At 34.8% G+C, this 72,089-nt stretch overlaps 3 protein-coding genes across 3 annotated transcripts; 2 read left to right on the top strand and 1 right to left on the bottom strand.

Moving 5' to 3' along the window:
• The first annotated feature begins 34,243 nt into the window (after positions 1–34,243).
• Positions 34,244–36,601, top strand: LOC139861875 (uncharacterized). The gene is made up of 2 exons (XM_071850397.1): positions 34,244–34,591; positions 35,186–36,601. Exons 1-2 carry the CDS (start codon positions 34,481–34,483, stop codon positions 36,281–36,283), a joined length of 1,209 nt encoding a protein of 402 aa, XP_071706498.1. The 5' UTR covers positions 34,244–34,480; the 3' UTR covers positions 36,284–36,601.
• A 956-nt stretch (positions 36,602–37,557) lies between these two features.
• LOC139862700 (uncharacterized) lies at positions 37,558–39,966 on the top strand. Its single transcript, XM_071851323.1, has 2 exons — positions 37,558–38,387; positions 38,541–39,966. The coding sequence occupies exons 1-2, from the start codon at positions 37,628–37,630 to the stop codon at positions 39,344–39,346; spliced, it is 1,566 nt and encodes a 521-aa protein (XP_071707424.1). The 5' UTR covers positions 37,558–37,627; the 3' UTR covers positions 39,347–39,966.
• A 5,010-nt stretch (positions 39,967–44,976) lies between these two features.
• On the bottom strand, positions 44,977–48,326 carry LOC139862039 (chloroplast sensor kinase, chloroplastic). The gene is made up of 9 exons (XM_071850584.1): positions 47,873–48,326; positions 47,373–47,534; positions 46,966–47,262; positions 46,483–46,548; positions 46,294–46,362; positions 46,122–46,214; positions 45,829–46,046; positions 45,434–45,707; positions 44,977–45,314 (listed from the first exon to the last, which is right to left on the bottom strand). Exons 1-9 carry the CDS (start codon positions 48,254–48,256, stop codon positions 45,057–45,059), a joined length of 1,821 nt encoding a protein of 606 aa, XP_071706685.1. The 5' UTR covers positions 48,257–48,326; the 3' UTR covers positions 44,977–45,056.
• Positions 48,327–72,089: the final 23,763 nt, after the last annotated feature.

The following is a 72,089-nucleotide window of genomic DNA, read 5'->3' on the forward strand; positions in this document are numbered from 1 at the left end:
TATATCACCGGAAAGCTCTTTCGACAAGGAACACAACTAGATACATTTCCTAAATCAAATTTATCATTTTAGACAACAAAAATCTCGTCGAAAGTTCGTTAAACGTTCAAAAACAAGGTTTCAAGTTCATCAATTGCAATTCAAGTTTCGGGAATCCAATTTATACATATGATATGCCGTTTTGAAGGTAATGAAACATGTAACACAACTAAACACTTATCAATAACATTAACAAGCATTCAACGCATCAAAAGTTCGTTTTAAGAGTTGTCAACCTTAACCAAAAGTTCACAAAATCAATAATCGCGTTTATGAAGTTTCTTAAATCAATCTATACATCAAAATGAAGCTAATGATACTAGGAACACAATTAGAACATGAACTTTTAACATCTAACAACATATGATCATCCAAAATTCAAGAACAACACACCAAAATTCAAGTTCATGCTAGTTACACTAAAACAACGAGATCGAGCATACAAATTATACACACGACATCACAATGAGCCATAGACACTAACTAACACCATTTCAAGTCAAAAACACGAATTTAGAGAAATCTAGAGTTTTAGAAATGTTACCCAAACGAGATGAAGTTAGTATCAAATTGTAGAGGATGAAGAGAGGATTCCAAATACGTAATCGGATTTGTTGTGAGCTTCCAAGATTGAATTTAGATGGTGAATGAATGGAATGGGTTTGTGTGTGTGTTCTTGAGATGGAGAGAAAAGGGATGAGGGAGATGATGGAATGGATGAAATGGGTTGACTAGTTGACCTAGTCAACTAGTTTGCCCATTTGGCAACTCCGGTCCCTCGAGTTTCAAAGCGGGTGCGGGATTTAACCAAACGAATATTTTTAAAACGCAAGTTAACGAGAGATGTTATAATTAAATGACGGAATTATTATGAACGTTAGTCAACGGAAACTACGAATTTAAATAACGAAAGGTATTATTTAAAAGAAAAAGACGGTGTTAAAAATAAATTTAACGGAAAAACGCGGGATGTTACATTATCCACAACTCAAAAGAAATTTCGTCCCGAAATTTAGTTGGAAGTAGTAGTCGATATCTATTACTCGAGACTTTACGTTGTCAATGCTATGAATAAGTGAAAGTACGTTCTTGAGGGTTCTCATGAATTTGGAAAGTCAGGGTTTTACGTTGCATTAAGGTTCGGTTTTTACGATCCCCAGTTTCAACTGGTTTTCCTATGAAGAGAAGTTTGTCATCGATAGTTGATGTATCCAGCAGGATTGCACGTTCCTGTTCCGCAGGACACGTTCCTAAGTTTGTTACACGAAATGTAGGGTAAACGGAAACTTAATTGAGTCGGAAGTTCTAAACGGTAGGGAGCGGTTCCAATACGCCCCAATGTTTCAAAAGGGTTAACATGTCGCGGATTTAACTTTCCCTGATTCCCGAAACGGATTACACCCTTCCAAGGTGCGGGTTCTCAATATTACGCGGTTACACACTGGGATTTGTGAGGTTCTCCTCTAAGTTTGGTATAACTCTTCTGGCGACAATGGGTTGTCTCGAGCCCTTCTCGGACTTGAACGATCTCAATTGTTGTTTCTTGATGGAGTTCAGATTTCGGTGGTTGATGCTTTGGTTAAATGAACCGGGGTATGACATTAGCGGTCATATAAGGTTTCGAAAAGTGCGCGTGAACACACGAGTGGTAACTACTGTTGTAAGAGTGATCTACTAAAGGTGACAATACGAGTTTGTGAGATGTCTTTCCAAGACGTAAATCGTTCGTTTGCTCGGTTCGTCGGTTTGTGAGAGATACACGGTACATGTGTCTAAGCGGGTTCCCAAGGTCTCTTGTAACGCTAGAAGTGAAACGAGTATTTCGATACAGGATAAATGACGAAGATACACCGTGTTGGAATAGAATCTCTTAAGATATGTTTGAACAAGTCAGTTAGGGGTCGAAAAATGTTCGTTAGGACTATTCACCCTCGTGGCGAATACTAATGTAATATGAAGAGTTTATCTATCCATGGAGAAATGTTACAAGGAGTTTCCTTAAACGGAAAATGCGAGCGATGAGGATGGGAGTGAAATGAGGACTTTGAATAGGATGAGCTTACATCTCGAGGTTGTCATAACGTGCCTCTAGTTGTCAAAAGTTGAAGTCTGAAAGAGAAACGAGATAGTACACGTAGTTGTATAGTTCGGGGTTGCATAATAGTTGGCCGATTATCAGAAACACAAGGGCGTTAAGTCAAAGAAGAGTGAAGTATCGTTGGATTGTGGGTTATCTTAAATTCCAGTAATATCAGACGGTAACGGTGAAATAACAGAGGTATGTAGTGTGGTACGTGATGACAAGAATATTGATCGGATCCACAATTTAGTATTTGAATTCTTCGTGCAAAATAACGAATTTCCGTCCCGTTGATTTCGAGATTGATTGTAATTCCTTGACCATTAACTTCATGGTCTAGAAAATTGGACTTCGTTCAACAGAAATTCTCACTCGGAGAATTTGGTATAAAGTTGCTCTTTTCTCAAAAGTTCGAGCTTAAGATGGTGATGTTGTTCGTTTTCTTCTTTACTTAAATAAGTTAAGATGTCATCTATAAATACGATAACAGATTAGTGTATATGAATTTGCATACGCGGTTCAAGAGGTTTATGGATACGGGCGAGCCCTAAATAAATCAAGCGGTACTAAGAGAGATTTACAACTAACGTTGCGAGTTCGGAAAGTGGCTTAGGAGACATCGTCTCACTTAACCCCCAATTGATGATAACCGGAACGGAGGTCGATTTGGAACATACGGGATTCGTGCAAATAATCATGAGGTCATGGATGCGAGGGAGAGGGTATCGGTTTCCAACCGAAAATTACTCAGTTCACAATAATCTATACAAGACGATGGGGAAACACATTTTTTTTTTTTTTTTTTTTAACGAATATGTTCCGAGCTCCCTAGTTCTATAGGTGTCAAGTCAAAAGTCTTAATGTATATCCTCCAATAAAATTTATAGGCACACAATATTTTTTTCGTTGGTCACTTAAATCGTCTAAGTAGTATCTAGGGGAAAAAGTGGAATGTAAAGAGCACGAGTCAAAGACTTGTTTATAAAACGTCTAACGGTAACCGAATCGAATAAACATGAAACGTGAGAATTTCGAGAAGAAACATACCCGTGACTAGTCCATCGTCGTCTCGGGCATCCTAGGCGTTGATGTTGAAAGTTTAACGGCGTGCGTTGGGGTTGATTTTCTTATTTGGGCACGCACTCCTAAAATGACCCGGTTGGCCACACTCAAAACAAACACCCGTCTTGGGTGCATTGTGCTCCTTTTGAGCGACGGGAGCGGTATTCCTACAATCGTGGGCTACATGGCCACTTCTTTGACACTTCAAGCAAAATGGTTTGCCACATTCGCCTAAATGATGTTTGTAGCACTCGTTACAATACGGTAGGTGTCCGGTATAACCCCTCTTGCCGTCGGAGGTGTAAGGCTTCTTAGCAAAGTTGTTGTTGCTTGATTGGGAGGGTTCCCACTTTCTTTTGTTGCCGCCCGATTTATCCTCGGCCTTAGGTGCCGGAACTACGATTTCGTCAACCGTTTCAATTAGTTGGCGAGCCATGTTCATAGCGGCTTGATGAGTAGTGGGTTTGGATGACATCACCCCTTGTTTGATGCTTTTTGGAAGACCGAGCATGTAGAGCTCAATCCTTTGAGATTCGGGGTTAACAAGATTAGGACACATCAAGGATAGTTCGGCGAAGCGTTGATTATAAGCTTTAAGATCGTTTCCGACCGCTTTCAAAGCTCTTAGTTCTTCCTCAAGCTTTCGGGTTTCTTCGCGCGGAAAATATTCAACAATCATCTTTTCCTTTAGATTGGCCCAAGAGAGGGCATGAGCTTCATCGGTACCCACCGATTGAACATAGGTGTTCCACCATGTTAGAGCAATTCCGGAGAAAGTGTGAGTGGAGTATTTGACCTTGTCTTGGTCCCGACAACCGCTTATGCTAAAGACGGCTTCCGTTTGCTCAAACCATCGGGTGAGCACGACCGGTCCCCCGGTTCCATCAAAAGTGTGAGGTTTGCACCCCATGAAAGCTTGATAGGAGCATCCCTCGTTTGAGTTTCCGGCTCCATTGTTGTTGTTGTTGTTGTTGTTGTTGTGGTTGTTATTATTATTGTTGTTGGATGAGTGACCGGCCATGGCCGCATCTACGGCGGTAGCTATCATCCGTTCGAGAGCTTGTTCGGGAGTTTCATTGCGGCGTACACGACGAGGAGCCATTGTTCCTTAAAGACACAAGAATATCGTTGGTTAGTATTTTCAACAATACTAACCGGAGTATGGAATAAGGATATGGAGAAAATTTTCCTTGACTCGCCCTAAATTCTTTATGTCATAATGTCGGAACGTCCATGTGAATCACCGTAATATAATCCCGGAAATTATATTACCCTGATTCTCATGTGCATTTAACATTACTTCATAAAGTCAAGGTGGCGCGTCAACAAAATTTATCAACATAAGATCAAGATCGAATACGAGTTAGATATCATAGAAGAGTTCGAGTATAAATGCACAAATAGTCAAGTAATTCCTACTGCAGTCTATATGCCGGTTGTAGTCTAGATTCACCTATGTACCCTATGACTCGGGGTGGACACAAATGAACTCTAAATCCCTACAACCAAGGCTCTGATACCAACTGTAGCGACCCCGACAAATCGTCAAGTGACGGCGTCGGCTACGTGGGTCCCATTACCTGATTATAAGTCTTTAAGATAACGTTTGACCAAAATATGTCGCCTTCATTTCAAAATAAAGATTGTTTCAAAGTTTACAAGAATTGTTCAACCAAAAGTTAAGTTACAACGTTATAAGTACGATTGAAATCCAGGCGACACAGTTTAAAGTAGAGTCAAAAGATGTTCCACGAAAAACATGTATACTCGACATCCAATGCAAGTATCAAATAATGAGCGGAAGCATGTATCACATATCGTGCAAGACCTGAGAAAAACATAGAAATCTGTCAACGAAAACGTTGGTGAGATCATAAATGTATTTGTAAAAGTATATTTTGAATCACCAGGTTTAGTATCAAGGCGTATACATCTCTAAAGATGTGTTTGTAAACCACAAGATTTAGTATAAAGTGAATATCAAGCGTATACATCCCAAAGGATGTTGTCTGTATCACGAGCACCCAATTACCAAAACTTAACTGAATCTTCCCTCTGAATTTTGAATATAGTGTTAGAACACACACTATGCACGTTGAAATTATATTTCATCCACTAACGGTAGCGAACCGTCTGAATGAGGGTTCGTTAAACCCGTATGGCCACACAACATAATCACTCGCTTACACTTACACCCTGCAAGTGGAACTAATGATAATTGGATTGAGGACTTTTGTTCTAACTCGTCTGTATCTTTGTATTCGTATTTGTGTTCAAAGTATAAAAGTATGAAAAGTATATATACATGTGAAATGTATATAAATATGTAATGTATATGTTTCTCAGCCCACGATTTAAAAGAATAAAGATTGTTGAAAAGGTGGGACTATGATCTCACCTCGAGTGCACGAGTATAAATGTACTTCACAAAGTAAACGTGTGCATGAAAGTTGCTTAGCCTTGACCTAAACAAGTAAGTTATATCAAATAACCGGTTACGACACAAGGTCGGGTGAAATGTGTTCAATTAGTCCTATGGCTCGTTACGACTCGATTAAATATAGCATGTGAATCACGTTGCCAAGTTTCATGCGAGAATCAAGTATAAAAGCATGTTAGAAAGGTTGTATAAGTATTTGGTTAAGTTTGATTAAAAGTCAACTTGGTCGGGTCAAAGTCAACAGAAAAGTCAACGGGGTCGGGTTGGGTATCCGACAATTTTTCTAAGTTATATAATCATATATGAGCATGTTGGCCAAGTTTCATGTTAATCGGAGGTCCGTAGCATAGCAAACATTTTTATGTCAAATGACCAAAGTAACAGCCAGTTTTAGTGTATCAGGACGGCGTCCCAATTTCCAGGACGGCGTCCTGATATGAAGAGTGGGACGGCGTCCCAATTGCCAGGACGGCGTCCTGATATAAAGGGTGGGACGGCGTCTAGGAGGTTGGGACGGCGTCCCAAAAGACTTACAGACCCTGTTTGCAGAAAACACAAGGCACGAGCCAAACTTCAATCAATCCTAGTTTATGATCCGCAAACAATCAAGACATGTATTTTATATCACCGGAAAGCTCTTTCGACAAGGAACACAACTAGATGCATTTCCTAAATCAAATTTATCATTTTAGACAACAAAAATCTCGTCGAAAGTTCGTTAAACGTTCAAAAACAAGGTTTCAAGTTCATCAATTGCAATTCAAGTTTCGGGAATCCAATTTATACATATGATATGCCGTTTTGAAGGTAATGAAACATGTAACACAACTAAACACTTATCAATAACATTAACAAGCATTCAACGCATCAAAAGTTCGTTTTAAGAGTTGTCAACCTTAACCAAAAGTTCACAAAATCAATAATCGCGTTTATGAAGTTTCTTAAATCAATCTATACATCAAAATGAAGCTAATGATACTAGGAACACAATTAGAACATGAACTTTTAACATCTAACAACATATGATCATCCAAAATTCAAGAACAACACACCAAAATTCAAGTTCATGCTAGTTACACTAAAACAACGAGATCGAGCATACAAATTATACACACGACATCACAATGAGCCATAGACACTAACTAACACCATTTCAAGTCAAAAACACGAATTTAGAGAAATCTAGAGTTTTAGAAATGTTACCCAAACGAGATGAAGTTAGTATCAAATTGTAGAGGATGAAGAGAGGATTCCAAATACGTAATCGGATTTGTTGTGAGCTTCCAAGATTGAATTTAGATGGTGAATGAATGGAATGGGTTTGTGTGTGTGTTCTTGAGATGGAGAGAAAAGGGATGAGGGAGATGATGGAATGGATGAAATGGGTTGACTAGTTGACCTAGTCAACTAGTTTGCCCATTTGGCAACTCCGGTCCCTCGAGTTTCAAAGCGGGTGCGGGATTTAACCAAACGAATATTTTTAAAACGCAAGTTAACGAGAGATGTTATAATTAAATGACGGAATTATTATGAACGTTAGTCAACGGAAACTACGAATTTAAATAACGAAAGGTATTATTTAAAAGAAAAAGACGGTGTTAAAAATAAATTTAACGGAAAAACGCGGGATGTTACAAAAACTATATGATGACATATATATGGATATATATATAGTTAACATGATACTATGATAAGTAAACATATCATTAAGTATATTAACAATGAACTACATATGTAAAAACAAGACTACTAACTTAATGATTTTTAAACGAGACATATATGTAACGATTATCGTTGTAAAGACATTTAATGTATATATATCATATTAAGAGATATTCATACATGATAATATCATGATAATATAATAATTTAAAATCTCATTTGATATTATAAACATTGGGTTAATAACATTTAACAAGATCGTTAACCTAAAGGTTTCAAAACAACACTTACATGTAACGACTAACGATGACTTAACGACTCAGTTAAAATGTATATACATGTAGTGTTTTAATATGTATTTATACACTTTTGAAAGACTTCAATACACTTATCAAAATACTTCTACTTAACAAAAATGCTTACAATTACATCCTCGTTCAGTTTCATCAGCAATTCTACTCGTATGCACCCGTATTCGTACTCGTACAATACACAGCTTTTAGAGGTATGTACTATTGGTATATACACTCCAATGATCAGCTCTTAGCAGCCCATGTGAGTCACCTAACACATGTGGGAACCATCATTTGGCAACTAGCATGAAATATCTCATAAAATTACAAAAATATGAGTAATCATTCATGACTTATTTACATGAAAACAAAATTACATATCCTTTATATCTAATCCATACACCAACGACTAAAAACACCTACAAACACTTTCATTCTTCAATTTTCTTCATCTAATTGATCTCTCTCAAGTTCTATCTTCAAGTTCTAAGTGTTCTTCATAAATTCCAAAAGTTCTAGTTTCATAAAATCAAGAATACTTTCAAGTTTGCTAGCTCACTTCCAATCTTGTAAGGTGATCATCCAACCTCAAGAAATCTTTGTTTCTTACAGTAGGTTATCATTCTTATACAAGGTAATAATCATATTCAAACTTTGGTTCAATTTCTATAACTATAACAATCTTATTTCAAGTGATGATCTTACTTGAACTTGTTTTCGTGTCATGATTATGCTTCAAGAACTTCGAGCCATCCAAGGATCCATTGAAGCTAGATCCATTTTTCTCTTTTCCAGTAGGTTCATCCAAGGAACTTAAGGTAGTAATGATGTTCATAACATCATTCGATTCATACATATAAAGCTATCTTATTCGAAGGTTTAAACTTGTAATCACTAGAACATAGTTTAGTTAATTCTAAACTTGTTCGCAAACAAAAGTTAATCCTTCTAACTTGACTTTTAAAATTAACTAAACACATGTTCTATATCTATATGATATGCTAACTTAATGATTTAAAACCTGGAAACACGAAAAACACCGTAAAACCGGATTTACGCCGTCGTAGTAACACCGCGGGCTGTTTTGGGTTAGTTAATTAAAAACTATGATAAACTTTGATTTAAAAGTTGTTATTCTGAGAAAATGATTTTTATTATGAACATGAAACTATATCCAAAAATTATGGTTAAACTCAAAGTGGAAGTATGTTTTCTAAAATGGTCATCTAGACGTCGTTCTTTCGACTGAAATGACTACCTTTACAAAAATGACTTGTAACTTATTTTTCCGAATAGAAACCTATACTTTTTTTGTTTAGATTCATAAAATAGAGTTCAATATGAAACCATAGCAATTTGATTCACTCAAAACGGATTTAAAATGAAGAAGTTATGGGTAAAACAAGATTGGATAATTTTTCTCGTTTTAGCTACGTGAAAATTGGTAACAAATCTATTCCAACCATAACTTAATCAACTTGTATTATATATTATGTAATCTTGAGATACCATAGACACGTATACAATGTTTCGACCTATCATGTCGACACATCTATATATATTTCGGAACAACCATAGACACTCTATATGTGAATGTTGGAGTTAGCTATACAGGGTTGAGGTTGATTCCAAAATATATATAGTTTGAGTTGTGATCAATACTGAGATACGTATACACTGGGTCGTGGATTGATTCAAGATAATATTTATCGATTTATTTCTGTACATCTAACTGTGGACAACTAGTTGTAGGTTACTAACGAGGACAGCTGACTTAATAAACTTAAAACATCAAAATATATTAAAAGTGTTGTAAATATATTTTGAACATACTTTAATATATATGTATATATTGTTATAGGTTCGTGAATCAACAGTGGCCAAGTCTTACTTCCCGACGAAGTAAAAATCTGTGAAAGTGAGTTATAGTCCCACTTTTAAAATCTAATATTTTTGGGATGAGAATACATGCAGGTTTTATAAATGATTTACAAAATAGACACAAGTACGTGAAACTACATTCTATGGTTGAATTATCGAAATCGAATATGCCCCTTTTTATTAAGTCTGGTAATCTAAGAATTAGGGAACAGACACCCTAATTGACGCGAATCCTAAAGATAGATCTATTGGGCCTAACAAACCCCATCCAAAGTACCGGATGCTTTAGTACTTCGAAATTTATATCATATCCGAAGGGTGTCCCGGAATGATGGGGATATTCTTATATATGCATCTTGTTATTGTCGGTTACCAGGTGTTCACCATATGAATGATTTTTATCTCTATGTATGGGATGTGTATTGAAATATGAAATCTTGTGGTCTATTGTTACGATTTGATATATATAGGTTAAACCTATAACTCACCAACATTTTTGTTGACGTTTTAAGCATGTTTATTCTCAGGTGATTATTAAGAGCTTCCGCTGTCGCATACTTAAATAAGGACAAGATTTGGAGTCCATGCTTGTATGATATTGTGTAAAAACTGCATTCAAGAAACTTATTTTGTTGTAACATATTTGTATTGTAAACCATTATGTAATGGTCGTGTGTAAACAGGATATTTTAGATTATCATTATTTGATAATCTACGTAAAGCTTTTTAAACCTTTATTGATGAAATAAAGGTTATGGTTTGTTTAAAAATGAATGCAGTCTTTGAAAAACGTCTCATATAGAGGTCAAAACCTCGCAACGAAATCAATTAATATGGAACGTTTTTAATCAATAAGAACGGGACATTTCAGTTGGTATCCGAGCGTTGGTCTTAGAGAACCAGAAAATTTGCATTAGTGTGTCTTATCGAGTTTGTTAGGATGCATTAGTGAGTCTGGACTTCGACCGTGTTTTCTTTAAAAATGATTGCTTAACATTTTTGTTGGAAACTATATATTTTTAACATATGAATATTATGTGATATATTAATCTCTTAACGTGTTTGATATTATGTGATAGATGTCTACCTCTAGAACAAGTCCCATTGACTCACCTAATAATAATGAAGAGTCAAATGTAAATTGGAATGATTTGTGGACTGATTCACAAGTTCCCGAAGAGGAACCGGAAGAAGAGTCGGAACCGGAAGAAGAATCGGAACCGGAAGAAGAATCGGAACCGGATGAAGAAATAGAACCGGTGGGGGAAATAATAAAACGGTTAAGTAAAAGAAAATCCTCAACCAACCGACCAAAGTTAATTATGGTCAATGGTGTTTCCGCCAAGGAAGCAAAATATTGGGAGGATTACCAATTCTCCGATGAATCGGATTCCGACGAGAATTCCGATGATGTTATAGAAATTACCCCAACTGAATTTAAAAAGGCAAAAGAAAATAATAAGGGAAAGGGCATAAAAATAGAGAAATCTAATTCCAACCCCGATGAACTTTATATGTATCGTCAACCCCCGAAGTCCTTAAGTTGTAACAATGACCCGGGAACCTCTAAACCACCAGGTTTTTCTAAACCAATGTGGACAACGACGGCTCGTATTAGGGGAACATCATATATCCCTAGAAACTTGGCAAAACGAACCAAAACCGAAGAAGAAGAAACGAACGAGTCGGAATAAGATAGTTGTATTCGTGTGGTGTAATATATGTAATATAGTGTTCGTATGCTTTATGATATATGTAAAAATTGCTTGTATTAATAAGTATTTTTTATGAATCTAACTCTTGTCTATTTTACAGTTTAAAAACACAAAATGGATAGACAACCCAATATTTTAAGAGACCTACCCGGAGACATGATTGATGAAATCTTGTCTAGAGTCGGCCAGAATTCCTCGGCACAACTATTTAAGGCGAGATCAGTTTGTAAGACATTCGAAGAACGTTCCAAGAATGTCTTGGTTTATAAGAGACTTTCGTTTGAAAGATGGGGGATATCACATTGGGAAACCCATAAGTTACGATGTGTTTACTTTGACGCATATATTGCGGGGAACCCAAATGCTATTTTACGCAACGGGTTAAGAAATTATTTTGACTCAATATATCCGAATATTGGACTTCGTGATTTAGAAAAAGCGGCTAACATGCAACATAAAGAAGCATGTTATGCTTACGGATTAGTAATGTTCGCTTCTCACCAAAGTGAGAACAAGAACATCGGGCTACAACTATTAAACAAAACGTTTCCACAAGTGACGGAGTCGGTAATTGGGGTAAGAAATGAGGTTTTTAGATTATTACAGGACTGTTGGACATTACGTAACCCTCGTCCCTTTGATGACGTTACAACACGCTGTCTTATCAACGGCCATAACAGTTATGTTGCACAAGACCAAGGATGGGAAGTAGTCCTAGTAAAACCAGAATGCATGACTTGTTTCTGGACGTATGAATTACGTGTCTTTATTGCCTTTGCTGAACGACTTGTGTACTAGCTAGAATTGTCTTCACAACTATCTTGTATCAAAGTTATTGTGTGCTATATTTCATGCTTTATGTAAAATAAGCGGTATTGTAAGTTTGTAAAATATTGTATAAAAGTTTGAACGCGAAATATTATTATAATCAGTTTTTCATATAGAATTGTAGTAGTTGAATTGTATATTAGCTACTAAGTATGAACTTAACGGGTAGGTACTACCCGAATTTAAACTTATAAAACGCTAATATGAAGAAAAAGCTTTTATAAATGAGTTCATACTATGCTACGAAATACTATTAACTACTCTTAATATTCTGTATGATTAACTTGTTCCATTTAACTATTTTGAAGGAAATGGCACCGACTACTCGACACACCGTGAATATGAATGAAGAGGAATTCCGTACTTTTCTAGCTTCAAACATAGCCGCAGTACAGGCTGAGCTACATACCAACAATAACCTTGGATCTAGCAGTACAGGAAATCGTGTAGGATGCACCTACAAAGAATTCACTGCCTGCAAACCTTTGGAATTTGATGGAACCGAAGGACCGATCGGATTGAAACGGTGGACCGAGAAGGTCGAATCGGTGTTTGCCATAAGTAAGTGTACTGAAGAGGACAAAGTAAAGTACGCTACGCATACCTTCACAGGTTCTGCATTAACATGGTGGAATACCTATCTAGAGCAAGTGGGACAAGATGATGCGTACGCACTACCGTGGTCATCATTCAAGCACTTGATGAACGAGAAGTACCGTCCCAGAACCGAGGTCAATAAGCTCAAGACAGAACTTAGAGGGTTACGAACCCAAGGATTTGATATTACCACGTACGAAAGACGATTCACAGAATTGTGCCTATTGTGTCCGGGAGCATTCGAAGATGAGGAAGAGAAGATCGACGCGTTTGTGAAAGGATTACCGGAAAGAATCCAAGAAGATATAAGTTCACACGAGCCCGCCTCCATACAACAGGCATGTAGAATGGCTCACAAACTAGTGAACCAGATTGAAGAAAGAATTAAAGAACAGACTGCTGAAGAGGCCAATGTGAAGCAAGTCAAAAGAAAGTGGGAGGAAAACGGTGATAAGAATCACCAATACAACAACAACAGCAATTACAACAATAATCGCAACATCAATCGCAACTACAACAAACGGCCCAACAACAACAACAACAACAACAACAACAGCAACTACAACAATCATCCCAACAACAATAATAACCGCAACAACAACAACAATCAGAAGCAACTATGCCAAAGGTGTGAAAAGAATCACTCAGGGTTCTGCACCAAATTTTGCAACAAGTGTAAAAGAAATGGTCATAGCGCGGCGAAGTGTGAGGTCTACGGACCAGGGGTTAATAGAACGAAAGGAACAAATGGTGTCGGAACGAGTAATGGCGAAGCAAGTAGTGTCGGAGCAAGTTATGCCAATGTAGTTTGTTATAAATGTGGAAAACCAGGCCACATTATTAGAAATTGCCCGAACCAGGAGAACACGAATGGACAAGGCCGTGGAAGAGTTTTCAATATTAATGCGGTAGAGGCACAGGAAGACCCGGAGCTTGTTACGGGTACGTTTCTTATTGACAATAAATCTGCTTACGTTTTATTTGATTCGGGTGCGGATAGAAGCTATATGAGTAGAGATTTTTGTGCTAAATTAAGTTGTCCATTGACGCCTTTGGATAGTAAATTTTTACTCGAATTAGCAAATGGTAAATTAATTTCAGCAGATAATATATGTCGGAATCGAGAAATTAAACTGGTTAGCGAAACATTTAAGATTGATTTGATACCAGTAGAGTTAGGGAGTTTTGATGTGATAATCGGTATGGACTGGTTGAAAGAAGTGAAAGCGGAGATCGTTTGTTACAAAAATGCAATTCGCATTATACGAGAAAAAGGAAAACCCTTAATGGTGTACGGAAAAAAGGGCAACACGAAGCTACATCTTATTAGTAATTTGAAGGCACAAAAACTAATAAGAAAAGGTTGCTATGCTGTTCTAGCACACGTCGAGAAAGTACAAACTGAAGAAAAGAGCATCAATGATGTTCCCATTGCAAAAGAATTTCCCGATGTATTTCCGAAAGAATTACCGGGATTACCCCCACATCGATCCGTTGAATTTCAAATAGATCTTGTACCAGGAGCTGCACCAATAGCTCGTGCTCCTTACAGACTCGCACCCAGCGAGATGAAAGAACTGCAAAGCCAATTACAAGAACTTTTAGAGCGTGGTTTCATTCGACCAAGCACATCACCGTGGGGAGCTCCTGTTTTGTTTGTCAAGAAGAAAGATGGTACATTCAGGTTGTGTATCAACTACCGAGAGTTGAACAAACTTACCATCAAGAACCGCTACCCACTACCGAGAATCGACGACTTATTTGATCAACTACAAGGCTCGTCTGTTTATTCAAAGATTGACTTACGTTCCGGGTATCATCAAATGCGGGTGAAAGAAGATGATATTCCAAAGACTGCTTTCAGAACACGTTACGGTCATTACGAGTTTATGGTCATGCCGTTTGGTTTAACTAATGCACCAGCTGTGTTCATGGACCTTATGAACCGAGTGTGTGGACCATACCTTGACAAGTTTGTCATTGTTTTCATTGATGACATACTTATTTACTCAAAGAATGACCAAGAACACGGTGAACATTTGAGAAAGGTGTTAGAAGTATTGAGGAAGGAAGAATTGTACGCTAAGTTTTCAAAGTGTGCATTTTGGTTGGAAGAAGTTCAATTCCTCGGTCACATAGTGAACAAAGAAGGTATTAAGGTGGATCCGGCAAAGATAGAAACTGTTGAAAAGTGGGAAACCCCGAAAACTCCGAAACACATACGCCAGTTTTTAGGACTAGCTGGTTACTACAGAAGGTTCATCCAAGACTTTTCCAGAATAGCAAAACCCTTGACTGCATTAACGCATAAAGGGAAGAAATTTGAATGGAATGATGAACAAGAGAAAGCGTTTCAGTTATTGAAGAAAAAGCTAACTACGGCACCTATATTGTCATTGCCTGAAGGGAATGATGATTTTGTGATTTATTGTGACGCATCAAAGCAAGGTCTCGGTTGTGTATTAATGCAACGAACGAAGGTGATTGCTTATGCGTCTAGACAATTGAAGATTCACGAACAAAATTATACGACGCATGATTTGGAATTAGGCGCGGTTGTTTTTGCATTAAAGACTTGGAGGCACTACTTATATGGGGTCAAAAGTATTATATATACCGACCACAAAAGTCTTCAACACATATTTAATCAGAAACAACTGAATATGAGGCAGCGTAGGTGGATTGAATTGTTGAATGATTACGACTTTGAGATTCGTTACCACCCGGGGAAGGCAAATGTGGTAGCCGATGCCTTGAGCAGGAAGGACAGAGAACCCATTCGAGTAAAATCTATGAATATAATGATTCATAATAACCTTACTACTCAAATAAAGGAGGCGCAACAAGGAGTTTTAAAAGAAGGAAATTTAAAGGATGAAATACCCAAAGGATCGGAGCAGCATCTTAATATTCGGGAAGACGGAACCCGGTATAGGGCTGAAAGGATTTGGGTACCAAAATTTGGAGATATGAGAGAAATGGTACTTAGAGAAGCTCATAAAACCAGATACTCAATACATCCTGGAACGGGGAAGATGTATAAGGATCTCAAGAAACATTTTTGGTGGCCGGGTATGAAAGCCGATGTTGCTAAATACGTAGGAGAATGTTTGACGTGTTCTAAGGTCAAAGCTGAGCATCAGAAACCATCAGGTCTACTTCAACAACCCGAAATCCCGGAATGGAAATGGGAAAACATTACCATGGATTTCATCACTAAATTGCCAAGGACTGCAAGTGGTTTTGATACTATTTGGGTAATAGTTGATCGTCTCACCAAATCAGCACACTTCCTGCCAATAAGAGAAGATGACAAGATGGAGAAGTTAGCACGACTGTATTTGAAGGAAGTCGTCTCCAGACATGGAATACCAATCTCTATTATCTCTGATAGGGATGGCAGATTTATTTCAAGATTCTGGCAGACATTACAGCAAGCATTAGGAACTCGTCTAGACATGAGTACTGCCTATCATCCACAAACTGATGGGCAGAGCGAAAGGACGATACAAACGCTTGAAGACATGCTACGAGCATGTGTTATTGATTTCGGAAACAGTTGGGATCGACATCTACCGTTAGCAGAATTTTCCTACAACAACAGCTACCATTCAAGCATTGAGATGGCGCCGTTTGAAGCACTTTATGGTAGAAAGTGCAGGTCTCCGATTTGTTGGAGTGAGGTGGGGGATAGACAGATTACGGGTCCGGAGATTATACAAGAAACTACCGAGAAGATCATCCAAATTCAACAACGGTTGAAAACCGCCCAAAGTCGACAAAAGAGCTACGCTGACATTAAAAGAAAAGATATAGAATTTGAAATTGGAGAGATGGTCATGCTTAAAGTTGCACCTTGGAAAGGCGTTGTTCGATTTGGTAAACGAGGGAAATTAAATCCAAGGTATATTGGACCATTCAAGATTATTGATCGTGTCGGACCAGTAGCTTACCGACTTGAGTTACCTCAACAACTCGCGGCTGTACATAACACTTTCCACGTCTCGAATTTGAAGAAATGTTTTGCTAAAGAAGATCTCACTATTCCGTTAGATGAAATCCAAATCAACGAAAAACTCCAATTCATCGAAGAACCCGTCGAAATAATGGATCGTGAGGTTAAAAGACTTAAGCAAAACAAGATACCAATTGTTAAGGTTCGATGGAATGCTCGTAGAGGACCCGAGTTCACCTGGGAGCGTGAAGATCAGATGAAGAAGAAATACCCGCATCTATTTCCAGAAGATTCGTCAACACCTTCAACAGCTTAAAATTTCGGGACGAAATTTATTTAACGGGTAGGTACTGTAGTGACCCGAACTTTTCCATGTTTATAGATATTAATTGAGATTGATATTTATATGATTAAATATTTCCAACATGTTAAGCAATCAAACTTGTTAAGACTTGATTAATTGAAATATGTTTCATATAGACAATTGACCACCCAAGTTGACCGGTGATTCACGAACGTTAAAACTTGTAAAAACTATATGATGACATATATATGGATATATATATAGTTAACATGATACTATGATAAGTAAACATATCATTAAGTATATTAACAATGAACTACATATGTAAAAACAAGACTACTAACTTAATGATTTTTAAACGAGACATATATGTAACGATTATCGTTGTAAAGACATTTAATGTATATATATCATATTAAGAGATATTCATACATGATAATATCATGATAATATCATGATAATATAATAATTTAAAATCTCATTTGATATTATAAACATTGGGTTAATAACATTTAACAAGATCGTTAACCTAAAGGTTTCAAAACAACACTTACATGTAACGACTAACGATGACTTAACGACTCAGTTAAAATGTATATACATGTAGTGTTTTAATATGTATTTATACACTTTTGAAAGACTTCAATACACTTATCAAAATACTTCTACTTAACAAAAATGCTTACAATTACATCCTCGTTCAGTTTCATCAGCAATTCTACTCGTATGCACCCGTATTCGTACTCGTACAATACACAGCTTTTAGAGGTATGTACTATTGGTATATACACTCCAATGATCAGCTCTTAGCAGCCCATGTGAGTCACCTAACACATGTGGGAACCATCATTTGGCAACTAGCATGAAATATCTCATAAAATTACAAAAATATGAGTAATCATTCATGACTTATTTACATGAAAACAAAATTACATATCCTTTATATCTAATCCATACACCAACGACTAAAAACACCTACAAACACTTTCATTCTTCAATTTTCTTCATCTAATTGATCTCTCTCAAGTTCTATCTTCAAGTTCTAAGTGTTCTTCATAAATTCCAAAAGTTCTAGTTTCATAAAATCAAGAATACTTTCAAGTTTGCTAGCTCACTTCCAATCTTGTAAGGTGATCATCCAACCTCAAGAAATCTTTGTTTCTTACAGTAGGTTATCATTCTTATACAAGGTAATAATCATATTCAAACTTTGGTTCAATTTCTATAACTATAACAATCTTATTTCAAGTGATGATCTTACTTGAACTTGTTTTCGTGTCATGATTCTGCTTCAAGAACTTCGAGCCATCCAAGGATCCATTGAAGCTAGATCCATTTTTCTCTTTTCCAGTAGGTTCATCCAAGGAACTTAAGGTAGTAATGATGTTCATAACATCATTCGATTCATACATATAAAGCTATCTTATTCGAAGGTTTAAACTTGTAATCACTAGAACATAGTTTAGTTAATTCTAAACTTGTTCGCAAACAAAAGTTAATCCTTCTAACTTGACTTTTAAAATCAACTAAACACATGTTCTATATCTATATGATATGCTAACTTAATGATTTAAAACCTGGAAACACGAAAAACACCGTAAAACCGGATTTACGCCGTCGTAGTAACACCGCGGGCTGTTTTGGGTTAGTTAATTAAAAACTATGATAAACTTTGATTTAAAAGTTGTTATTCTGAGAAAATGATTTTTATTATGAACATGAAACTATATCCAAAAATTATGGTTAAACTCAAAGTGGAAGTATGTTTTCTAAAATGGTCATCTAGACGTCGTTCTTTCGACTGAAATGACTACCTTTACAAAAACGACTTGTAACTTATTTTTCCGACTAGAAACCTATACTTTTTTTGTTTAGATTCATAAAATAGAGTTCAATATGAAACCATAGCAATTTGATTCACTCAAAACGGATTTAAAATGAAGAAGTTATGGGTAAAACAAGATTGGATAATTTTTCTCGTTTTAGCTACGTGAAAATTGGTAACAAATCTATTCCAACCATAACTTAATCAACTTGTATTATATATTATGTAATCTTGAGATACCATAGACACGTATACAATGTTTCGACCTATCATGTCGACACATCTATATATATTTCGGAACAACCATAGACACTCTATATGTGAATGTTGGAGTTAGCTATACAGGGTTGAGGTTGATTCCAAAATATATATAGTTTGAGTTGTGATCAATACTGAGATACGTATACACTGGGTCGTGGATTGATTCAAGATAATATTTATCGATTTATTTCTGTACATCTAACTGTGGACAACTAGTTGTAGGTTACTAACGAGGACAGCTGACTTAATAAACTTAAAACATCAAAATATATTAAAAGTGTTGTAAATATATTTTGAACATACTTTAATATATATGTATATATTGTTATAGGTTCGTGAATCAACAGTGGCCAAGTCTTACTTCCCGACGAAGTAAAAATCTGTGAAAGTGAGTTATAGTCCCACTTTTAAAATCTAATATTTTTGGGATGAGAATACATGCAGGTTTTATAAATGATTTACAAAATAGACACAAGTACGTGAAACTACATTCTATGGTTGAATTATCGAAATCGAATATGCCCCTTTTTATTAAGTCTGGTAATCTAAGAATTAGGGAACAGACACCCTAATTGACGCGAATCCTAAAGATAGATCTATTGGGCCTAACAAACCCCATCCAAAGTACCGGATGCTTTAGTACTTCGAAATTTATATCATATCCGAAGGGTGTCCCGGAATGATGGGGATATTCTTATATATGCATCTTGTTATTGTCGGTTACCAGGTGTTCACCATATGAATGATTTTTATCTCTATGTATGGGATGTGTATTGAAATATGAAATCTTGTGGTCTATTGTTACGATTTGATATATATAGGTTAAACCTATAACTCACCAACATTTTTGTTGACGTTTTAAGCATGTTTATTCTCAGGTGATTATTAAGAGCTTCCGCTGTCGCATACTTGAATAAGGACAAGATTTGGAGTCCATGCTTGTATGATATTGTGTAAAAACTGCATTCAAGAAACTTATTTTGTTGTAACATATTTGTATTGTAAACCATTATGTAATGGTCGTGTGTAAACAGGATATTTTAGATTATCATTATTTGATAATCTACGTAAAGCTTTTTAAACCTTTATTGATGAAATAAAGGTTATGGTTTGTTTAAAAATGAATGCAGTCTTTGAAAAACGTCTCATATAGAGGTCAAAACCTCGCAACGAAATCAATTAATATGGAACGTTTTTAATCAATAAGAACGGGACATTTCAGATGAGTCCCTAAGGGGGGGTGAATGTAACACCCTAGGCAAATCCCACATCGCCCACGAACATGAGTGATCATGGGATTATAAGGTAATACCCACGCTTAAATGACACAACGCGTTTTGGGATCACAGGCTGAGTAGAAGTGCGAGTACGTTGTGGTTAAGCGTGCTCGGGCGAGAGCACTACCAGGATGGGTGACCTCCTGGGAAAGTGCTTCTCGTGTGTGGTCGCCAAGAAAAAGCTGTGCGCCTGCGGGCAAAGCGGACAATATTGTGGTCATGTTAAGCTGGGGTGTTACAAACGGTTGCACAGTACTTCGTTTCGGTGACTATACTTGGTACGGTGTAATAAGATTTCATAATAAAGGGAATATGCGACGTTGATTAAATGTTAAGTATGGTTATCAAGTGCTCAACAACTTGGAATATTTTTATTAAAACGTTTATATATGAAATCTTGTGGTCTATATTCATAACGCTGCCGGCATTAAACCTATATCTCACCAACTTTATGTGGACGTTTTAAGCATGTTTATTCTCAGGTGATAACTAAAAGCTTCCGCTGCAACATGTTGAATTTAAGCAAGATCTTGAGTATGCATATTTGTGTCAAAAATAAAACTGCATATCGGAGGATTTGTAATGTAAAATATGTTGGAAGTCGTATTGTTATTATCACATGTAAAGTTTGTAAGTCTAAGATTATCGCTAAACGATAATCATTATTATGTTGTTTAAACCTTGTATTTGTAATAAAAGCTATGGTTTGTATTGTAAAAACGAATGCAGTTTTTAAAAAACGTCGCATATAGAGGTCAATACCTCGCGATGAAATCATATGTTATTGTATTTGTCCTTATGGTTAAGGTCGGGTTATGACAGGAATGCTACCTTTTATTGAGAGCCAATGGAAAATCATGATCTTGGATGGAACTCTATTAGACCACACCACTCTCGTCCACGAAGGAATAGCTAGATTACTAGATTGAACAAGAATTCTAATGGCATCCGCAACTATGTAAGAATCGCTTGGGCTCGCGATCCAAATAACATTATCATCAACCAAATCGTTAAGCTTGTAACGGGCTAAAAAAGACTAAAGTTCTTGGGCCTTAAAAAAGTCATAAATGGACAGTGGGGTGGGTAAATGAAGGTCCCAACCTTCCTGAGGCAAATCGGTAGAAGCAGGGAACTGAAAGTAGTAAACAGAATGAAATTTCAAGGGGAAATTGAAAAACAAAGATGTAAATTCATCCTTTAAAATACACCGCGGGTGTTCCATGAGGCGAGCCTCATGGTTTCGATTCTTTTATTGGAGTGTAGTCATCGAACATGTTTTCCATGAAAACACCAAATTCATACAATTCCTCCTTGTAAGTAACTTTTTTTGAACCAAACAATTGATCACCTTTTGCACTGTCTTTTATCAAAGAAGATTGACCCACTACGTGGTTAATCTCACTAGTGGTATCGAAAAATTTCGAGATATTAGGGACCTCTTCATTCCATAAAGGACGTTTATCTTTGCTACAATTCTTCGAAGCAACTTTAGGTTGAAGAAAAATTTCTTTTTTGCATGAAGAGGAGTTACAACGAGCTTGGATTTCTGCACACGATTCTCGACAAGCATTGCTGATGCACTTTGAATCGTTTATCGAATTGGAAGCGGGAGTATCATTGAGTTTAGAAGCAAAGGAGAATTCATGGTTGGTAAAAGAGGTAAATTTTGGAGCAGAGTTTGCAGGAATGGGAGAGGATTTTGGAGAGTTTTTGGGAGAAGATTGTTGGAGGGTAGGATAGTCATTTTCATTTAAGATAAAAGGTGAGTCTTGGGGTTTGTTGAGGTCAACAGCCGAAAGTATATGTACTTTGGTGTCCATTTTGTCATATGTCTCATCCATGTCAGAGATTTTGAATAGAGATTTTTTGATGTCTTCTGCAACACCTTTTGTTCCATACTTCACATTACTTTGGCCCCTTACTGTTTTAGTGACTTTTTCCAAAGAATTATGGATATCAACGGTTACCTTTTCCTTGGAAGGAGAGTGAAAATTTGAATTAGCATTGGGAACCACAAAGTCACCCTCCTCCAGCAACAGTTCCGGTGATAAATCGTATTCTGCCTGACCGGCAGAATTATTATTTTGGGTGGTTTTTTGTTCTGCTGCCTTCAAAGAAAGTTGTAATGCTAGATTGTACTCTTCAATGCACACGCACACTTCACCTACAATCTCTATTTAATAGTCAAAATTTAAACTAATTATTAAAATCCAAATTAATAGTTAAAAAGGAGACAAACTGTTTGATATCATCACTCAAATCATAGGTGAGATTATGATTTTAAAAAATATGCAACGATTGGAATTAAATACAACTACCTTGTTATGATTTTTTTATATAGGGCATCGATCTTTTCACGTTTATAGTTGATAAATCCATTTTAGTTACGTATTAGGTACTTGTATTATACATGTACGATGCACAATTTAAATTGTATCTATTAATTTTATTAGTAAATTTGTCATCATCCTTTTATATATAGTTAGATTCAAACTAGCTTAGATTAAATTAAAAAAAAAAAAAAAAAAAAAAAAAATTCTTAGGTTATAAAAAACTTAGAGCATTAGGAGTCGTGATACTGAGCTCAGTGTTAAATCTCAGTGTTTAGCTTAACACTGAGATTTAACACTGAGCCCAAAACAGAAGAAATCGTTCAGTGTTAAATTTCAGTGTTAAATCAATTCTAATTTATTTTTTTTATTAATTATTTAGTATAATTATATATTAAAAATATAAAATCAAATGTAATACTAAATTTCATTAATAAAAAAATACATTAATTAAATGAAAAAATAATACTTACAAAAAATACATTACTTAATAAAAAACACAATACTTAATCTGTCCGCGGCGTCTCACGATTAGCCCATACATGTTCAATCAAATTTGATCCTAGGCCCTCATGCACTTTCCTATTTCGTAATTCTTTCATCCTCCTCCTGTAAGTTTCGCACCTCTCGATCCAAATTTTTTGCATATTACGAAAGGGTTCATAAACCCGATCATTTTTTATTAGAGCAAAACCATTATCTTCAACAATTATATTGTATATTGCGTAAGATGATGCACGTATACATCATTTGTTTCATAACATTGATGCTATATGTCTTTGCTGGTTGTTGTAGTATAAGCCAACGCCCTGGTAAAATACCAAAAGTCCTCTCAACATCCTTGTGTGCCGCTGTTTGTTTCTTCGAAAAGTACTTACGTTTTTCATCATTTTCATTTGAAAACGCCTTAACAAATGATGCTCACCCGGGATATATACCATCGGCTAGGTAATATCCTGCCTCTTTTGTACTCAACCCCATTTGCAGTAAAAGGAATGTCTTCTATTTCTTCATTAAGCATTGAGTTGAAGAGATTACTAGCGTTCAAGACGTTTAAGTCGTTGTTTGAACCCGCAACTCCAAAGAAAGCATGTCAAATCCAGTTATTATATGTGGCTACGGCTTCTAGCATAATAGTTGGAACTTTGTGATCGCCTCGAGTAAATTGACCTTTCCATGCAACGAGACATTTTTTCCATGCCCAATACATACGATCTAAGCTTCCGATCATTCCAGGTAGACCGTGAATATCTTCGTGAGCCTCATACAATCGTATGATATCATCTGTGGTAGGCTCTCGCATATATTCATCTTTATATAAATCAATAATACACTTACAGAAGTTCATTAGCGATTCACGACATGTTCGTTTCGACTTTGCAAGTACTCGTCAAAAAGATCGGGTGTATCACCATAAGCTAATTGATGTAGAGCGGCAGTTATTTTTAAGTGTGTACTAATACTCAACTTGCCGCACACATCAACCCATAAATAAAATACCTAAAATATTCAGGTAGCGGATCTTTATGGTAGTTGAGAATATCTTCCATGATTCGGATAAAAACGTGACGCCGCATCCGAAACCTCCTTTTAAAATTATCGTCAGAGTATTTGCAACCTTCAACAAAATAGTCGGTAATAAGACGTAAATGTGCGGCTTCATGTTCATGGTCTATGTAACAACATTTGTTTGAATTTTTAGCTTCATTTACACTTTCTAACGCCTCGTTGTCTATTATATCGAGCACTTGCATCAAATACTCTTCGTTAGACGATGACGTTTAAGACATTATTTTAAGAAATATTGTTTGTATGAAAGAGAGGAGCTAATTTGGTAAAGTATTTGTTTGAAGAAATATTGTGTTGTGTTTATGTATAAAATGTATTTGTATATATAGAAGAAGAAAATATTAAAAAAATATATATATTTAATGAATATATCCGTTGAATAATGGATATATTTTCAAAAACCCACCAAAATTACAACGTTACCTGGCTAACGGTGGGAGGAGACGTCGGCACGGAGTCGGGGAACCCACCGTCCCCACTGTTAAATTGTGAAAACGTCAAAAAAAGCATCAACTCCTGGTGCTCTTATAAACGGGAATTTAAAAAATATGTGGCACACATGAAATTTTTTATCTTTCCACTTTGTAAACAATTTTTACAAATATTTGTAATTGTAGAAAACCTCTTATAAAAAAATCGACTGCAAGTCTACTAATTTTTATAAGGGATTGACTAAGTCACGATCTAAGGTTATAAGTTAAGTGTCACTTATTTCATTCAAAATTTTCTAATATATTACAAAAATGAATTTGTTAATGACAGGCTTAGTACATAAACTTTATACTAAGAATTATTGAATTGTACAATAATTTTACGCACTTTAAAGACATTCCTAAAAAATTATGTTGCTAACAAAATTTAACAAAATTAATTCTGTAACCTCACAACTTTTTAATTTTACACATTCATTAAATAATTCTGTAATATAATTCCGTTACTTAGGAGATGTTTGGGCAGGTCCAAGGTTTGCTTATTTTAGGGTCGTCGACATTTAACAGGTTTCTTAGGTGCTAGGTCAATCCATCAAAACTAAAGCGCGTTTACGAGACAAAGTCTATTTGTAATGCAAATTTACCAAACTGCCCCTTTTACGAGACACTTCCTATCTTATCTTATAATAATGAGTTGACCTAAGTTACACCTCTTAACGAGTAACGTGATAGATCTTGTAGAATGATTCAAGTGACTGTTAGTGCATTTTAGAGTGTGTGTTTGAATCGTACTCCGTGTATGATATTTCAAAATTTTGGACACGTGGTTAAATCATAATTACAATTACATTAATACTCCGTATTAACAATTACGAATAACATTAAGTAACGGTAACAAAAATTGATTAAAGAATAGATAGATATTACTAGTGAAATGACCCTTGAAATCACCGGTTTATTTAAACGAAACAGTTTAATGATATGTTTTAGGTATTAAGTGAACGTAAATGCTAAAGTCGTTTAGTTTAATGACCCGTTGATGTGACGACCCGAAAATTTTCGATCAAATTTAAACTTTAATCCTAATATGATCTCGACACGATAAGCAAAGTCTATTGAACCAAGTCTCAAAAGGGTTGAACGATCTTTATGGATGCATTTGACCTCGACTATTCCCGACGATTCACGAATAAATTGTTTGTAAATAAATATGTATGTATATATATAAATGTAAGTATATATAATAACTTAAAATTATAAAATATAATTTAACATTAGATTAAAAATGTAAAATAAGATACAAAATAATTAAGTGAAATTTAAAATGAACCTATATATATATTTATATATATATACATTTATATATATATATATATATATATATATATATATATATATATATATATATATATAGTATAATTATTATTATAAGTATATTATAATATATATAAAATTTATAAATAATAAATATTCAATAAAAGTTACAATAAAATATATTATATGATTAATAAATAATACATATTTAATAATAGATAATACAAGTTAAAATATAGTTACTAAAATTATTATCACTATCATTATTATCATTAATAACAGATTTGATACATGTAATATGTCGTATTCTTATTATTATTAGTATTATTATGTTTATCGTTATTGTTATTAATAAGAGTATCATAGTATCATATTATCATATCATCACTTTTATTATTATTTTATCAATATTATTACTATTAAAGTTATCATTATGAAAATTACTAGAAATTCTCATTTTTAGTATCATTATTACTTTTATCATTATTATTATTATAATTAGTAGTATTATTCGATATTATTATTATTATTATTAAGTTATTAGTACTTTTATTATTAGTAATAATTTACATCACATTATTATTAATCTAATTATATTTATAAGTCAGTATTTTTAAATCCGATAAAACCAGATTTACTATTTTGATATGTACAAGTATTATTATTATTATTGGTGTTAATATCATCATTATTTCTATTATTATTATTATTATCATTATTATCATTATTATTTGTTTCATTAATATTAGATATTAGTATTTGTACAATTAATATTATTAGGTTTCTTTATATATTTAATATACAGATATATATATATATATATATTTGATATATAATTATATAAATACAGATATATATATAAATACATGTACATATAAAAAGATATAATTAAATAAATTTATATTTACATATATATATATATATATATATATATATATATCGTATATACATGTATAAATCCAGACAAATTACGTATTCTGTTTACTATCCTTTTCAAGCTGTTTATAAATTTGTTTTACATCCCTAAACCAGTACAATCATTCTCAATTAAGTCATATAAACAAACAAAAGCAGTTTTAAATCGTACGATATCTTTTTCTGTGATAGAAACCTTGTCGAACAAATTGATCACTACAATACAATTGAAATCGATTATAGCAGTTACAACAAGTATTAAATCACTCTATGTATGCCACCTACTGCACTTGTGAATTTTAAAAACTGGAAATCAAAAATTAAAGCTCGTTACCTCTGTTTCTTCTATTTTTTTCAAAACTTCGAATTCGAAAGTAAATTCAAAATGTAATAATGCAAAGAGGTTAGTAATCGTTCATATAAACTTTCTGTAAAAGTTTCAAATCTTAAGTTTTTGTATTGAATTCAAATTTCGAAGTTAAACGTATTTTTTTTAAAAGTCAAACTCGTGTTCTTCAAACAAATTAGAGATTTAGAAGGCATCTCTCTTGAAATTGTTGGTTCAGAAAGTTTATAGTAAGGATTTCAAACATTTTTCATTCAGGAATTATAGTCTATAACAGTCTCTAAGCTCGAAATTGATTTTGTGTTCTTAAAATATTTAAATGAGCTGTTACGGTTTTTATTTAATCTTTGGATTTATTTAATTAATTGAATTAATCCTTAATCATTTTAGTGTCAGTTATAAATCTTAAATTTATATAAGAAACTAATCATAGGTTAGGATTAAGCTTGGTCAATTTGAATCTGTTCTTGATGAAGATGATGATAAAATAAAATGGGTTAAAAAAAGTAAAGCTGTTGGGTTTAATCCAGAGAAACAGGAGTGGTCGAGTGGTCTGACTGATGTTGCTTAACCGAGAGGTCTCGGGTTCAATCCCTGCTTGGTGCACCTCTTTTTAAAATGAGCTTTCTAAGGTAGTTTTTCATTTTTAAAAATAATCATCATCATCATCATCATCATCATCATCATCATCATCATCATCATCATCATCATCATTATTATTATTATTATTATTATTATTATTATTATTATTATTATTATTATTATTATTATTATTATTATTATTATTAGTATTCGTATTATTGTCATTATTATTATTATGATCAAGATTACTATTATTATTGAAAATATCATAGTTATTATTAGTTTTGTAATTATTATTATTATTATTATTATTATTATCATTAATTATTATTATTGTTATTATGTTAGTCATTATTATTAACGAGATGATTTAGGATATTATTATTATCAATACTAGTATAATTTAAAAAGTTATTAGTAATATCATTACTACATATATTATTGTTATTATTAGTATTATTATCATTATATTATTATTGCTAGTATTATTAATATGACTTCAAGGTTATTAAACAGGTTAATAAAACAAGTATATAATAAAAGTTGTTATATTAAAGATTATAGAAATTTATTATAATTATATTAATACATGTAAAATTATAATTTTGATACAAATTAAGGTTATGAGAAGCCATAGTTATTAACTACGAAGATTATGATTATTATGACCATGAAAATAAAGGTTTTCATAATATTATTATTATTAAATATAGAAATTTTGATATAAATATTATTATTATGAAAATGACTAGAATTTTAATCAAAATATGATTTAATGGAATTAGTAAAATTATTATAACTATTCTTATCATATTTATTATAATTATGATACAATTTAGTATTATTGTCATTATTAATATCATTATTTTTATTAACATTATTATTATCGCTTTTATCATTACTATTATAAAATAATATTATTATTACTAATATTGATGTTATTATAATTAATAATTTAACAAACAAATAGAAATATACTTAATACACATACTTAAACTATATTAATATCTTATTTATTAAAATATATAAAATGAATAAACTTAATTAAATAATGAAATATATAAGTATTAATATAAAAACTATATCACTAATAATAATATATATATTTGTTCGATTACAAGTATATATTTTAATATGTATATGAATGATCTAGGTTCGTGAATCCGAGGTCAACCCTACACTTGTTCAAAGTCGTCATATGTATTTTTACTACAAAATACAGTATAGTGAGTTTCATTTGCTCCATTTTTAAATGCTTTTGCAATATATATTTTTGGGACTGAGAATACATGCGCTGCTTTTATAAATGTTTTATGAAATAGACACAAGTAATCGAAACTACATTATATGGTTAAATGATCGAAATCGAATATGCCCCTTTTAGTCTGGTAATCTAAGAATTAGGGAACAGACACCCTAATTAACGCGAATCCTAAAGATAGATCTATTGGGCCTAACAAACCCCATCCGGGTTACGGATGCTTTAGTACTTCGATTTTATCATATCCGATGAGAGTCCCAGAATGATGGGGATATTCTAGACGCGTTTTGTTAATGTCGATTACCAGGTGTTCACTATATGAATGATTTTTATCTCTATGCAGTTTATGCGAAATGTCTGATATGAGATGATTTTTAATTCGTGGGTTACGCGTGTTATTTTGTACTCGGGTTACGTGTACAATTATATATAAGAAATCTTGTAGTCTATTAAAATGATGAAAATGAATGTTTATGATAAACTAATGAACTCACCAACTTTTTGGTTGACACTTGAAAGCATGTTTATTCTCAGGTTTGAAAGAAATCTTCCGCTGTGCATTTGCTAATTTTAGAAATATTATTGGGAGTCATTCATGACATATTTCAAAAGACGTTGCATACGAGTCGTTGAGATCAACAAGATTATTATTAAGTCATTTATAGTTTGGATATATTATGAAATGGTATGCATGCCGTCAACTTTCGATGAAATGAAAGTTTTTTTTTTTTTTAAAAACGAATGCAATGTTTGTAAAATGTATCATATAGAGGTCAAGTACCTCGCGATGTAACCAAATGTAATGTATTCGTCATGATGGATTAGGACGGGTCGCTTCAGTTGAACCACATATTTCGACTAAAAAACTTGTCGTTGTCTTTACAAACATATTGATATACTTAACTTAGTCAGAATAAAAGAACTACATTTATTCTCCCACCGCTTTCTTTCAATTTTGATCACAATTATTATTTTTCTTATCATAAAAGTTACATTACAACATTTTATTGAGACGTGTATTTCGCATACATATGTAACGTAATTAATCCCGTAAAGAAAACATATATTTGAATAGTAATAATAATATAATAATACTCCATCCGTCCACTACAAATGTCCAGTTACTTTTTGCACAAAGTTTTAGGAAATTCCACTAACTTCATTCTTCACCAATCAAAAATCTTCTCTCTCCCCATAATAACCTCTTCTGATTGGTTAAAGCATCAAGTAGATTCCTAAAATGGGACAGCCCAAAATAGAAAGGTGGATCATTATCATTTTCATTATTGTAGTAATATCGTTGTATATGTATGTAAATCAGTATTGTTATCTCATCGTATTTTTGGTCAAAACAAAAACTGAAATGCTACTGGTGATGTGAGCAAAAGAAGTAAACAATTGTAATTAGTTAGATATATATATCAATTTTTGACGAAACGTGATTTATAGTATTCGTGGGCTATCAATTAAGAGAAATTAACAACAGTAAAAAAATAATTACAGTCAGCTAAAGATATATAAAGATAACTAATAGTGATCACATTATGTAAAGATGACTAATAGTGATCACATTATGTATTCTCACCTTATAATAGTTTTATATAATTGAGGAGAATTAGATGATTAGCGTGTATCGATTATGGTAGTTAATGTCATAGTACATAGCTCATAGAAGAAAAAAAGCAAACATGAATAGTTGCCGCTAAAAAAATAGGGCATAAAGACGTATCACATTAATATTCAATAAATGGTAAATATGATGAGTTTATATGTTTAAATGGACTCATATGATATAATCATATTTAAGTGGGTAAAAATGTTATTATTAAAGTTAAGAAGGGTATATATGATAAAAACCTTAAATAAATAAATAAAATATTTAAATAATGTTAATGACATCATCAAAATGGCTTAGATTTTTTTTTTTAATTTTTTTAACAAAGGAATTAGCCTAATAATGACATCATCATTATAGGATTTTAATAGAAACTATAGATTGTGCACAAAAGTGAAGTCGTGAGTTTTTTTTTTTTGAAAAGCAATATATTATATAACTCGAGAAAAAAACGCGAGGTACAACAAAGATTACAACGCACTAAACGTAGAGATATCGAGCTAGAATCCTACGCCAACTAAACTAAATTACACATGAAGAAACACACACCATAAAATACTAATTACACAAGTAATGAACTTGGATTATGGAGCCAATCATGCCATTCGATTTTTCTTTTCTTCAACACTTCGCGACCCAATCATAGCTCAAAACTTGAATTTCACTAAGTGCATTTGGAGGAGTCCACGAAATCTTCTTAAAAACTTTTTGGTTTCGATTCTTCCAAATAAGATAACCGCAAATCCATTCAACTGCTTGCCATAATTGACCACCCAATTCAGAACAATTCGAAAGAACAAAAACGCGAAGGAGGTTGTCAAAAGATAGATTAGCCGAATCAAAACTACACCAATCTCGAACTTTTTCCCATATAACTCGAACATGTGAACACGACAAAAGGGAATGCTTCACCGATTCTATATCACCACCACAAAGAGGGCATAAAACGGAATGTAGATCGATACCCCGTTTGTCAAGTTCGAACAAAACAGACAATCTTTCATGCTTAGCTCTCCAAACAAAAACTTCGACTTTTTTTGGAACAAGATTATTTTTCATAGTCACCGAGTTTGCATCACTTAAAGGATAGACTTTTTCCATAATATGCTTTGTTAATTTTTTTGTAGAAAAAGAACCGCGACCACTTAACTTCCATGAAAAAGAGTCTTCTTTATCCGGAAACATTATGATGGATGAAAGCAATAATATTAAATTATCCAACTCGTCCTTTGTACGCCCCGTAATCGAGCGAGACCATTCCCACGAACAAACTATCGAACCATCCATGTATTGGATACGGTTAGAGACCGAGACATGGGGGTAAGATTCGAGCCGCACCAATCTCTTGAAAACATCCTTGAGCTGTTTGTCCTTTAACCAAATATCTTCCCAAAATTTTGTGTTATTGCCATTTCCAATCACCCTCGCAAAAGAATTTGTAAACTCGACACCCGCATTATCAATCTCGAACCCTACTTTAACAATATTACTCAAGGTAGAATTAGTAGATAAAGAATTCCCACCCGTATTAACAATATTACTCCAGGTCGTGAGTTTTAATGTTTTGAATGGTGTTGGTTAATTGAATTAATCGAAGAACTTACTTGATGATCTGATCTTTATTCCTAATGGGTTATTTAATTTTGGCTTTATTTGTTTGGAAATTTCATCTTTTTCTTTGACAACCTAATAATTTCATTCTTTTGTACTCTAATTATTCAATAATATAACTCAATCCAAATAAGCTTTACTATTGAGTCCATTTATTATAAGGATTTTACTACAAGATATCCTCACAAACACATATTAACAACAATTTATTAAAGTGAATATTCTATAAATAAGTTAAAATGCTTTTATTAAATATGAAAGTTTCTATAATAAAATATGTGTTTATTGCAATTTTAGTTTTAAAATGAAATTTTAAAATTAATTATTGTTCTTTAACATGTGTCATAGGGGCACATGTTTTCGATAAAAGAAATTCAAAACATTTCGTTTTATAAAAAATTTCGTTACGTTTAAAAAATATATATAATAATAGGAGCACATGTTAGCAAAAGAGAGGCGATCATTATGCAACTAATTTTAATCATATACTACTAAAATGTTTTAGGTATTGTACAATATAATGTGTTAAAGTATATTTAGTAATCTATTACTAAATATTAATGGTTTAGACTGAACATAACCCAACGTCAAATCGCCGGCGTGAGATGGGATGTCACGGTTGACGGTGGCTGACGCTAGGGATGACAATGAATCAGATATGGATCGGGTGAGGCCGTATCCATATCCATATCCATTTATTTTTTTTACTTTTCATCCATCCATATCCATATCCGTCGGGTGAAGCGGGTTAATGGATAATTATCCATATCCGTTTAAATTTATTTTATTTTTAACAATTATAAGCGGTGGTTCACTATATACGATCAAAAGTAATATTTTTAATAGTTTATGCGACCGAAAGTCACATTTTACTAATCTATATAACAAATATTCAATAGATAACCTATTAAACATGTAAAGATATCGACATGTAAGTTGCTTACTTTTAGTTACATGGAATCACATTTGAACCACCAAAGTACGATAAATACATTTGATTATTTAAACAAAATAAAATATAAGAAGAAAGTTATATTTTTAGAGAAAAATATAAAGAAAGATGAATATGAATATAATTAATGAAATATCACTACATAAATGATACTAATTTGAGTGATAAATTTATATATTAAGTTATTTCGGGTGAAAGCGGGTTCATTCATGGATGAAATTTTTTCATCCACATCCATATCCATATCCATTTAGATCGTCCATATCCACGAATAATCGGGTGGATCGGATGGATATCCACTGAATCGGGTATCCATTGTCATCCCTAGCTGACGCCGGTTAACCCAGCGTCACTTTTTGACGGAAACCAGCGAGGGTTAAAATCTTGACGGAAGGGTTAAAAGTTGAAGCAGCCAATGAATGGATTTTGTGATTTTAATATTAATATATTTTTATAATTAATTTATTTTTTCACCCCAATTCCCAATCAGATTTTATCATATCACACTTCAAATATTTGACACAAAAACTTGACATTTTGGGTTAACGGGGGTCAAATACAGTCACAGTCAAAAATCCATTTTTTCATCAAAAAATGCATAATCCGACTCTGACATCACAGTCAGGGTTAGGAATAATCCTAAGGATCTATCATTCATAACAAAACTGTTACTCCGTATTAGAAAAGTTCAATAATTGGATTGATTTAGCTAATGCTTTAAACCTTTGTCAATTGACACCATACCAATTTGACACAAAATACAGACATTGTCAAACAACACTTTGTTTAGTTGCCGTTTTGATCATTGATATTGATACTAATATTTATATTAATAATTAACAATGTTAAAAATAATACGAGTATAAATATTATTATACCGAGTACTTTAATTCATGTTAACAAATATAAAATAAATTTGAATTTAATATAAAAAGTGAAGTGATTTGTTATATCCGAAAAGAACAGGTAAACCTGAATAATGAGGTCAATTTGGTCAATTTCCAGCTAATATTCCTAATTGAGTTCAATATAAATACACCACCGTTTAGATATCTTATACATTCAAAAAAGTGTATATTCATATTCATATTCATATTCATATTCATATTCATATTCTCATTCAATTTACACATAAACAAACAATAACCCTCCACTTGATTTTATTGCAATTCTCCAACTTTAATCCTTCAATTTCATCGTAACTGAATCGCAACGATCTGGGGTTTCCTAATTGTGATCAAATTTTAATCTTTCTTTGAAATCAAAATTTTTTCATTTTTTTAGAAGGTGAAAAGGGGTTAGGGTTTCCAATTTGGTTGTGAAATTAGGGTTTAAATGGCGTTCAATTTATCAAAATTTATGGATAAAGTTTATTTGATTGCTGAAGGGGGATCTCGTTATTGTTCTAAGAAAACTGATGATATTTGCGGTGATTTTTGCGATGAGGTAATTATTAATTATTAAATATGATCAATTTCATCATTTGTTTGATCTGATTTAATAACTTAATTCATTAACTGTTTATTGCATTCTGGTAATTAGCTTTAATTATTTTGCTTTTGCTGAACAGGGCCTTAAATGAATATTTAGTTAATATTAAAAATTAAAAATTGTTTAATTGGGTTTTGAGTTAGGTATTATATAAATTTTGTTTTAAGCAAATTATTGGATTTAGGGGATTTTTTTTTTTTAATGTTTATGGCAATTTGTAAGTTTTAATGATATGGTATCCTAAAATTCTGATTAGGAACTCAAACTTCAATATTCACCCAAATATTTGGGCTTTAACTTCCAATTATTGAAGAGTTAATACTTATGGATTATTGTTTACAAGTTTTAATCTTTGATATCAGATAATCTTAATTTTGAACAACAAGGTCATATTATATAGATAACAACATACTCTCACATATATGGTTGTTACACTTGAATGATTTTTGAAGATATTTGTACACTTACTATACAAATTATAAAGATTTATATCCTATTGTGTGCATATTATGTGGAAGATTAATAAAAATGTTGTTCTTTGATTTGCAGGATTCAGGGAAATCTTCTACTATATCAAGAGTGAGGTGCATTCTTCGTGGTTTGGATTTAAAAATGCTAATATTTCTATTCGTATTAGTCCCAACCGTTATCTTTGGATTATACGTACATGGTCAAAAAATATCCTACTTTTTACGACCGTTATGGGAATCACCACCAAAACCGTTTCACGAAATCCCACATTATTATCACGAAAACGTATCAATGGAGAATCTTTGTAAGCTTCATGGATGGAGAACTCGCGAGTTCCCAAGACGGGTTTTTGATGCCGTTTTATTTAGTAATGAAGTTGATCTCCTTAAAATAAGATGGCATGAATTATACCCTTACATTACTGAATTTGTACTCCTTGAATCAAACTCGACGTTTTCTGGTGTTCCTAAACCTCTAGTGTTTTCGGGCCATCGTGATGAGTTTAAATTTGTGGAGAATAGGTTAACTTATGGGATGATCCCGGGAAGATTTAAAAAAGGCGAAAACCCGTTTGTTGAAGAAGCTTATCAACGATTAGCATTGGATTATCTTTTGAAAAAAGCGGGGATTGAAGATGATGATTTGTTAATCATGTCGGATGTTGATGAGATTCCAAGTAGACATACGATTAATCTTTTGAGATGGTGTGATGATATACCTCAAGTTCTTCATCTTCGGTTAAAAAATTATTTATATTCGTTTGAGTTTTTTTTGGATAATCATAGTTGGAGGGCGTCAGTTCATCGATATAAATCAGGAGAAACGACGTACGCTCATTTTCGTCAATCGGATGTTATATTGGCGGATGCAGGGTGGCATTGTAGCTTTTGTTTTCGCCGTATAAATGATTTTATATTTAAAATGAAAGCTTATAGTCATAATGATAGAGTAAGGTTCAACAAGTTTTTGAACCCTGATAGGGTTCAGAAAGTTATATGCAAAGGGTCGGATCTTTTCGATATGATACCAGAAGAATATACATTTAAGGAAATTATCGGGAAAATGGGCCCCATTCCACATTCGTATTCGGCTGTTCATCTTCCTGCATATCTTCTTGAAAATGCAAATGATTATCGGTTTCTTTTGCCTGGGAACTGCGTAAGAGAAAGTGGCTGAACTTGAACGCTAGTTTGAACCTGAATGACTATAAAGTTTGTAACTTTAAACTTTACACACGAACCCCGTAAAGTTTTTAACATTGTAAATGCTTACGAAGATGGTTATAGAGCGAGACGAATACATGATATGGTATGAGGTGATAATGTAAATAGTCTCTGTTTCCATTTGTTTGTTAGTTTGGGGAGGTTGTGTGCTTCGATGGCTCGATTGTTTATTGTTAGCCATTGACGCACACATCCTTTTAGATAATGCATTAGGGAATTTTGGATCGAGACTAACTTTTTTTCATCTTTAATGAAATCGCGTTCTTTTTAACGAGTTCTTGCCTATCTTTGAAGTGGTAATCTGCTAATGTTGTTTTAGACTTGGTTGTGTTTTATTACCATAAATAAAGTTTGGTTGCATTTAGAGTACAAGAACTAGGTTTGTAATATTTGTGACATTTGGTGACACATGATTTTTATGAGTGAAGATGTGTGTTTGCCTGTTTACCAAAATAATTGGCGTTTCATGTTGCAGCAGTACAAGCATGTTTGTCCTTTTGTTTATATAGTTCATGTTAAACATGATACTCGATAGATATTTTAGAATCTTGATAATCTACACTAATGTTTTGTTTGTTTTTTTTATTTGAACGGCGAACAACTATTTATAAATAACCTCTTAGCAAGTAACTAGAGGTAAAAGAACAAGATACAACAGTCTACAACGGCTTCAAGAGCCAATTATTCTAAGATATTTTAACTCTATTAGTAATTCAATAATAATAATAATTATTCCAAGAACTGTCAAAAAAAATTCTTAAATTCGCCACGTAATAATATTAAAAACAAAAGAATAAATAGTATGTTGTTGCTCAAATGAGTCCCATGTCTAGACTATTATTTTATTAGTACAATTTCAAAAGAATTACTCCGTAATTTATAATTTTTCTAACTGTAGTCTGTGAGTTGTCGTGAAGGTATATTAAAGAAAAATTCTTTAATCTAATCTAATTCATAAGTTTAAAGTATAAAGACCAATTATAGTTTGAATTGATCAAAGCTAGATGGAAGATGAAGTCAAACTAATACTTAGGCATAAAAGCATCGCTATTGCTTAAAAATTGTTTAATTAAAAACCACTTTGTATGTTTCTTTGGGTTAACCGAAACTAATGTTAGTTAAACAACTGGCACACGTATACATGTGTAATGCTTTTAAATATGACAGGAAGAATAAGGAAACGATAAATTTGTAAGAGATGATACACTCCGGATTATACGTCCTCTTCTCCGGTAAACTTCCGGCTACCAGTTTTCTCTATTCTAATCGTTATTTTAATTTGATTGCTTCAACCATCATGTTCTCAATACCTGTTTCACCGTTTACACCACATCACTCTACATCCAAAAAGTCGATTCACCCTAAACCCAACATAATCAATCACATCAAATATAAACCAGACAATGTTGGGGTATGGGTTAAAATTGATCGGAATAATAGCAACGAGACTGTCCAACCTTCGATTAATCAAGTCCCTAAGCCTGATGAATTCCCCGATCTGAACCAATCTATCAGGAACCCTAATATTCCCACAGCCGCCAGATTCAACACCTCATCTAACAACATCTACCAACGATTCAAATCCCATGAGAATGCAAAAAACCTGATCAAGCAATACGGATCTAATTCCAACCAGCATTCTCGTGATAAACCTGAACCAAAAAACATCATATCTTTCCTTTTTTTCAACTTTCCCGACTCCTGGAATTCTGTAAAACTATGGGGTCTGTTCAAACAATTTGGGGATATCACCGAAGTTTACATCCCAAAGAAAACGTTAAAAAATGGAAAACGCTTCGGTTTCGTCCGATACAGGAACATTCCGGAACATCTTGTTGATTCGATGGTGAGGAAACTCAATATGATTGTTGTTGATGGTATGCTTCTTGTAGTTTACAAAGCTCATGACAGAAAATTGCACAACGTGTCCAATACTCATCCTCCTGTGAACAAACCGTGTCAGAATAATCATCCGCCAACAAACAAGTTCACTGATGATCGCAAATTCTCCGAAGTCACTGCCCCTCAGGCTCAAAATGAATCGAACAAAAGCTCAGGTATAACTAATAACTATCTTAAAACTATAGAGATTAACGTATTGCAAGACGAAAAGCTCAATGATTTACTTGGTCATGCTCTTGTTGGGGTGATCAAAAACATTGATCACCTTATGTATTTTGATGAAATCTGTAAATCGGAAAATCTTATAGGATTTGAGCCTAAATACCTAGGTGGTCGTGATGTTATGCTTATCTTTGATGACAAAAAATTGGCTCTCGATGTTTTAAACACTAGCAAACTGAACGAAAATAGGAACCCCTTGGGGAATTGGTTTGATGACATCCAACCTTGGGATCCTGATGAATACTCCTATCCTGGGCGTTTAGTTTGGGTTGAAATCAAAGGGGTACCGTTTACATGTTGGTTTGAATCAACGTTCAATGACATTGCTAAAGAATGGGGTGAAATAATTGAACAAAAAAATTGTTCCATTGATGAGAAAGTTCACAAGATTTATCTTCAGGAAAGGTTCTCATCATTACTAGATCACTTGAACCCATTTACGGTCGTGCCCTTATCAATCACGGGTCTACATCTACATATGCTTTTGTTTCTGAAATCAACGAACCTACGATTGAGTTTAACTCCATGGATAACGAATCATCAGTTTGGGATGATGATGTACTATCTGATGATTATGCTTCGGACGAAGAATCCCTCATGGATGGTAACCAAATATTTGAAGGTTATGCGACACAAAAATCGCCAAAAAACATGTTCAATACCAACGGCACTAGCGACAACAATTCTGGCACCGAAAATATACCACCTTCGGATGGGTCGTCTTTGTCTAACTCGAAGAGATTTGCTGCCTGCAAGTTTCCAAAAAATCTTGATGACACTAATTCGAACTCTGAGCCTAAAGATAATGGTAATAATGAACATGTTGTTTCATCAGATTATGATCATGTTTCGGAAACGGACACAGGTGATGATAACTTATCGTCCCCTATAAGCGGTAATCAGAACAGTCCCCATACATCCCATGATTTACACAACTCGACATCTGAACCCAACCCCAATCCTCTAAACGAGACTACACCTCCATCCATACCTATTAGCCCAATTCAGATTATGTATAACCTACAATCCTTGAACTCCGCTAAGCCCAATATCGATCTCCATGCTCCTATAACAAACCCAATAAACCTATCTTCTCCTAACCCACCTCATAACGAACCCGTCCCTTTAACCCAACCAAACCACGAAACCAATCCTTCTAATTCTAACTTTGATGGAAGCTGTGATGTGTCAAATAAGGCTGATACAGACAGCTCCTCAGGGATCCCTTCATCCACTCATGATTGTCCAATTAATATTGACGACAATGTGACTTCTAATCCAACACTAGCCGAGATTCGATCTAACGAAAAGAAGAAACGTTTGCATGCGAAGAAAGAAAAAAAGAAAAGTCATCGAACTAGCGACCTTGAATTCAAAAAAATCGCACGGAATCAACCAAAACCGCCTCACCATTCTACGCTAGCTGAACCGAGTAGAAAAGCACCGCAATCCAAATTCCTATATATTAAACATTGTGCACGTAGCGGACAAAAACTGAAATTCGGTCAACTTAACCGCATATGTAGCTCGACATCTAATCCCAACTCTACACTGAATATTCCCAAAAAATCGGGCTCAAAAAATGCATCTGGAAGCAGCACAAGTACAAATGAATTTGGTACAGGTATCGGAATCCGATGGAATGCGGAACATTAGCACCCTCCTTCATCATCTCGTTCTTTGTAAGTTTTCTAATGGCTTGTATTTCTCTTAATATTCGGGGAGTAGGGGTAACGGGTAAAATTAATTGGCTTAAAAAAATATGCAACTCAAACTGCCCTATCATCTTAGGTCTACAAGAAACAAAATGTGGACAATCTCCTGATTCACTTATTGACTCCTTTTGGTATAATTCCCACTTCAATTTTGTTCAAAAAGACGCTATCGGGGCCTCGGGTGGTCTACTATTGATCTGGGACTCCTCCACTTTTACATTTGAAAGTGCAATTGAAGGTGAATTTTTCATTGCTATCAAAGGAAAGTGGTCTGGATATGCCTCAGACATGGTAATCATTAATGTTTACGGGCCCCATTCACACAGGAAAAAACTTGTATTTTGGGATGAACTCTCAAGACTTGTTGATTCCATTGATATTCCTCACATCATCTTTGGTGATTTCAATGAAGTTCGATCCAAATCTGAACGCCTAAACTGTTTCTTCAAGCAATCCTGGGCCGACAATTTTAATAAATTCATTGATAACTCTAACCTTATCGATATTCCACTTGGAGGTAAGAAATACACCCGCTTGTGTCTCAAGACAATGAAATTCAGTAAACTTGACCGTTTCTTGGTGTCTGAGTCCATCTTAAAACTTTGGCCGAATATCTCCTCAAAATCACTCGACCGTGACCTTTCCGACCATTGTCCTATTATTCTTAAAAACTCTATCGTAGACTTTGGCCCTAAACCCACTCGTGTTTTTAATACCTGGTTGAAATTAAAAAATGCAGACGACATCATAAAATCTACATGGTCACAACCCGTAAGCGGAAACCGCCCTGACTGTATCCTCCGAAACAAACAAAAAAACGTCAAATTTGAACTAAAAAAACTAAGCGCACAACTAAATAATCTAGACAATGAAATTAAAACACACCTCGATGCTTCTAATGATTTTGAGAAACTTGCGGAAATTAGGCCCTTAACAGATCTCGAAAAGGACAAATGGATTAATAACAGAATGCAACACATAGTAAAAGAAAAACAGAAATCTAACATGTTCAAACAGAAAGCCCGAATCAAATGGAACCTCGAGGGCGATGAAAACTCTAAATACTTTCATAATTACATTAAAAGAAGAGTTAACAAAAACAATATCCGTGGCATATCCCTAAATGGTACATGGTCCGAAGAACCTAACACAATAAAAAACGAGGCACTTAAATACTTTGAATCACTTTTCCGCTCCAAACCACGTAAAGGGTCTTGCCCATTCGAAAATGAACCTGACCGCATCTACATTTCGCAAGAAGATAATCTAATCCTCGAATCCCAATTCTCAGAAAAAGAGATCTGGGATGCCCTTAATGATTGCGAAAGCTCCAAGGCGCCTGGACCGGACGGTTTTAACATGAAATTCTTCAAAAAATACTGGTGGTTAGTTAAAGAAGACCTCATTAGGGCCCTAGATTGGTTTTGGCTCAAATCCGAAATATCTAGGGGATGCAATGCATCTTTCTTCACGCTAATACCTAAAAAATCCAACCCTATTGGCTTTAACGAATATCGACCCATATGCTTAATCGGAAGTTACTATAAAATCCTCACCAAGATTCTCGCTAACCGTCTTTCAAAAGTTATCCATAAAATAATCGGTGTTGAACAAACCGCATTTCTAAAAGGTCGTAACATCCTCGATAGCGTTCTAATTGCAAACGAAATTATCGATGAACTTAAAAGAAAAAAGCAAAAAGGCCTCATATTCAAAGTGGACTTCGAAAAGGCATTCGACTGCATCGAATGGGATTTTCTTTTCGAGACCATGGCATGTATGGGATTCGGACGCAAATGGATCAGTTTCATCCATGCATGTCTTTCCTCTTCCTCCATTTCCATCCTTATCAATGGTTCCCCGACGGCGGAATTCTCTCCTGAAAGAGGAATTCGCCAAGGCGACCCTATCTCTCCCTTCCTTTTCATCATCGCGGCCGAAGGTCTAAACATCCTCACTAAGCGTGCTATAGCAAACGACCAATTACGAGGGATTTGTGTCGGGCATGATAAGATTGTGTTATCCCATCTCCAGTATGCGGACGACACAATCTTCTTTGGTGAATGGAGTAAACGGAACGCTAAAAACGTGTCCAAATTACTCAAATGCTTTGAAAACATATCGGGCCTAAAAGTTAATCTCAAAAAAAGTAATTTATACGGAATTGGTGTTGCACAAAATGAAGTTGATGCTATGGCTTGCTACATAAATTGTACGGCCGGCACAACTCCTTTCACTTACCTCGGACTTCCCATCGGCACCCTCACTACAAAAGCCTCGTCTTGGAAACCAATCATTGAGAAGTTTGACAAAAGACTCTCTGACTGGAAAGCAAAATCAATCTCTTTTGGCGGACGACTAACCTTAATCAAATCCGTATTATCTAGTATCCCTCTTTACTACTTCTCCTTATTCCATGCCCCTTGCAACATCATCAATTTACTCGAAACAAAAAGACGCAAATTCTTTTGGGGTGGGTCCGAAGCGGACAAAAAAATTAATTGGATCAAATGGGAACACATTCTTTTACCTTATGATAAGGGTGGTTTAAACATTGGTTCATTATCTTGCAAAAACATCTCCCTACTTTCCAAATGGTGGTGGAGATTCCATAACGAAAAAGATGCTCTCTGGGTTAAAATAATATCTAGCATTTACGGTCCGGGTGGGGGGGGGTTTGCGCTAATGATTTATCTAGAAATGTTTCAGGTAGCACAATTTGGAATGAAATTATCAAGGCGGGTAATATCGCGGACAACCTCGGGACAAACTTCACCAAGTCTATCACCAAATGCATTGGAAACGGAACCGACACCAAATTTTGGCATGACACTTGGTGTGGTTCCGAAAAATTCAGCAATCAATTTAGAAGACTATACATGCTTGAAAGCAACAAACAAGCTCTGGTTGCCGATCGTATCACGTCACAAAACTCTACTTCCACCGGATTATGGAATTGGTCGAGAAACCCATATGGACGTACCCTCAACGAATTAACGGAACTCAACAATCTTATTGCCTCCATTAATTTAACTGATAAACCTGACACTTGGAAGTGGGCCTTAGATAACGATGGTATCTTCACAACAAAGAAACTTGCTTCTATCCTCGACAACACCATACTCGCCACTCCACAACACACCTTCAAAACTCCGAAAAACAAACTTTTACCCCAAAAAATTAACATATTTATCTGGAGATTAATTTATGGTAGAATTCCCACTCGCATTGAACTAGACAAACGTAATGTTGACCTTAATTCGATTCTTTGCCCATTATGCAACTCACACGTCGAAACCATTGAACACATTCTTTTTCTTTGTCCGAAAACATCAAGTGTATGGCTATCTATACTAAAATGGTGGAACCTTCCTTCTAACACCCTCACCACCTTTACCGACATTACCATCTCGGAGCAACCGTTCCCTACGTCGAAATCCGGTTCATACATATGGCAAGCCACTAAATGGGCATCCACATACATTATTTGGAAACATAGGAATCTTAATGTCTTTAGCAAAAAGGAATGGTGTGTTGCTACAATTTTAACCGAAATCCAATCACAATCTTACGCTTGGATCTCCAAAAGAGCAAAGAAGTCTATAATCGATTGGCATCAATGGCTCATCAACCCATCATCATACACCTCGGATCAACAAAGAACGGGCATTGGCTAATTTACTTCACGTCCTAAATAGTCCTTTTGTACTCATGCTTCTCCATGGATAGGTCTTTGCATTTTGTCACTTGGTTAAACGGATAGTATTAATCAACTTTGTCACCGAAAGTTCGGTACTGTTCGGTTAATTCTATCCTACTTGAATCCTCAAGTTCCGCGGTGTCAAAATGTGTGATTTATTCATGAAGGCGGCATTTGCTTTTTTCCGTTATCATCATATTGTATAGAATTTATAGGGCTTGTAACTTTCCATTATATAAATAAAATTTCTTGCTTTTCAAAAAAAAAAAAAAAAAAAAAAAATATAATTAATATTAATAATAATGAGGGTTTCAAGACATTACATCAAGCAAATAAATTACTCGTATTAATTTAATATTAATTTAGTTGAATAATCTTTTTTTTGCAGGCAAAATACGAAATTTAGTTGGATAAACTGAAGTTGAATCATATATAAAGGACAGATAACGGTTAAATAGTATTTGTTTATTGTCATTGCCGTTGGTCAACTTTTAAGGTATATACCTATGCGCATTCTAAACACCCTTCGAAAAGGGGTCACCGGATCAGCATACAGCCTTACACCCCAAGAATTACAAAGATCAAAGAAAAAAATGTTTGTAAGCGATTCAAATTTGTAGTTTTGTTAAATTTTATACAAAAATTCACTTTAAAACTTATCAATAAAAATAGAAGAACACAAAAATTTCTTTATTTCTTATTAACATTGTTTGTAATTTTTTTTAATTTTTTTTACCAAATACCTTACGTAATTTTATATTTTTTCTGATATATTTTAGCCAGATTCAATATAGAACGTACATGCAGTACAAATTTAGTTACAAGATGTATAATCCTAAGGAATAAAATTATTCATTCAAATCCGGTAATCAAATTTACTTAAACACATTAACTGCATAGTATACAATCATATAAATGAACCGCTATTATAGTGTTACATCTGATCACATAAAATGCTAAATGCAGCTTCGCTGATAATTTTGCTACAGATCTAGCTTGCTATTTACAATTCCCTTTTCAAATTGGGAAATAACAACTAACCTAATGAAGCTGCATGAATAATCTATACAAATTACAACAAGCATGTAATGTATGTATGTATATATATATAGTGCTTGGCGCTTAATATAATCTTGTTACGAGCCTACATTGGCGGCGTTTTGAGAAATGCACGCACATTGTCAACTCTATGCCGCCTGGGCAGGGTCGTCTAAACCATCCGACGAAGAAGAGAAAGAGGGGAGCCATATTTCTACACGGGTCCCACCAGCTCCAACTGCTGCATCCATGCACCGAGGAGAAATCACTCTAAGGACACAACCGTAATTTTCTAATATCTCGCGGGCAACAGTTAACCCTGCTATGAAGTTCCACGTCATGTTGTCTTCGAGTACTCCTTTTGATAAAGAATCTGCTCCAAATGGTGTCAGAGAATGCATTTGTGTCTGCAGAAAATAAATATTATGTTACTTGTTTGCATCGACCATTAAAATTACACACTTATAATAAGAGCCAGGGGTTCATCATCGTCAATTATAAGAATAGATGATGAAAGTTAACGCACCATGTAGTGCATGTCAGGTCCATCATCGTCGATTATAATTAGAGCACCGCCAGCTGGAGCTGAGGTGGACACAATCTCAACCATTCCTCCAACATTCGTACGCAATAAAGCACCCTCGATTAAATTGCTTAAAGCCTGGCGAAGAGCGGGTTCTTCAACAGCAACGTCAAGCGTTTCGGGAAGTTCACATATTTGTATTATACGTTGCTGCTTATGAGCCAAGGGTTCGAGTGCATCCACCAGATCAGATAGTATTTCAGAAGCATTACACGGCCTATTAGATATGCAAAATATAAAAAAAAAAAACTGTGTTGTAAATGTATATAACTGGCCTACTTTTTTTTAAAAAAAAAAATGATGAATATAATATCATTTTAACAACATGGAAATCTGACCTGACGTTTTGATTTAACAGAGGAGCGAGAGCCAAAGGGGGCATGGACAATTCCAAATCCTTGTTTTTAGGAGTAAGAGAGAAGGGCCCACCATATTCACGGCCCTTGGCAGTAGAAGTGTCTTTTGAGAAAGCATTGGATAACTGAGACCTTACTGACTCATGAGTTGACTCGTTTATCCTCATCAGGTTTTCTTCATTGTATCGAACTATATTAGTCTGAAAGAAATGAAATAATATCAAGAAATTAATAAACCAATAAACATATAAATATGTTGTTGTGCGAGAGAAAACCTTAGTCACGTGTACAGCATCTTGAAGTTGTTGAAGAGTTTCTCTCATATGATCCCCTAATACCATTATGTCCTCAACAATATCATATGAAACCTATCATAACAATTCCAATAATCACAACAGTTAACTTCCAAGAAAACTTGAGCGAATAGCTAAACATTTAGGCACACACCTCGTTTTTCTTGATATTGACTGATAACATCTTGCTTAGAGTACGGATGCTAGAAAGTGGGCCACGAATCTGTAGATAGACAAACATATAGTCATTATATTAACCACAAAGTTCTACATCCAGAAATAGGAAGCGTAAGCAATTACAAATTTATTGTTGAGAATCTGGAATTTGGGAATAGAATCTTACTTGCTCAACCAGATTGTTCATCCTAACGTTGCTTTGCCATGAAGATTGCTGGAGTAACATTGCTTTCTGCAAAAAAAAAAAAAAACATGAACACATTACTCACTATCTAGAGTTTTTGATATTTAACAAGGAAAATTTATTAAAGTCCACATGCACAAAATTTCTTTTGATCGCCTGTTATATTATTGGTCAAATAATCAGTTTTTTAAATAGCTACAATTATGTAACAGTAAACTAAAATTACCAACTAACTCTTTATTTCAACCTTTCAAGAGGCTTATACTCACATTTTCATAATGTCTCTCATTCATCACAAAAGACTTCTATTTTTCTGATTTTCTATATATCTCTTAAAACATTTGGTCTTAAAAATTACGCACTAACTTACAGCTGTCAGTAATCATATTACACAATATCAGTTACCCACCAAGAATTATAAAAAGCTAAACCAAAAGTTCCAACGAGAGGAAACTGGTCATTTACCTGATCCATAACATATGCCATAGCAACAGAGCGGGATATATTTATCGCATTCAATCTCTGTTCAGCAGAAAAATTGTGAAATTCCGATGTTTTATCAACAAAAGTTTGAATCTCCCATGATTTTGAGATTCCGTATGGGTACACAGCATACGATTCCTCAGGTAACGAGCCTTGTTTCACATCATCCTTTTCCTTTCTTATTTCCATTTTCGGAAGTTCAGCAACCAAAAATCCAACAACAAAAGGATGCTTCACCATTGGGAAAACCAAAGCTCTGGACTCGGGAATAAATTCTGCCTACAATTTAAATTTTAACATCTATCCTAAATTGAAGAAACAACAATCAGAAACAAAAGAAAATACTATATCTTATTTTGTAGTAACATATATGTGCATGATACGCATACCTGTTGTTTTAAAAGAGAAGCTTCAGCTGCCCGTAATCCTGCTGAGACGCTAAAATTACCGATTATTATAAAAATATCGGTAGTATTAGTTCCGGGATAAACAGTAGCCCGACGCAACTCTAGTCTGTCCATAACATAACTCCCAGCTGGTCTCACATATACCTGAAAATTCACATGCTATTGGTCACACTGCACACTACACATGCATTGTTTATTCGTTTACAAGCTAACGTTCGCCTTAAAATTGAAATTATTTTCCAATAATTAAGAAATATATTCATTTTATTACTTTAATTTAAGTCTATGATCAATTATGTTGAATTTCACTTGTGATCCGAGGTCGATTAAGCTACTGGTGCAAAGTAGACTCACTTAAGTTCAGTACCTAATTGACATTTCTTAACATTGATAATAATTTAATTTAATTTAATTATACATAACATATACATATATACATATTTAATTTAATTACAAATTAAATTAAATTAAAATAAAATTACCGATAAAATGGCGTCTGGATCAACAATACGACGAAACAAATTCAGCTGTTCGATGCAAAGCGTCTGAAAATCAGAGCTCGGAAGCATAATTGATTTATTTTTTCCGTCCTGTTCAATCCTCTGCACGAAATCAACCGGAGACGTTGACGCTTTACGAATGGCGGCAGCGACAGCGGACGCAGATGATATCATCACTACGTCATCTTCACAAGTGTTAGTATTACCATTACTACTATTACAGTTACTAAAACTTACTTGACGGAGAGCTGACTTGACGTTAGAGTTACTGCAGTGAACGGCGGTTGTTGTGGGGATCGATTTGTAAGAAAATTGACGATGAAGAGTATGATGATGAAATTGAGAAGGAATTGAGGTTAGAAGCATGATTGTGAGAGCGTCGAACACTGCCGGAGTTGAGTGAGTGAGTGGTGGTTGGGGTGTCTGGTGCGGCAGTTGTCGGGGGATAAAGGTAATGATTTGTTAAAAAGTTACAAGTTTAGTTTAGTCCCTACAGTTTTTGAGATTATAAGTTCGAGCCCTTAAACTTTTACACTGCAAGTAGCGTTTTTTTTTTTCTTCTTCCAAAAAACAATAATATAAATAAACGGATCCGGAAATTAATAAGGTACAAAACTAATACGATACGAAAAAGAAACTATCACTATCAATCAACAAACACAAGAAACATGTGAGCAAAACAAATGAGCTAGACCAAAACACGCCGAAGCCACTAACATGATGGACAAAGGTTATCAAGGTTAGCAAAACAAACGGCTAAGTTACATCTAAACATTTATTTAATTTGCTTTTCAAAGCAAGTCGGTATTTAGAATTGAAAGTTTATTGTCAAGTTTGAATTGGTCCTTTGTGTTCGCACTTGTATTTCATACTGTGGCGCATCAAGAAATTGTAGTCACTGGTTAAAAATTCAATTTTTTTCTACTAGATTACATATTTCAACGGTGTTACTCAAAAAGATTTACACTATCCAATTATGTCACTAGTTAAAATAAAATAAAAATCCATTACATATCGTATTTCATTGGTGTCTCGTGCTACCACTTAACATATATTAGGTCCGCCCCTATTTTCATATTTGAAGTTGAAAATGCAACTAATATTAGAGTTTTATATTGTTTATAGTATTTTTCAAATGATAACTCTCGGAGCCAATAACGTGCTTAAAGTATATAACAGTTACATATTGACTTTAAAGTGCCGATTATTGAACTGTACATATATTTTAAGCACAATAGTGACATGTATTGTTGGAAGCTTTGACGAGCCCAACACACCCACTATTGAGGACCTAGGTTATACTCACTCACTACACCAACACTTTGACGTTGGTTAGCCTTTAATTATATGAATCCTTAGTGCACAATAATATTTAGGCGACAGTGTCGACCATATATCATTCAGGCGGTATAACCGACCATATATCACTTAGGCGGCAGAGCCGACCATATAATAAGAACAACACAAGTGCACTAAGAACTTAAACACAAACTAGGGCTTAACCGGGAAACTTAACAAAGAACACTTTTATTAATACAAAAATATAATTACAGTATTACTTACTTATAAGTTTTCTTTTCTCTACTTATAAGCTCTCTCTAACTCACACTCTTCTTATTTCACACCTTACTTCACACCTTACAAATGAAATTCTCACCCTTATTTATACTACTCCATGAAAGTTTCTAGAAACTAGATATTTCCATGGATATATATAAATATCTAGATATTTTTATACATATAAATATCTAGATATTTCTTACACACATAAATATCTAGATTTTTCTTTACATTTTAATATCTAGATATTTTTCATATACATATTAATATCTAGATATTTTACCCATATACATATACTAATTCCATATTATTCTAAATTTGCATTGTATTTTAACACTCCCCCTCAATGCAAATTTTCTTCCAACGATGTCTTGCAGACCATTCCAAGTGCTTCTCTGAATTTTGTAAACTTCGGTTTACTTAGGCTCTTGGTGAATATATCTGCAACCTGTTCATCTGTCTTTGATGGCATCATCTTGATCTCTCCTTCAAGGATCTTCTCGCGAACATAGTGATAGTGCACTTCTATATGTTTTGTTCTCGCATGAAAGACTGGATTTTCTACTATACGAATAGCTGATAGGTTATCGCAGAAAAGCTTTACTTGATAATCTGTTGATTGATGAAGATCTTCCATTAGTTGCTTCAACCACATAATTTCTTGTGTTGCTGATGCTGCCGATCGATATTCTGCTTCAGTGCTTGACAAGGATACTGTTGGTTGTCTCTTGCTGCACCATGATATTACTCCCGATCCAAGACTAAACATGTATCCAGTTGTTGACCGTCGTGTATCACAGTCTCCAGCGTAATCGGCGTCACAATATCCAGTCACGTGACATTCTTTTGTTTTCTTGTATAAAATACCAAAGTTAATAGTGCCTTTAACATACCTTAAGATGCATCGTACAACATCAAGGTGAGGCTTCTTCGGATTGCTCATGTATCGACTAACCACTCCAACTGCATAAGATATATCTGGCCGGCTTATTGTGAGATAAATAAGACTTCCGACCATCTTTCGATACATGGTAACATCTTGAAGACATTTTCCTTCATCTGCTCGTAGTTTTGTATTCGGATCCATCGGAGTTGAGATAGGTTTGCAATTAAGCATTCCGTACTTTTGTAAAAGATCTCGCGCATATTTCTGTTGTCCCAGAAATAATCCTTCTCTTTTCTGCTCTATTTCGAGTCCAAGAAAATGTTTGAGTTCTCCAAGCTCCTTCATATGAAATCTGATAGACAGATTCTCTCTTGTCCTTTGGATCTCCTCATAGTGATCTCCCGTGATGATTAAGTCATCCACATATACTAGCACTATGGCTAGTTTTCCTCGATCTTGTTTCACAAATAAACTAGAATCTGAAGGAGCAACTGTGAAACCACTTTGTACTAAAAACTCACCAATTTTTCCGTACCAAGCTCTTGGAGTCTGCTTCAAGCCGTATAGTGCTTTCTTTAATTTGCAGACATGGTCGGGATGGGACTTGTTCTCAAAGCCTCTTGGTTGATCCATATAAATTTCTTTGTCAAGTTCTCCATGTAAGAAAGCGTTCTTGACATCCATCTGCCACAGCTTCCAAGATTTGCTAGCGGCTAAAGCTAGTAGAGCTCGAATTGTTGTGATCTTCGCCACTGGACTAAATGTTTCTTCATAATCCAGCCCGTATTGTTGAGAAAAACCTCTAGCAACAAGTCGAGCTTTATACCTTTCAATGGAGCCATCTGATCGAGTCTTCACCTTGTAAACCCATTTACAAGATATTGGTTTTACATCTTTTAGCTTTGGAACTAAACTCCATGTCTGGTTTTCTTTTAGTGCATTAATTTCTTCTTCCATCGCTTTCTGCCATTCTTGACTTTGCGCTGCTTCTTCATAAGTAGAAGGCTCAATAGGTATTGATTCATCCACATGAGCAGCATTGGCATACCTTGGATTAGGTTGTCTCGGCCTTGTTGATCTCCTTAATTCTTGCACATGCTCCTCGGCATCCATTTGGCTTGGACGAACCTCTTTGGATGTAGATTGATGTACCCCAGTTTTCCATGGACTCGTTTCCTTAGAGTACGATCCATCTCCTTCTTTAATTGGATCCAATACGTGCTCTTCACGTTCTTCTCTTTCTTCTGGGACTTCTTCTAATTCATGAGATTCTGGAAGCTCTATCTTTTGAGGTGCCCACCATGAAGAAGCTTCATCAAATACCACATTTCTTGAAGTATGGCACTTTCCAGTATTTGGATCACAACATCTCCATCCTTTTCTTGATTCATCATAACCGACAAAAATGCACCGAATTGCCTTCTTATCAAATTTGCTTCGGAGATGATCTGGCACGAAGACGTAGCATACACATCCAAAAACCTTGAGATGGTTGACGTTTGGCTTGATCTTCCATAATCTTTCATACGGTGAAATATATCCCAACTTTTTTTGTGGGAGTCTGTTAATCACGTATGAAGCCGTGCTCATACATTCGGTCCAAAATCTTCCTGGTACATTCTTACCATGAAGCATACTTCGACAAGTTTCAGCAAGATGACGATTCTTACGTTCTGCCACTCCATTCTGCTGTGGAGTATTGGGGCAAGTTAATTGCCTTCTGATCTTGTGCTTCTCAAGATAGATATTGAACTCGGTTGATAAATATTCTCCTCCATTATCTGTGCGTAAGCACCGAATCTTATAATTGAGCTCACTTTCTATCTTCTTCTTGAACTCTTTAAACTTCAGAAAAGTCTCAGACTTCTCCTTCATGAAGTAAACCCACACATACCTTGAGAAGTCATCAATGAATGTCACCATATACTTCATACCTCCAAGTGATGTTTGTTTCACTGGGCCGAAGACATCTGAGTGTATGAGCTCTAGTGGTGTCTTGGACTGATGCTCTGACTCCTTGAATGGCAATTGATGAGCTTTGCCAAATTGACATCCAGCACATATTGTATCTGTTCGGATATCAATTTGAGGAAGCCCATTTACTATGCGTTTCACCATCATCTCCTTTAACTTATTGTATCCCACATGCCCAAGACGTTCATGCCACAGATCAGCCGTCTCATTCTTTCGAGTCTTATCCACATAAGCTGTTTCAGCAGATAATACATAGACCGACTCTATTCTTCTTCCTTGCATAATTGGATTGCCAACCACTTTCACTCTCTTGAATACGGACACATCTTCTGATCCAAAGAGCACATAATTCCCTTCTGCTGTCAATTGTGGTACTGATAGTAAATTCTTCTTTAGGCCAGGGACAAGATACACCTTCTCGAGTTGGAGCTTATGAGAGCCGCCTTCATTTGGAATTATTGTCTTTCCAATATGAGAAATAGACAACCTTGAATTGTTGGCTGTCAACACGACTCTCTTTCCTTTGTAATCCTCCATTTCTTGCAGCTTCGTCCCATCGTTGGTCATATGATTTGAGCACCCAGAATCGATGATCCAATCATCTTTGTAGTTTATTTTTGATTTTAAGGTTGCTGCAAGAGCTTGATCATCCATGTCAGCTTCAACGGAGAGTCCTGCTTCTGTATCCCATGTTTCCTCATTAATGGTTGCTTCGAATGTGACCTCTTTCTTCTCATCTCTTGCGGCGGCCACATTTCCTTCAAAAGTTCGCTTTCTGGGGAATCTACAATCTCGAGCAAAATGACCCTTCTTGCCACAATTGAAGCATTCACCATTCTTTCTCTTATCATTTTCCCCGTATTGTTGGCGATGATCTCTTCTTCCTTGTTGAGCTCCCCCTGAAGCGTTGCCTTTTGATTTTGGGTGACCCTTCCACCCATATGTCTTACTTTCTTTTATCGCCTCTTGTTTTCGAGATGTTGCTTTCTTCTTATTTGTGAAGAGTGCATCTTCTCCGTCTTTTATGGTTACTTCATTCATCTGCTTAGCTAATGCCTCTTGATTAGCCAATAAATTCTCCAGCTCTATTAATGATGGTTGAGTAGGCCATCCTCTCACAGCGGCTATAAATCCATTATACTCGGATCTTAAGCCATGGATGATAATTCTCTTCATCCTTGCATCACTCACTTTCTCTTCAGGAGCAAGTTGAGATATCTCACGACAAATAGATTTCACCTTGGTAAAATATTGAGAAATAGATAGACTTCCTTGTGAGATACCTGCGAGCTCATTTTCCAAGAGCTGGAGGCGTGCTTCATTCTTCTTTGAAAACAATTTTTCAAAAGTTTCCCAAGCTGCCTTTGGTGTTTTCTCGTCACGGATGTGCTCCAATAGATCCTCCTCGATTGTAGTCTTCAATATAAATAAAGCCTTCCCGGCCTTGATGTTCCATTTTCTCAAGGCTTCGGCATTTTCTTTTGGTGGAGGCGTTGTGTCACTGCCAGTAACTATTTCCCATAAATCCTGTCCTTGTAGGTAGGATTCTATACAGGTCCGCCAATAACCATAGTTGTGGTTATTGAGACTCTTGATTCCACTGCTCGTACTTGCAAGATCTGCCATCATGACGTCCAACGTCCAATAAGCTTGGTCCCAGACCGATGAGCTTTCACAGTCCCTAACTGTACTCCGACAGAATCTCCCTTAGAGCTTTGGTGAAGTAAACGTCCAACGTTTACCGATGTTTTCCTCCACTAGAAATGGTTGATGATGTAGCGTGAGGGTACGAAATAGTATTATTTTTAATACAAAATACTACAAAATATGACACAAGTTTTATTAATTTACGGATGGGATATACCTAAACCTTGCTACAACACTATAGGCAGTGTACCTAATCGTAGAGTAGTGTAGTTTTTAGTAAGTCCGGTTCGTTCCACAGGGAGCTAGTGATTACGTACTATATTTTTATAAAACTATATTTATATAAATATATATATATATATAAGTAGTAATATTATTATAAAAGGGGGTTTTTTACCGTTTAATGACCGGTTTGTCGATTTTATATTTTTAAGCGTAAAGATAAATGACAATAATTAAAGTGCGTAAAATATATAAATGACGATAAATAAAATAACAATAAATAAAATTGCGATAGAATATGAAATAAAAGGGTTATGCTTATTTAAACTTCCGTAATCATGATGTTTAACGTTTTGATTTTAATTAATTGTTACTCGGGTTAATTGTCCTTTGTCATGGTTTATTTGATACCTATCTGGTTTTTGTCCATAATAGTCCATCGGTCATAAATATAAAGTGCGAGTGTCCTCGTCAAATTACTCTTATACCCGAAGTCAAATATTCCAACTAATTAAGGATTTAAACTGTGACGCAGTTATCACTTCTGTCAACAATTACACCAGTTATCACTGTATGTAATCCACCCCTGTTTTGATTAGATATGAATATTAATTTACCCACTTGATCAGTTTGAATAATCAATTACCCAACCCGAATAATTAATTAAATGATTATAATAGATTCCATATGAACGTCACTAAATAGGACAACCATAATCATTATTAATTATTAGGATAATTAATTTGAAGATAGGTTCGACAGACTCCAATGAGTTGTCACTCAATTAGATAATACCCCCCATCTATTAGTAGTCAATAGTCCAATTTCCACAAGTGTCGGTCTTTTGCCCAAACCTTAATTATGGTACAAAATCCAATAGTCCCGTCTTAATATAGTCCAACATCACGATTACTTAGGCTCAAATAAGCATAATAATAACTTAGTTACGAGACATTAAATTAAAAAGGAAGAACATAGCTTACAGTGGTGATTAATCGCGTAGCGTTGCACGGACAGAGTTCTGACTTAAAACCCGTAAATTAATTGTACCATAACTAAAACTAAATCATTATTATTAAATTTAAAAGTAAAATTAAAATTATAATGTATATATTACATATACGTTTACATATATATAGAGAGAGAGAGAGATTTTGATTGATAAAGGGATGATTCATTTCATCGAATAACAATGCCTTTTATAGGCAAAATATCAATTTGAATTTTCACTTACGACCCCTGAACTATGCTCAATTAACAACTTTTTATTATTTAATATTATTCTTATTATGAATTATTTAAATATTATATTTTATTCTTGTGCATAGTTGGCTCGTAATTTTTAGTCCGTTGCGTCGAGCGTTGAGAGTTGACTCATGTCCCGGTTCCGGATTTTCGAACGTCCTTTCGTATAATTTAATATCTTGTACTTTACGTTTTGTAACTTGTACTCTTGTCATTTTTAGACGTTTCTCATCAATAAATTGAACCTTTTGAATTGTATCTTGTACATTTGAGCTTTTTGGACGTTTTGGTCTTTCAAATCTTCTTTTTTGTCTTTAAATCTTCATTTTCGAGCGATTTGCGTCTTTCGTCTTCGCACTTATTTATTTAACTATTACAACTAAAAATAAGGAAATTACATTTAAAAACTTTACATATTGGAACGATATTGCTACTAAATATATGTTCATTTGGAACACTATCAAATATCCCCACACTTGAGCGTTGCTTGTCCTCAAGCAATACAGAACTTGAAATAAAAACATACATGAATCACTTTTTTATTCATCACATTTTGTACATCAGTGATTTTGATATAGCGGTATAAACAATGACAGTAATGATGGTTAAAGGTGGGTGTGTCATCCACAGTTGCCTTGGGTTTAGGTCAACGACACTTGCAATCAAATAGCCGATTTACTTTCGGTTTCCAAAGCAAAGTGCACATTTGAAAGGCGGTTTACAGTCCCACATGACTATAAAAATTTAGATCCTTTAGGAAATAGGATCTTTATGAAAACATTTGATCTTTTGAAAATTCAATCTAGCTTTTACCCTAGATAAGTTTTCTGATTTGATCCACCATTGGTGTTGCAAAATATATTTGTGGATCAATATTTTGGCTAAAAACATTTAGGTTCGTGTAATCCACTGCTATCCCGGTATCGGAAAGCACACATCCAGTTTACTTGTTCCGTATATTACCTTTCGGTAAACTACCGTCCGGTTGTAAAGGAAAGCGATGAACAAGAAACTGTTAAGGCAATGTCCCGTGACATGCAGATGATTATGGTCTTTTAACGTGTCGGATGCTAGAACTATCCTTGGTAGGAGCGATAGTAAAGATCATCCTATGATTTTTCGGTCTGGCACAAGGTCCTGTCTCCGACCATGCTATGCAACCACCGTTCTTACGGTTGATACCCGATTTGGTTCAGGTGACCTAATGAATTCCAGGTGAATTCCTAGGATTTTACGTTCAATGGTAATGAACGCATTGAAAATGGATTTTCAGAAAACAAATCGGTTTGCAATTTTGATCAAAATATTTTCTCGTTCAAGCTCGAGTTTAGATATCATTGAATTCCATGAGTTTGAATTCTCAATCTTTAAGGTCAATCTCTAGGATTGAGTAATATCAGTCTTAAAAGCTGATTTTTAATCTTTAAGGAGATTATCCTTTCTGGAGATCTGATTCATTAGTCTTATCAAGCTAATTTGCACGGTGTCCCCCCATTGTTCGAGATAAATCCTTCTCATGGTTAGGATAAATCTGACCACACGGCGACCCTGTTTGATGCTGAGGTCCATGGATTTTCTGCTGATTTTAGAGATGACTTTTCTAGATTTTTCGTCAACCTACAGCTGGTCTAGACGACAACTTCATGACCTAAATCAAGAAGCGCGTTTCTTTTTCGGAAGACTTTACTTCCTTTTAATGATGGAATTGATTCATCGTGTAGATCCATCTTTCTTACAGTAAATCGGGTAAAACTGATTAAAATCGTCCAAAACAAAAGTACCTGCAATAACTTTACAGAAACATGTGATAGATAGTTTTTAATTGAATAACTTGGTACATTATCCCCACACTTAGTTTCTTTCTTTGCTTTTTTTATTCTCCTTTATTCCATTTTAAATGAATTCAATCGTTTTAGGGTGTTTCTCAATTTATGTCCTTTCCGAGGTAACGATAATTTCGGCATTAACACCTAGTTTTATCGTTCATAAATATGTATAAACATGATTTTGAATTCATTTAGTTAAAAAATTTTAAAATTTTCATAATATTTAGAAAATAAGCCAAGTATAAACCCGAGAGAATTTATAACCCTTCCCCACACTTGAGATCATGCAATGCCCTCATTTGCATGAAATCAGACTATAATTATAAATTCATGAGGGTGATTAGTGTAGGAAAGTGATTAAAAATACCCAGTTTGTAATTACAAAGCTCGTCGAATGATAGATGGCTCGCCTCATCGTTCATTCCTTCATCTATTATATCATATTTGTTGTTTTGCGTCTTGTCGTCAAAATTAGTACCTTTTGCTGAACTTTAATGACAGTCTTTGAAAGTGCATTGTTTTACCCTGTTTTGTACATAAGATAAAATACAAACATATATATATATATATATATATATATATATATATATATATATATATATATATATATATATATATATATATATATATATTTGAAGTTTGGTTTATAACCCCACTTTTCAAAAATTTATAAAGTATAATATTTTTGGCATACTTTAAATCAATAAAATTAAAAATAATGATAACAAAATTTGTCGCCCCGCCCTCGGGTAAAGTAATTTCGGTTCAACTACCTAATCTTCAACTCACGACGAATTTTAGAAATCATTTTTTTACTTAATGAAATAAAGTAAATTTTGTTTTTAAATTCACACAAAACTTAAATTTAAAAAGCATATTAATTTCATATAAAACCTACAAAATAAAAAAAAATCAGAATGGGGGGAGAAAACTAGTTCTTTAGTGTCTGCTAGCGGAAAAGACCAATCGGATTCCATTCTCGGAACTACACGAGAACAGAACAACTAACTCCAAACAGCATTTTCTTTTTAGAATATTTGAATCTCCTCACACTTAGGTAGCCGTGGTGTCAAAATTGTGATTAACTTCATCGTTAATTTCTCTTGGTCCATAATCAACTTGCATATCTGTGACTTTTTCTTTAAGCCATTGGTCAGATTCCTGTGTAATATCCACAATTTCAACTAGTTTCTCCTTTTCTTTAGGTGATAGATTGGATACTAACCGGTTACATAACTTAAAGTTCCCCTTGGTTCTAGCATCGCGAATCCGTTTAATAAGTTTCTTCATTGAACTATTAATAACGGGATCATTTAATTTCGTATCAACAACGGGGTTCTTTGTTATCATGTCATCATTAGGTGTTACTTCATTTTCCCCACACTTAGGCGTTTCATTATTGCTAAGTATTACCGTTGGAGTTGGTAAAACAACATGGTTCTTACCAATCGTTTTTGCTGGTTCAACGGTTTTGGTTGGTGGAGATTTAGTCTTTCGAATCATAAAGGTGATTGATTTGTCATCACTACTAAGTGTCATTCTACCATTTCTTACATCAAATAACGCCCTGGTGGACGCAAAGAATGGTCGACCTAAAATTAGAGGAATGTTTTGGTCCTCTTCTATGTCAATGACAATAAATTCGACTAGAAAGGTTAAATTACCTACTTGAACGGGTAGGTTGTCAGCAATTCCAACTGGGTGCTTAATGGTTTGATCAAGGAGTCAAACACTCATATCCGTTGGAGTTAACTCACCTACACCTAATCTCTTATATAATGAAAGAGGCATAACACTCACACTTGAACCTAAATCTGCTAGTGCATCATACATGACACAGTCACTAAGTAGACAAGGAACAATAAATTTACCCGGATCACCTACCCTAGGTGGAGGATTTGGTGGAACTGTCTTCACCGGGTTTACTTCTACTGTTTTTGTTTCTTGCACTTTTTTATTCTTCTTCTTCTTCTTTCCAGAGGTATCACAATCTTTATTACCTATTACTTGCTCATACTCAACTCCTTTTCTTGGAAACGGGAGGGGTGGTTTGTATGGTGTCACCACTGGCTTTACATACTCGGGTGGTGGTGGTGGTGGTGGTGTAACTTCTTCATTGTTACTCACATCTAAAATCTTCCCATCTTCTGGTGCTGGTTTTTCAGAATTTGTTGACACCATATTAACATTCTCATTCCGAGGATTTACTTCAGTATTACTCGGTAGCTTTCCTTGTTCCCTCTCACTCATCATGCTAGCAAGAGTACCTACGTGTTTTTCTAGATTCAAAATGGAAGCTTGTTGAGTTCTTAATGACTGATCAAACCTCTCATTCGTTTGAGTTTGAGTTTCAATAAATTGTGTTTGAGATTCAACTAGCTTAAATACCACTTCTTCCAGATTTGACTTTTTCTCTTCGGTTTGTTGTGGTGGTTTATACAAGCCAGGTCTTTGTTGATTGAAAGTGTTGTTTTGAGTTGGTTGGTTATTCGGACCTTGTTGGTTATACGAGTTATTGTCGGGTCCTTTTGGATTGTAAAGAATGTTTTGATTTCGATTGAAGTTTGGCCTTGGCGGTTGATAATTATTCTGATAACTATTTTCCAGCCTTTGGTTCATGTAGACAACATTTTCACGTTGTTCCATCGTTTGTTCAATGTGACAGTCTTTCATTAAGTGTGGTCCACCGCATTGCTCACAACTAATTCGTATTGCGTGAATATCTTTATTCATCTTTTCCATTCGTCTCTCGAAAGCATCTATTTTTGCGGAAACGGAATCAAAGTTATGGCTAGAATCGGCTCTAGCCGCTTTAGATGAACGATATATATCTTTCTCTTGGTGCCACTCATGAGAGTGGGAGGCTGTGTTATCAATAATTTTGTAAGCTTCAGTTGCGGTTTTCTTCATAATGAAACCACCAGCTGTTATGTCGATGTCTTTTCGTGTAGCAACGTTGACACCTTGGTAGAATATTTGTACTATTTGATAAGTGTCTAAACCGTGTTGAGGACATCCTCTCAACAACTTTCCAAATCTTGTCCACGCCTCATATAGAGTTTCATTTGACTTTTGTGTGAACGTAACAATTTCTCTTTGAAGTCTCATGGCTTTAGATGCCGGAAAGAATTGTTTAAGAAATTTTTCAACTAAAACATCCCATGTATCAATCGCCCCTTCAGGTAACGATTCTAACCAATCTTTGGCTTCTCCCTTTAAAGTCCAGGGAAATAACATGAGATAAATTTGTTCGTCTTCCACTTCTCGGATTTTGAATAGTGTACAGATCCTATTAAACGTACGAAGATGTTCGTTTGGGTCTTCATTCGGCGTACCACTATATTGGCACTGATTAGTTACCATGTGTAGGATTTGTCCTTTAATTTCATAATCTGGAGCATTAACTTCTGGTTTAATAATGGCGTGACCTTGGCCAGTGCGCTTAGCTCTCATCCGTTCTTCCATACTTAGAGGTTATAGATTTTCCATGATTGGATTTGTTGTATCCGAATCACTAGAGGATTCTGATTTAACGGTTTGGGGTTCAGGATCTTGGAATTGTCCTTGAATATCTTCCGGGTTCTTAGTTGTGAAATCGGGTTCAAAAGATGGATTATCGGAAATTTGAATTGGAGTACTTGGTCGACTAGATGACGATTCTAAAGAAAAATCAACGGCGGCGATATTTGTTAAACGATGTCTTGATCGAGTTACAGGTGGTGAACGTATGACCGGCGGTGAACGTCTTGCTCGGTGCATTCACTGAATATCCTATTAGTTTTTAAAAAGGAAAGAAAAATTATATAAGTTATCCAATCAATAGACTTTTCTGATTTTGCCCACGTTTCGAATAGCCAAAAGATGCAGCAGAGGGGCAGGATTCGTTTGGTCTCAATATAATTGAGTACTGTTTGGCTCCAATAACCCGGTCCACGTACAAATCCAACTATTACTACGAACCAGAAAATTTTGATGTCTATCAATTTAACCACTTAAAATAAATTTTCGTAATTTTAAGAAATTTAGAGAAGAAGTAGAAAAAAATCTAAGTCGTAAAAACTAGAATGGCGAGAAATAAGAGAGAAAAAGAGTGCGCGTCGAAAAGTGTCGAAAAATGAAAAAGACGAAGAGTGGTTTGTAAACACGCGGTTAATCCAACCTTATAACGATCACTATCTTAAAATTAAAGCTACAAATGGAGATCACTAATTGGAATTGTAATTGATACATAGGTAAACGCGTCGAAAAATAAAAATAAGAAAATAGCGCGAAAAATGGCGTCGCAAAATTCTAAAGCACCTAAAACTTAGTCTAAGGAATAAGCACTTAAGGGATTTTACGGCAAAGCCTAAAAATCTAAAAATGAAAATAACTATGGCAAAACTAAACTTAATACTAAAAGTTGTGACTGAGTCTAAAAATCTAAAGGTAATAAAACTTAAAATAATTTTTTTTTTTTACGTTTTTTTTTTTTTTTTTTTACGTTTTTTTACGTTTTTTTTTTTTTTTTTTTTTTTACGTTTTTGCAAATATAAATTAAAAATATAGCGTTTTAGTGCTCCCCGGCAGCGGCGCCAAAAACTTGATGATGTAGCGTGAGGGTACGAAATAGTATTATTTTTAATACAAAATACTACAAAATATGACACAAGTTTTATTAATTTACGGATGGGATATACCTAAACCTTGCTACAACACTATAGGCAGTGTACCTAATCGTAGAGTAATGTAGTTTTTAGTAAGTCCGGTTCGTTCCACAGGGAGCTAGTGATTACGTACTATATTTTTATAAAACTATATTTATATAAATATATATATATATATAAGTAGTAATATTATTATAAAAGGGGGTTTTTTACCGTTTAATGACCGGTTTGTCGATTTTATATTTTTAAGCGTAAAGATAAATGACAATAATTAAAGTGCGTAAAATATATAAATGACGATAAATAAAATAACAGTAAATAAAATTGCGATAGAATATGAAATAAAAGGGTTATGCTTATTTAAACTTCCGTAATCATGATGTTTAACGTTTTGATTTTAATTAATTGTTACTCGGGTTAATTGTCCTTTGTCATGGTTTATTTGATACCTATCTGGTTTTTGTCCATAATAGTCCATCGGTCATAAATATAAAGTGCGAGTGTCCTCGTCAAATTACTCTTATACCCGAAGTCAAATATTTCAACTAATTAAGGATTTAAACTGTGACGCAGTTATCACTTCTGTCAACAATTACACCAGTTATCACTGTATGTAATCCACCCCTGTTTTGATTAGATATGAATATTAATTTACCCACTTGATCAGTTTGAATAATCAATTACCCAACCCGAATAATTAATTAAATGATTATAATAGATTCCATATGAACGTCACTAAATAGGACAACCATAATCATTATTAATTATTAGGATAATTAATTTGAAGATAGGTTCGACAGACTCCAATGAGTTGTCACTCAATTAGACAATACCCCCCATCTATTAATAGTCAATAGTCCAATTTCCACAAGTGTCGGTCTTTTGCCCAAACCTTAATTATGGTACAAAATCCAATAGTCCCGTCTTAATATAGTCCAACATCACGATTACTTCGGCTCAAATAAGCATAATAATAACTTAGTTACGAGACATTAAATTAAAAAGGAAGAACATAGCTTACAGTGGTGATTAATCGCGTAGCGTTGCACGGACAGAGTTCTGACTTAAAACCCGTAAATTAATTGTACCATAACTAAAACTAAATCATTATTATTAAATTTAAAAGTAAAATTAAAATTATAATGTATATATTACATATACGTTTACATATATATAGAGAGAGAGAGATTTTGATTGATAAAGGGATGATTCATTTCATCGAATAACAATGCCTTTTATATGCAAAATATCAATTTGAATTTTCACTTACGACCCCTGAACTATGCTCAATTAACAACTTTTTATTATTTAATATTATTCTTATTATGAATTATTTAAATATTATATTTTATTCTTGTGCATAGTTGGCTCGTAATTTTTAGTCCGTTGCGTCGAGCGTTGAGAGTTGACTCATGTCCCGGTTCCGGATTTTCGAACGTCCTTTCGTATAATTTAATATCTTGTACTTTGCGTTTTGTAACTTGTACTCTTGTCATTTTTAGACGTTTCTCATCAATAAATTGAACCTTTTGAATTGTATCTTGTACATTTGAGCTTTTTGGACGTTTTGGTCTTTCAAATCTTCGTTTTTGTCTTTAAATCTTCATTTTCGAGCGATTTGCGTCTTTCGTCTTCGCACTTATTTATTTAACTATTACAACTAAAAATAAGGAAATTACATTTAAAAACTTTACATATTGGAACGATATTGCTACTAAATATATGTTCATTTGGAACACTATCAATGGTCCCGAACGACCAGCTCTGATACCAATTGTTGGAAGCTTTGACGAGCCCAACACACCCACTATTGAGGACCTAGGTTATACTCACTCACTACACCAACACTTTGACGTTGGTTAGCCTTTAATTATATGAATCCTTAGTGCACAATAATATTTAGGCGACAGTGTCGACCATATATCATTCAGGCGGTATAACCGACCATATATCACTTAGGCGGCAGAGCCGACCATATAATAAGAACAACACAAGTGCACTAAGAACTTAAACACAAACTAGGGCTTAACCAGGAAACTTAACAAAGAACACTTTTATTAATACAAAAATATAATTACAGTATTACTTACTTATAAGTTTTCTTTTCTCTACTTATAAGCTCTCTCTAACTCACACTCTTCTTATTTCACACCTTACTTCACACCTTACAAATGAAATTCTCACCCTTATTTATACTACTCCATGGAAGTTTCTAGAAACTAGATATTTCCATGGATATATATAAATATCTAGATATTTTTATACATATAAATATCTAGATATTTCTTACACACATAAATATCTAGATTTTTCTTTACATTTTAATATCTAGATATTTTTCATATACATATTAATATCTAGATATTTTACCCATATACATATACTAATTCCATATTATTCTAAATTTGCATTGTATTTTAACATGTATCTCTTCAATAATTTAATTTTGATCAGACGGAAAAAAAGAAAGTGAAAAAAAATTAATGATATATGTGTTTCAAGTTATATTTACAAAATTAATGGAACGAAGTGAATAAATGATCTTAATTAAAATTTTCTTTTCTTTCATTTCATTCACCGCAAAACTCGATAGTTGTTCCATTTTCGTGATGTACGTTTCAAATGAAAGATAAATTTATGCTTGATCTAGAACTAGTTGGGTTTTGGCATATATCTTTGAATACGATGAATAAGTAACTAGCTAATTACTGAATATGTTAGTTACAAATGGCTTCATTTTCGGTCCATTTAGCTTTCAATCCATGGAAAATATATTCTTGAAGTGGCCTTAAAAATGGGCCACATTAAAAATGACAAGAAGTTGAAATTTTGGTGAACTCTTAACAGAAAATAGTGAGAGAAGTTACGTTTTGTGACACCAGACCCGTATGGCTAAATTCACCCAGTTTATTTTACGTAATTTTTATAACTTTATTTTTGCCAATGCGCTAGGTGGGTTTATGGTGTGGGCCAGTGGGACAAACGGACACTTTTTAGCTCCTAAAAAGCTTGGTATCAACTACATTACTTGCCTTCTCTGCCTAAACAATTCTTTGATGCTTTTCTTTTTCATAGTTTCAAGTCACCTCAATTATTCATAATTAGTAACTTGCACATTATTCACATTTTCATAGCAAACCACTTCTACCCACCCATGTATCGTGAGACCAACCCTCATTTCCAACCTCGCGTACAACGGTACGCCCAACCCAACGACCCAGACAATGGTCTAATCGTTCCACCATCACAAGTACCACAACGGTCTAGACAATCTCCTCCGTCTCATTCACCACTTCCCGTGGGTCCCATTTTACCACACTCACAAGAGCCAAACACTCGTTTACCAATATTCTCACCGTCACCAACACCAGGACCACCGGCATCAACACCATTTCACCAGGCACCCGTGGATCCCAATTTACCACACTCACAAGACCCAAATGCTCGTTTACCAATATACACACCGGCACCAACTGGAACCGGAAGAGTATCAGTACCTCCAAAGGGCCGAACACACTCACGACCACTACCAACCAACCATAGTCGTCCAGGTGTCTCTCACTACCCGTCGCCACCTTTACGGGTCCCACCACCGAGGAAAACCAAACGCCTCACATGGCTCATCGCTATTTGTTGTGCATTATTTTGGATCATCATAATACTAGGAGGCTTGGTTCTTTTAATAGTCTATCTTGCTTTCCGCCCACATTACCCAAAATTCGACATCTCAAGTGCGAGCCTCAATGCAGCTTATCTTGATCTCGGTTATCTTCTTAACGGCGACATGACTATCCTAGCCAATTTTACTAATCCGAATAAAAAAGTAAACGTTGAATTTCGTTTTATGGTCATTAATCTTTACTTTGAAGGTACTCTAATTGCTGTTAAATATGTTAATCCTTTATCGGTGTCACCAAGAAGTTACGAACTTAGAGACGTTCATATGGTCACTAGCCAAGTCAGGTTTACAAGAACGCATGTTGCACATTTAAACGAACAAATCAGAACCGGGCGAATATTGTATGAAGTGAGAAGTTATCTTCGAACAACATCGAATATCGGTGGATTTTTTAGGTACTCATATTGGTTACATGGTCATTGCAAATTCGTAGTGAGTAGTCCTCCTAGCGGAATTTTGGTCGCGAAAAAATGTGTTACTAAAAGATGACAACATAGAAGGATTTTGTCACTATAAAAACACGACCAGAAAGCACATAACTGTCATGTAACGACTTATTTTAATGTTTTGATATTTTTTGCCTAGAAGTGTTTTGTGATATATTATTCTTAATTTGATCCAATTTACGATTTTATACCGCATTTAACGGTATTAAACTAAGGTTCTCAAATCTGTATTGATGGGTGTTTTTTTGTTTATCTTGGTGTAGATGAATATTAGATTCTAGCAATACGTCTAAACCTTTTAATGTAACATGAACTAACAAATATTTAGGCAAGAGTTTAAAGTGTGCAGCCGAACAAGATCTAAAAATTCAAGATGCTAAAGGTCTTACGAGTTACAAATGGCAAGGAGCAGTTGGCGGATTACATGAATTCGATTACGGAGGGCGAGGATTTATGTTTCTTGACATAACTCTAGAATCAATTCCCATGATGCCACATTTTAGATTTAAAAAACGAAGTCTAAAATCAATTTTCATGATGCCACATTTCAGATTAGAAAAAAAAAAAAAAGAGTAGCAACTGGTTGACTGAGACAAACTTATGAAAAAACATCAAAAAAGGCATACTCCTAAGCGAGGAAAAAACATGATCAATACTTAACCATAGCTAAAAAAAAAACACCACATTACCTACATGATGTAAGGGAAAATTATTTGAAAATGCATTGGACTTTCACCAAATTCTTATTGTATGCATCCAATTTTCAGATGTCCTATTGTATGCATTCAACTTTGAATCTCTACTATTGTATGCATTGAATTACTTATTGATCAGTTAGCCAGTCAATATTAGGAAAAGTTACATAATTGATCCCTCAACTTAACGTCTGTTAAAATTATTCGTTAAATCTTATCTGTCCTTTCATCATTTTCAAAAACATCTTTATCTTTAAGAATACATTCATCTTCAAAACACTTTATCACCAATAATTTAAAAACACATTTTTAATCTCAAAAACTCATTTTCTAAAATACCCTTTTATTCACATATATTGAATACAAACAACAGCAGGTTTGTGATACATATATTTAATACAAACACATTATGGTGGCACATATATTAAAATCAAGCACATTAAACACTTGCAAACACCATACGTATTATACACACAACATCAACATTAAATGAACTAGCGAAGCAACATCAACTGAACATAAAACGAAAGAGTAAACATTAACTGAAATTGAACATTAAACAAATTAAATTTAAAAAAACAGTGCATCTGAAAAACGAAATTGAACATCGCATCTAAAAAACAAAAATGGAAAAAAGGAAAGAAAAAAAAAAAAAAAGATTAAAATCAAACTTAAAAATTGAAGTCGATAGAGTTTCTGGATTGATAATCCCTTTTCGCCTTGTTAGTTTCCAGATCTTGTTTTCCAGATTTTGTCATCAGATTTTATTGGAAAATTTACGATCTTGTTTGTTGGTTTCCAGATCTTGTTTTTAGGAATGTCCAGAGCTGCGAAGTTTATTGTTGCGATGTTGATGATGTCGCTGCGGAGGTGGAGGCAAAATGAAGGCAGAACAGAGGTGTTGTGATGTTGATGATGTCAATTTCCATTTCGTTTCCAGAGATTTCCTTGAGTCAGGTTCCACTTTCCGATTTCGTTTGTAATTGAAGTTTGAAGATTGAAATAGTGGTGAAGAATTAAGTTTGGGTTTGATTTTGTTTTGTTTTGGTTATGATTTTTTATTTTGATTTTGTTTTGCAAAGGAAATTAGGTCTGACTTTCAATATGAATGTGGATGGATGAAATTGGTGAAGAAGATCAAAGGTGAAAATGAGGGACCAATGACTTCAAAAATAAACATAAATAACTTGCACGTAATATCTCACAAACATGAGGGACCAATAATGTAATTTTTCTAGTGGGTGACTTGAAGTTTACCTCTTATAACATGTTAAATGCATACAATAGTTGAGATTTAAAAGTTGAATGGATACAATAGGATATTTGAAAGTTGAATGCATACAATAAGAATTTAATGAAACTTCAATGCATTTTCAAACAATTTTTAATATATAGAAAAAGATAATAATCAGAGTAACAGCAACAACAAAAGGGTACACATCAACAGGTGTTAGGTTGGACTCTTGTGTCTTGACATAATAAAAAGTTTAACCAAGAAATGAGAAGTAATTAAGTAGCAAACAGCTCACAGTTACCATCAAGGCTCAAGAGTTATTTCTACAGTCGGTCATTCAAGACACAACAATTATTTCAACAGATGGTGATGCACGTGGATATTGTAGTAGAATTCTTGATACATTTGACACCTCATCTTCAGTTTCCACTCCAAGAAGCCGTATGCTTAACCTTTTCAGCTTGGGGGACTTGGCCAACATTAGTTGCGCAAACTCCAAATGAAGCTTGCAGTCAATAATTTCAAAAATCTCTATTTCCTTCAAGTTCTTCAACCAAATATTTGAATACTTCTCAAGTGTGGTCGGGGGGATTTTTTCATAAAAATTTCCAGGGATCTACAGGAAATATATATAAGGGTATTTCATTCATCAGTATATTTTGGCATGAATTTGAAAACTTAGCATACAAGATGGACTTAAGTGACATACCTCTAAACTGAGTTTCTCCAAATTCGGAGCGCATCGGATTAAAAGGAAAAGCAACGGTAACCCCCGATCGGTGTGAGAGTAACGCACGTCCTCTATACGTAAGTACTTAAGGTGGACTAAGGAGACTGGAAGCACTTGGGGAAGCGAGTCAATAGAAAAACACTTGAAACATAGGCCAAAACAATGAGTTAATAATAAGCAAAGTCTTTATTTAACAAAGTAAAATAAATTGTACATTATCTGATTAAGTAACTTACTTTATCAACCCAGACATCAATAATTAGACGTTCAATAACAGGCAAACACTCAATTAGGTCAATAATGGAGGATTTTTCACTACCAAAAGTACCAAAATCCCTTTTAAACTGCAGCAATTTACAACATTTATATATGTCATAAAAATTCAACAATTAAAATGCATATTATACTCATAACTTGTTTACTTACCAAAGTTCAACACAATTCCCGTCTGCAAATAAGTCTAGGGACAACTCCAGTAGTGGGCCCTGATGTTAGGAAACCCGATTAGGTGAGCCCAAACAAGACAAGATAACCCAAGTTATCTAACCCACTTCCAACAAATGAAAAATATAGTGATAATCGTAACACAAGCAAGAATGATAAAAACACGGGAATTTAACGTGGTTATATGCAATCGTTTGTGATTGCTTTAGTCCACGGCCAACCAAAGAGCGTTCTTATTGATTAAATTTCGTGGTGGTGAGTTTACAATGAGTTATAATCAGGAACATTTATAGGAGAACAAGAATACATAAGCATGCTTCAAGTAATCATCAACTAGCCATCTTGATCCTCTTTACACCCTTGTATTAGCATGATCACAGCTCTAAAACAAGGTGTAAAGTAGCCCACATGCACCTAAAGTGACAACTTGAACAACCAAATACGGATCCCATGTGCAAAAGTTGATCAACATGCTGACAGCTCACTGCCAGACAACGTGCGCGTCGTGCACACTTAAACGTGCGCGCCGTGCACTCTTGATTCTTCGAGCAAACCTTCTGATCAAGTTTCACCTAGTGCGTGCAGGGTGCGCGCCGCGCACCATCACCGCGCACCATCATTTTTCTCTGTTTTTGCACTGTTTTGCTCTGTTTCACGCTTACCGAAATCTGCAAAAATCCGTGCAAGTGTTTAAACAGTTTTTAGTGACACTTTTTTTTCCAGCTTTTGTTTAAATGTCTCCACACCTCAACAAATCTCCCACTTGGAGACTTTTAACAAACTCAATCTTCGTAAACTCGCCTAATCTAACCAAGAACATTAAATACCATTTACACACCGCCAAACGCCATTTGGGTCCTCCAATTACCGTTTAGAACACGCACCTCAACTCACGGATGAGTAGACTTTCGATATAAGGTCTTCAATGCTACTTGTTAGACTTCAAACATTATTATCCCACAATAACAACTTTGACCTACTAATTACACCTCCTTCCGTTGAGCTATAATTTGATCACCATGTTACTTGCTTGGGAAAATAAAACACAAACAACAACAACTCTTTGGATTTGACACATATCTCCTTACACTAGGAGATAATGGGTCGTTTGAGTCCGACCCGACTCAATTAACCCCATCGCCCAAGCGATCCACCCGTACACCATAACATCCACCCGATTTATCTTTCCAACATAGAATAAACCACCCGGTAGATCAAACATGTGGACAATGCCATCAAGGCAACCGTGTGAGAATGCATTCACACCCTTGATCTTCCACATAACCGCCTTTGCTTTCACCATTGGAACACCGACTACATACGCGCACACGTCTTTTGACAAACCCGATTTTCCACCACGAGCCAACTCCCACTGTACAGATGTTTCTTTAACAGTGACTCTCATGAAAATCTCTTGTTCATCTTCTTCGGCCGATTGCAACAAAGTTGCCATTGAAGAAGATCTACCTGAAGTAACGAAAGCTCTAGTATAACCAACTCGTCCTGAATCTTCACTAGCTTCGACTTCCCTTGAGCTCCCACTCAAACAAGATCCCTCAACAAACCCGGAAAGCATTAGCATACTAGGAATTTTAACACCACCAAAATCACCTAGCCCTTCTTCAACCATATACTTGGCTCCCCTCTTATACCCGCGAGCAACCACATGACCTCCATTAAACACCTTCTACCTTTGATCTCCAAATAGGACATGACACTTATCATTATCCAACTGCCCAACCGAGATTAACCTACTCTTGAGCTTTGGAATGAACCTCACGTTCTTCAAGATCCAAGTATGTTTAACCATTAGATCACCAATACCCGCAACATCAAGTATACTCCCGTTCGCGACTCGAACCTTACCGGAATATGACTTGAAATTTACCATCTCGTTCATGTATGGGGTAGCATGAAACGAGGCACCCGAATCTAAAACCCAAGATTCGTCAAGAACCTCTTCTTGGCACAACAACGCATCTTCGATCACCGCATTCGTTGAACTCTCACCCGACACTAAACTCGGGCACTTCGACCTATAGTGACCTACTTGTTGACAATTCCAACACACCACACTCTTGCTCCTTGACATACTTCGCGACTTAGCTTTTCCCCGACTAACACTTAGAACCGAACCCGAACTCCTATTCGAATCTTTCCTACGAATACCTTCGCTAAGAATCAAATCACGGATTCCTTCAAAAGTGAGTTTAGTAGTTCCGGATGAACCACTAACCGCCGTCACTAAACTTGACCAACTATCGGGCAATGAAGATAGTAAAAATAACGCTTGTAGCTCATCATCAAATTTAATATCAACCGATTTTAACCTGGTTAAAATCAAATTAAATTCGTTCACATGATCCGCCACCGAGGATCCCTCCATCATTCTAGTGTTCACCAATTGCCTAACTAGGAAAACCTTGTTCAAAGCGGATGGCTTTTCATACATGTTAGATAAAGCCGTAATCAATCCCTCCGTTGTGGTTTCACCCACAATGTTGTAAGCGACGTTCTTGGCCAGAGAAAGCCGAACAACTCCTAGGGCTCGCCTATCCAACAATTCCCACTCGCCTTGATCCATTCCCTCCGGCTTAACACCCTTCAAGGGTTGGTAAAGCTTCTTTTGATAGAGCATATCTTCCATTTGCATCTTCCAAAAACTAAAGTCGGTTCCATCAAACCGATCGATCTTCACATCACTCTTTTCCGCCATTGTTCCCGAATACTCGTAAACCCGAGAGCTCTGATACCACTTGTTAGGAAACCCGATTAGGTGAGCCCAAACAATACAAGATAACCCAAGTTATCTAACCCATTTCCAACAAACGAAAAATATAGTGATAATCGTAACACAAGTAAGAATGATAAAAACACGGGAATTTAACGTGGTTATATGCAATCGTTTGTGATTGCTTTAGTCCACGGCCAACCAAAGAGTGTTCTTATTGATTAAATTTCGTGG

Source organism: Rutidosis leptorrhynchoides, chromosome 8 (assembly GCF_046630445.1).
Source record: "Rutidosis leptorrhynchoides isolate AG116_Rl617_1_P2 chromosome 8, CSIRO_AGI_Rlap_v1, whole genome shotgun sequence".
Classification (NCBI taxonomy): Eukaryota; Viridiplantae; Streptophyta; class Magnoliopsida; order Asterales; family Asteraceae; genus Rutidosis; species Rutidosis leptorrhynchoides.

Excerpts from the sequence above, each read along its gene's own strand:
- LOC139861875 (XM_071850397.1), top strand. The coding sequence starts at position 34,481 with ATGGCGTTCAATTTATCAAAATTTATGGATAAAGTTTATTTGATTGCT. Across the intron at positions 34,592-35,185 it reads GCGGTGATTTTTGCGATGAG|GATTCAGGGAAATCTTCTAC; the intron begins GTAATTATTAAT and ends TTTGATTTGCAG.
- LOC139862700 (XM_071851323.1), top strand. The coding sequence starts at position 37,628 with ATGTTCTCAATACCTGTTTCACCGTTTACACCACATCACTCTACATCC. Across the intron at positions 38,388-38,540 it reads TGAATCGAACAAAAGCTCAG|GATTTGAGCCTAAATACCTA; the intron begins GTATAACTAATA and ends AAAATCTTATAG.
- LOC139862039 (XM_071850584.1), bottom strand. The coding sequence starts at position 48,256 with ATGCTTCTAACCTCAATTCCTTCTCAATTTCATCATCATACTCTTCAT. Across the intron at positions 47,263-47,372 it reads CTTCTCTTTTAAAACAACAG|GCAGAATTTATTCCCGAGTC; the intron begins GTATGCGTATCA and ends TTTAAATTGTAG. Across the intron at positions 46,549-46,965 it reads TGGCATATGTTATGGATCAG|AAAGCAATGTTACTCCAGCA; the intron begins GTAAATGACCAG and ends TTTTTTTTGCAG.